This window comes from Podarcis muralis, chromosome 13 (assembly GCF_964188315.1).
Source record: "Podarcis muralis chromosome 13, rPodMur119.hap1.1, whole genome shotgun sequence".
Classification (NCBI taxonomy): Eukaryota; Metazoa; Chordata; class Lepidosauria; order Squamata; family Lacertidae; genus Podarcis; species Podarcis muralis.
The window spans coordinates 9706219-9770044 of record NC_135667.1 but is presented as its reverse complement, the minus strand read 5'-3'; the positions used below and the strand labels follow the sequence as shown (position 1 = coordinate 9770044).

The 63826-nt window shown below is 42.8% G+C and overlaps 6 protein-coding genes and 1 pseudogene across 6 annotated transcripts; 3 read left to right on the top strand and 4 right to left on the bottom strand.

Moving 5' to 3' along the window:
- Positions 1-3845: 3845 nt before the first annotated feature.
- LOC114583495 (olfactory receptor 6C75-like) lies at positions 3846-4808 on the bottom strand. The gene has a single exon (XM_028704810.2). The coding sequence runs from the start codon at positions 4806-4808 to the stop codon at positions 3846-3848; it is 963 nt and encodes a 320-aa protein (XP_028560643.2).
- A 1843-nt stretch (positions 4809-6651) lies between these two features.
- LOC114583497 (olfactory receptor 6M1-like) lies at positions 6652-9502 on the bottom strand. Its single transcript, XM_028704811.2, has 2 exons — positions 9470-9502; positions 6652-7605 (listed from the first exon to the last, which is right to left on the bottom strand). Exons 1-2 carry the CDS (start codon positions 9500-9502, stop codon positions 6652-6654), a joined length of 987 nt encoding a protein of 328 aa, XP_028560644.2.
- Positions 9503-12299: 2797 nt separating this feature from the next.
- On the bottom strand, positions 12300-13280 carry LOC114583498 (olfactory receptor 6M1-like). Its single transcript, XM_028704812.2, has one exon. It carries the CDS (start codon positions 13278-13280, stop codon positions 12300-12302), a length of 981 nt encoding a protein of 326 aa, XP_028560645.2.
- Positions 13281-17117: 3837 nt separating this feature from the next.
- On the top strand, positions 17118-18071 carry LOC114583499 (olfactory receptor 6E1-like). The gene has a single exon (XM_028704813.2). The coding sequence runs from the start codon at positions 17118-17120 to the stop codon at positions 18069-18071; it is 954 nt and encodes a 317-aa protein (XP_028560646.2).
- Positions 18072-19239: 1168 nt separating this feature from the next.
- LOC114583500 (olfactory receptor 6X1-like) lies at positions 19240-59483 on the bottom strand (annotated as a pseudogene).
- Positions 26391-27358, top strand: LOC144325198 (olfactory receptor 6C1-like). Its single transcript, XM_077917780.1, has one exon. The coding sequence runs from the start codon at positions 26396-26398 to the stop codon at positions 27356-27358; it is 963 nt and encodes a 320-aa protein (XP_077773906.1). The 5' UTR covers positions 26391-26395.
- LOC114583503 (olfactory receptor 6C75-like) lies at positions 38792-39755 on the top strand. The gene has a single exon (XM_028704816.2). The coding sequence runs from the start codon at positions 38793-38795 to the stop codon at positions 39753-39755; it is 963 nt and encodes a 320-aa protein (XP_028560649.2). The 5' UTR covers position 38792.
- Positions 59484-63826: the final 4343 nt, after the last annotated feature.

Here is a 63826-nt window from a genome sequence, read left to right as displayed (position 1 = left end):
TACCTTCTTCTCTTTTTAAACAAACAAACAAACCACAGCATCCTCAATCTTCCAACTAGGGATGGGGGGGGGGGGAATAGGAGAAATTTGCAATGAGATACTGACAATTTTTCAGGATGACTTAAACAACAACAACAACAACAATCCGATTTGAAAATGTGGAAAACCAAACTTCAGAATGTGAAAAGTGAGGAACAGAGAGAAACCAAAATTCACACAACCACTCATCCTTATATCCAACCAAATACAAAAATTCAGCATTTGTACATAGAGCATTAAGGCTGCAATCCTATTCCCATTTTCCTAGGATTAAACCTTGTTGAACTCTAGGAGACAAACTTCTAAGAAGACTTTATACGATTTCATGGTATATCCCTTCCTGAAGAAATACACCCAGCCTCATATGTATAATCAAATAAAGACTTTGATAGATAGATACATAATATTAACAGTAATAGATTTGTGGTTCCATTTCCAACTACTTTGTAGATTATTATTTTGGGTTTTATTCTAACTTTATTGCCTATTTAATGATTTAATTATGTAGAAGTATAGTATATCTATTTTCGGACAAAGGTAGGAAGAAAACAGAATGCACAAAACACAAAATAATGCATTTATACTGCACTAGATGTCTGTCACACAAAAGATAGTCATGTTCAGCCCATAATAAAAAAATCTATAAATACATTTATAAAGAAAGCAAATCAGTATAATATTCTGTAATATGCCTGGCATAGCCATGGTGAAATTATGTTTCATGTAGATTTCTAAATCCTATAATCTTACCACAGCTGATTGTCTTCATTCTGTTGACATAATACCAGTTGAGCAAGCTTTATTTAAACATGCCTTTGGAGGATGGTCACAATGCTTGAATTAGCCTTCTACAATCTGTGCTCTTGTTATGTTTGGATTACAATTCCCAATAGGTCCTGCTCAGTTCAAACCGTCCAAACATCACAGACCCTCCAAGTGTCCCTATTTTCCAGGGACATCCCTGATTTGGAGAAGCCATCCTGGTTCCTGATTTGATCCCGGAATGTCCCACTTTTCCTTAGGATGTCCCTATTTTCGTTAGAGAAATGTTGGAGGGTAGGGAGTTAGCCGACCCCTAGGCCATCTTAAAGCAATCTGGTATAGGTAGGTTTTTTTGAAAAAAAATGTTTAATGTTTTATTATATTTTTATATATGTTGGAAGCTGCCTAGAGTGGCTGGGGCAACCCAGTAAGATGTGTGGGGTATAAATAGTAAAATTATCTTTCTGGAATGGGATGTCCCTATTTTCAACAGAGAAATGTTGGCGAAAAATGGCACTACCTTAAATAACCTGGAAGAGTTACCTCGAGTTGAGAACTTTGTCCCAGGATGAGAATGGAAATCGTGTGCTGGCGGCGCAGCGTCAGCAAGAGGCCCCATTAGTGAAAGCACACCTCTAGTTAAGAACAGTTTCAGGTTAAGAACAGACCTCCGGAGCGAATTACGTTCATTATTAGAGGTACAACTGTATTCAGAAGCATGATGCTTCTGGTCCTGGAAATGGCATACAGTCATTATGGTGAGTGCTATCATTGGCTAGTAGTCATGGGCTAGTGGCCAATGGGTGGCGCAGTGGTCAGAGGGCCAGACTGGGACCCGGAAGACCAAATCACTGGGTGACTTTGGATCAGTCACTCTCTTTTCCTCGAACCCGCCTTGCAGGATTCTTGTGAGGATAAAAGGGGGAGGGGGAGAATAATGAGCTCCTTGGAGGAAATGTGGGATATAAAATGCAATAATGTTTACAATAAAATAAATAGAATAAGATTTCACCTATGTGAATGTTAAATCATTGGGTTTTGTGTGTGTGTTGGGGGGGGTATATTCTTTTTATCACAAATGAATTAGTTTGATGTTCCACTTTACCATTTGACTCTTGATGGACAATCTAAGTCTGTTGCTTTTCAATTAAAAACAAACAAACAAACACAAAACTTTTCTGCCTCTTTCTCTGATTAGTGTGCAGTTAGCAAAACAAATGCTAATTGATTTCCCCTTCCAAACCAACCTCATTATCTGCTTCCCCTAATGTACCAAGAGAACAAAAAGTTTGCTACTAACTCTTCAAAACTTTGTTGCCTGATTAAGTCCCATGCCTATAGATTAATTTTGTTCACATTTGTGCAAGATAACCCCAGTGGCCTACAAAACTTATTGAATTAATTAAAGTGCTCTACAGTCTGAAACTTCTGCCAAGGGAGATGATCAAAAGGATTTTGCTAACTTTTCTGCTACTGTAAATGCAGTAACAGGTTTTTTTTCCTGCTATAAAATTATACATATATAATGTGTGTGTGTGTGTGTGTGTGTGTGTGTGTGTGTACATATCAGGAGATTGCCCCCAATCTTCATAATGGCACAGCTCCATCCTATGTTCAAAGTTAGGACTGCACAAGCTGAGGCACTCAATACAGATAGCTGCTCTCAAAGTTGTTTCTAGCACAAGGTTCAGGTTGAATTAGGCCTCATCAGATTTTGGTTGTGGAGCTGGTTTTCCACACTAAGATTTACTTTCAAAACATGACATACTTGTTGTGTGTCCCAGAAAAAAAAATGGGACATACTTTTTTCTTCGTGCATGATCACAACAGCCACTTGGCGTGCTGCGAACTCTCGCCGTCTCACCCCGGAAAAGCACTTTTATCAGGGTACAGTGAGGCATGGGTCACATGACTCGCCTGGGTGTACATCCCAGAAGATACACATCCTGGTATCAGATCTCCAGAATTTGGAGGGTATGACATCAGAGTGGTTTTCTTACATCATCCCAGTGCCTTTTCCCCGTCCCAAGCTGATTTTTCACACAGTAGCTATCACTGGCAGATTTCATGAGAAAACTATTAGAGGGAGAAAGGCTCATCAAGTTTGTCCACCGTTGACCCAATGAAGCAGATTGTAACAAGCAACCATATTTAGCAACAGATCAGCCATTTTTACTATTTTTTCACCAGGATACCTGATGGGAGCCTCTTTTGGGAACTTCTGGATTTGAATTTAGGACTGTAGCCAACTAAGTTCTACCCACTGAAATTAATTGGCCTAAATTGGTAGCTATATTAATTTCAATGGGTCTATTCTGAGTAGGACTAACAGTGAAGACAACTCTTAGTATTGCAAAAGGAGTTGTTCAGATATTGCAAGTGTGTGTGTGTGTGTGTGTGTGTGTGTGTGGTTTATTAGAATTCCCCCTGAAAGGATAAATCCAGATTAAATGGGGGTGGGGGATTCTGATGCCAACCATGTTGTGTAGACGGTGGCAAAAATGTTTGTGCATTAAAAGCACACAACAGCACGTTTTATGTGATCTGTTTCTCTCACAAATCGGACTTCTCACAACAGGGTATTCCAACCAGAAGCCCCAGTTTTCACGAGAATGGAGGTCGCATGAGGGTTGCTAGTCAAATCTTGCAGAGCTGCAGTTCCCAGCACCCTCAGTAAACTACAGTTCCCAGAAAACTTTGGGGAAATCCATTATTTTTAAAGTGGTATAAAAGTGCTTTAAATGTATGGTATAGGTGTGACCAGAGAACTGTAACCACCCTGGCAGAATATATGAACAGGGGCACAGGCTTCCTGCCTCAGAGAGTCGTTTTGCTGACCAAACTGCATATGTAGGGCTGTACAAATGAGATGGCTGGCTGATGACAAGATACCTGTATGATTCTACGATCTTCGGACTATGAAATAAGGATCTGGTGGTAATTCAGAGGTTTTTCACACCAATGAAGGCTTTTGTTTTAATGAGAAAACTATTTTTGGGTTTCATGGGTCTACTTTAACCAGTTCATAACTCCCCTTCCTTCCATCATTTCAAACTGCATGAGTTTGTCTGAATTTTATTAAATACATGCTTGCAGGCAAAAGCATTTTTCAAAGCATCTTGGACCTGCCTGTTCCTCAGGCTGTATACAAAGGGGGTCATTAGAGGACAAACCACATTGTTAAGAACAGACACTACTTTGTTGAAGTTTTGCCCATCACCCTGATCTGGTATGATGTACATAGAGATGCAGCTTCCATAGGCAACAGTGACAATGGTGATGTGGGAAGCACAGGTGGAAAAGGCCTTCTGCCTCCCTGCAGCAGTTGGGATGTGGAGAACAGTTGAGATTATATTCACATAGGACACAACGGTGATAGCTAAAGTCCCCAGTAGCGTAAACACCGAAAGAATAAAGCTGGAGAGCTCTAGGAAATGTGTATCACCACAGAGAAGATGGGTTAATGGTTTGCTGTCGCAGAAGAAATGGTCAATGATGTTGGAGCCACAAACAGGAAATTGAACTGATAGCAGGGTTTGGGCCAATGTCCCAGCAAGCGACCCAATCCAAGAGAACAGCACCAAAAGTGTGCAGAACTTCTCATTCATGATGGTGGTGTACCTTAGGGGGTTGCAGATGGCCATACATCGGTCAAAGGACATCACAGTCAGCAGAAAGAAATCTGTGGTGCCCAGGAAGAAATAGAAAAAGAATTGACTTATACATCCAGCATACGAGATTGTTTTCCTGCCAGATGCAAGGTTGAACAACGCCTTTGGGATGGCAGCAGTGGTGTATCCAATCTCCAAGATGGCATAATTCCGTAGGAAGAAATACATGGGTGTTCTGAGGCGGAAATCCATGAGAGTGATGGTGATAATGATCATGTTTCCCGTTACAGCCATCAGGTACATGATTAAGAAAAGTACAAAGAAAAATATCTCTAGTTTGCCATTCTCAGTGAATCCCAGCAGTAAAAACTCATTGATCTTTGTTTTGTTCCCCATAAAGTCTTGACTTTCATGAGTTATCTGCTGGCAAAAGATGAGTATAGATAAGTATCATCATCCTCATCCTCATTCAGTAGAAACTCATTGATCTTTGTTTGGTTGATTATGAAGTTAAGCCAAGCCTGCCTGGATCAGACCAGGGAAGCATATAGTTCAGCCTCCTGTTTCATACATTGACTCAGAATCGGAGTCATAGAATCATGAAGTTGAAAAGGACCACAAGGGTCATCTAATCAAAAGACATGAAATGCAAGAAACTTTTTGCCCAAGACCCTAAGATTAAGTATAGGTGGTTTCTGTAGCTGGAGGGAAGGTGACATCATGCCCTTTGCCTCAGGCTCCGTAATACCTCATCTCACCATGTCCATTGTATTGTGACTGCCTCTGCCCTGAAAGAGAGTCTGACTTCACTGTGACAATGGTTAGATTACCAAAATCACAAGCTGAGCCAATGGGATTGTGGCAGGAAATTGCTACAACAGCTTTGCTAACCATCACAGAGCTCAGGCCAGAAAATTACCATGTACGGCGTCTGTGGCTTGAAGTCAGAGTACATAGAAGCCTTCCTGCCCAAAATGGCTGTGAGAGAGCTCTAAGATTTCAAAAAGTGTGTAACTGGAGTCCAGCCACAGTTCCTAAAGGACCACAGGCGGAAAGGGAAGGAATACCATGAATATAATAGCAAAAGTGGTCAAATTCTGCTATAAATAGTAGTAGTAGTAGTAGTAGTAGTAGTAGTAGTAGTAATAGTAGTAGCAATAATAATAATAATAATAATAATAATAATAATAATAATAATAATATTTATACCCCACCCATCTGACTGGGTTTTCCCAGCCACTCTGGGTCACTTACAGCATATATAAAAATTGTAAAACATCAGACATTAAAAATTTCCTGATACAGGGCTGCCTTCAGCTGTCTTCCTTCAAAAGAACATAGCTGTCATTCACCCCTCAAGCCTTTTCCCTTCAATCTGAGGGTGTGTTTTTTGCGGGGGAGGGGGATTATTATAGATGTACTATATGTAATTGAAATAGGAACAAGGAGATCTATTGATTTTGGCTCACATGTCATTCACATGCCTTAATTCTGTTTCCACATCTATTTGTGTGGAACTGCCTTGCAATTCCACAATTTGATCCTTTAAAAATAATAGCCCTGCCAAACTGATAAACACAGATCTATAGATATGCTCTCACACACTGATGAAGCCCTTATTATGCAGTTAAATGTGTGTATTCCTGATATTTATACAGGGCTAGACACATACCTGTTCATGAGATCAGTTGTGCCCCAGAAAAGGCAGGGTTTATGAGTGAATTTTTAGGGTAGGTAAAGGCATGTTGGGTGGATGGCAGGTTTACCATTCCATTCCAAATTGCTAAGGATTTCGGCTTCCGGAGGCGGCGCCAGCGGTAATGGCGGATTCCCTCTGAACGGAGGGAGATACTACTTCCGGGTAACCAGAAGTGTTTGTTACTCAACGTGTTTGTAACCCAAGGTACCACTGTACACCACAATGAGCTCCTTGAAGGAATGATGGGGTATTCATTCAATGACTCATAAAACTAACAAAATGTCATTCACAGATTTTCTCTATTACTAAATAATATTTAGTTATAAATATTATTTTTCAAACTGATTTAAGCCACTGATCATATCTCATCATAGCTCTCTCTCTGCTAATGGCAAATATCAAGAACTTCAATGCCATAAGGCTTTACAAAGATATATATATATATTGCATCATCCCATTCATTTTCTACATCATTCACTTCGCTTGTTTTATATTGACCCTGCAGTTGCCCCCTGCCACAGAGGGGAGAAGAGCCTCAAATTATTTCCACTCATTCCACCTCCTTAAACAGTCTTTTAAGGCCTCTTTGACCTTCTGATTCCTTAGAGTATAAATAAATGGGTTTAGTAATGGTGTCACCACTGAGGTAAGGACAGCAAGTGCCATCTGGACAGCCTGAGAACGTCCCTGATTGGGCAAAGAGTACATAAAGATTGAACTGCCATAAAAGATGGAGGCAACAGTGATGTGAGATGCACAGGTGGAAAATGTCTTTTGCCGACCTTTGGTGGAATGCATGCATAAGATGGTTGCGATGATGTAGACATAAGAGACAACAGTGACCGTTAAAGAGCCAAGGAGCACCACTGAGGACAGGGCAGTCTCCACAGCCAGGAGAGCATACACGTCATTGCAGGAAAGTTTTATCATTGGGGCATAGTCACAGAAGAAATGGTCTATAATATTAGAGCCACAGTAGGAAAGGTAAGAGAGCAAAATGATTGGGGCAAGGATAGAAAGGAAGCCACCCATCCAGCAACCCAGGACCAAATAGGTGCAGACCCATCCATTCATGATGATGGCATAGCGAAATGGTCTGCAGATGGCAACATAGCGATCAAAGGCCATCACGGCAATAAGGATGGTTTCACTGGTAGCAAAGGAGAAGTAGAAATAGCACTGGGCCACAGAGCCCAAGAAAGAGATGGCTTTGTTCAGAGAAACCATGTTCACCAGCATCTTGGGGATGATAGATATGACAAAGAAGACCTCCATGAGTGAGAGGTTACAGAGGAAAAAGTACATGGGGGTTTGGATACGCTGGTCCAGACATACCAGTGTGATGATGGAGATATTCCCAGCTAACGTTAGCAGGAAACTGAGAAGAAGCACCACAAAAATGAAGAGCTCCAAGCACCTAGGAAGTTGGAAGCCAATCAAGATGAACTCTGTCACCTGCTCTGGTTTGCTATGATTTCTTGGCTCCAGATTGAGCTACAAAATGGTCAAGTGGGCACACAGACAAATTAAAAATGGTAGAGTTTGTAGCATTCAAGGCAGGCCACCTCCCCTCTTTCCTGAGGTTAAAAGGATACAAACACCTCTCATCTTCACCTTAAACATTCATATAAAGTCATCTTCTGCAAGCCAGTGATTATTATTTTTTCAATTATGAGAATACTTCACTTGCGTGGCAAGTCCCCTCCCCCATGTGAAATGAAGACACTGGACACAGTATTTAAGGTTAATGGGCATAAAAAGGCCACAACTTTATTGATTACAGAATTGGAAGGTATTGGCCTTAGGCATTGGCTCCTATCAACTACCCGGCATGGGGACCGGGAAGGGTTGTCCACAAGCCGTGGGAGTCCTGTTGAAGTATGCCAACTAGGATCCCACGGGTGTCACCGCTCTGGGGCGTGCTGGAGGCCCTTACCTCCCTAGGTTTCGGACAAGGCCACGCCCCCTGGAGTCCTCTACCGGACTACCCTTTCTTTTGGGGAAGGTGATGGCGCTTCCTTCCCCCCTTCATTTGCATAACAATTGACCCCTGCCAATGCCTAACCGCCAATACCGAATAAGTTGTGACGTTTGCTACGAGGTAGGCGAAAAAACCAAAAGGCTCGAAGTGTGCCAACTTGGAAAAATTCCTACCAGGCCCCTTGCGGCAACCAACCGAAGTCCATAGCAAGGTCAAAGCTAGCTAAACCTAAAGGGAGGGTGGGATGGGAAAACCGCTCAGCTGGAAAGGGGCAAAGAGGGCGGTCCCCGGGCGTGCCTAGTCTTAAATAGGCTAGGCCACGCCTCCCCAGCCCGCTAATTGGCGGGCCGGGTCGCCGACACGCCCGGGGATTCCCTAACCACGCGGGGGCAAGGGCCAGCCCCCACGTGTGAGATGTGGGAGGGATTTCTGCCCGCAACCCCCTCTCCTCCCAGGTCGGAAATGGATTTCTCATAAAACGTTTTTTGTTGGTCCCACTCTTTTTGCACTGAAAGATTCCAGGCAGATTGTCCCAGTTCAGCTCTTTCTCTGAAGACTGCCTAAGAAATCAGTGGTGGACTGTTGTAGTCCTGTGCTGCCAGCCATGCCAGAGCTCAATGGAGGGAGAAGTCAGCCAACCAGCCAAGTCTCAAAGGGGTATGTGCCTGGAGGCAGAGTCCATATACAAGGTCCAATCAAGTCCTAAGGTCAGGAGTATCTCAGTTCATGTAGCCAGACGATCCAGGAGGTCAAGAAAGCCGGGGGTCCAAGGCTGCAAGAAGCAGCAAGGTCTGTTCAGGAATGACAAAAGTTGTGTCCAGCACGTGATTGAGGCTGGAAACCCTACTTAAGAAAGCTGGAGCCAGCTGGTTCTCTTTAGGAGCAAGAAGGCTGATCAGCAGCAGGTGGAGTCACTTCACCTTCTGCTCCTTCAGGCTGCTGCTCAGCAGGTGAAGCTGACTCCTGGCCCATGACACAGACATAGGAGCCCCACCCAATAAAATAATTGAGGGGGCACCCCCCCCCAAGTTGATGGACATTGCCATTCAAATGGTGTGTGTGACCATGTCATGTGATCAGTTATGTGGGGTGGGGCTGACCTACCACCCCCCTCAATATTTTCTTCAAGTTGGCACCCCTGGTGGTGGAGACATTGTTTAATTGCATTGAACCATCACACTATGTGTAACAGGAATATAAGAGGTATACATGAATGATTAAATTTAGAACCGCCTGATGTGTATGTGGAGGGATTGTTCTTCTTTTAATTTTAATTGAATATCCCCCTTTAAAGAATCCCTATTAGTCTTCATATCAAATGTCCATGTGTATTGAATACTCTACAACAAATTGAACATACAACATGCTGGGTTGTACCAATCTCCTTTGTTTATACTCACAGAACCCCATTTTATCTGGAAGAGCATTCAAACAGCAGACTGGACAAAGGGACAGATATTTTCAATTCCACTTGTCATCCACATGTGGATCCCTGAAATATTTGTCAGGTGTAGATACTCCAGTGATTCAAAAAGCCTTCTGTAGGTTGATGAACGCAATTCATTACAGCCTCTGCCTTCTCTTCCTGCAGTCAGTGTTAACATTTATTGGCCATATCAAGGTAATGAAATGCAATTGGTTCTTTTGGTTCTTGCCATGGCTTGGTATAGTGTCTTTCTCCTTTACACAGTATGAATTATCAGTAAGATGAAGCTTATATGAAGGCACTTGGGGATGATCATTACTGAGTGCCTAGAAGGTTCAGCTTCATACCTAATGCCAGGGGAACCCAAGTCTCATACCAAGACCTTCTGATCTCACTGTCATTACCCAGATGACCAAAAATACAATGCACATCCTCAGTGGCCACAGAATGCTGCCAACTGTTGTGAGTGTTGAAGGAAAACCAGTTTGCATGGCGGCGGCAGTGGAATGGTGCATCTTGAGAAAGGGCATGACATTTCCACACTTCATGGGACTATTTGCACCCTGCATATACTTATGTCCACCATCATCTGATGACCCACACCATCAGACTTTAGCTACAGACAGTAGGTGTCTCTCAAAAGCCAGTTTCTAATAATCAGTGGTGAGACTACAGTACATGTGAAGTAAAATGCACACACACCTTTAGTCTTACAGGAATTGTTTTAAACAGAAACAGCAGCCACAGAAGAGGTGGAGAACATCAAATTTTGGAGTGTAGGACACAGTGATATTGTTAAGTTGTGGGTGAACATATCAGACGACACAGCGATTCGTCAAACAGCTCTTGTTTATTCACAGGTCAGGACAGAACTGAACTGAAGGGCTCAGTCAGCCTGCTTATATAGAGCTCCAGTACCACGTTACTGTAACAACTTTCTAAAACTATCCAATCACTGAACGTCACTTTTGATCCTTCATTTGCATAACTATCTACAGTATCCATCCAATCACTGAACGTCACTTTCGATCCTTCATTTGCATAACTATCATCAGTATCCCCCTGCTGGCCCAGGGTGAGTACATAAGAGATACTTCAAACCCTTTCCTTCCTGGCTGTGGTCACAATGGAAATTACAGTGGAATAGGCACTCTGTCTTCCAGTGGCAGAAGGTATATGCAAGACATTTCAGATTATATTGGTGCAGGGCACTACGGTAATGCTCAAGCTGCCATGCAAAGAAAGCATGATAATAATGAACCCAAGAAATCCCAAAAGCCACATGTCATCACAAAGGAACTTGATCAGTGGTTTATTGCCATGGAATAAATGGTTCAGATTATATATCTGTCAATATAGCCTATACCGAGCTGGTTGGACCAATGGCCTGTCTCAGTATAAGACAAGTTCCTATATTTTTATTTTGGATAAATTTAAAAGAGGTTCCTAGACTGGTGGTATCCCTCCCAGAAATCCCAAAAGAAAAGATGAAGGTTCCAAGTGAAAATATAGTCCTTTGTTGAAATACAAATGTGCATAGGGACACCCTCAAAAATAAACAGGCTGCAAAGAACGACATCCAAATCAATGTTTCTTATACACTTCCAGATTACACATGTGATTTCTACCCACCACTCAAAGGATCAAGGCAATCTTAATAGCTGCATCCCAATGTCACCAACCTGAACCAATCAAGATCATTTGGGTCTTCAGATCAGCCTTCCTCATAATATCATATGTTTACATAAATCATTTTTCAAAGTCTTTCTTTATTAAGTCGTTGACTATTTTTATTTAGCAATTAAATTTGTGTACCACCCTTCATCTGCAGGTCTCAGGGCAGATCACAGCATAAGAATGCAATATGAAAGCACAAGATACATAATAAAAGCAAGAAGTAAAAAGCACAAACCAATAAAAACCCTCCCCCACCCTATTTTCCTATTCATTAAATTTCTTCCCATATCCTGTTCTATGGGACGCGGGTGGCAATGTGGGTTAAATCACAGAGCCTAGGACTTGCCGATCAGAAGGTCAGCGGTTCGAATCCCTGTGACGGGGTGAGCTCCAGTTGCTTGGTCCCTGCTCCTGCCAACCTAGCAGTTCGAAAGCAAGTCAAAGTGTAAGTAGATAAATAGGTACCGCTCCGGCAGGAAGGTAAACGGCGTTCCGTGCGCTGCTCTGGTTCGCCAGAAGCAGCTTAGTCATGCTGGCTACATGACCCAGAAGCTGTACGCCGGCTCCCTTGGCCAATAAAGCGAGATGAGCACCGCAACCCCAGAGTCGGTCACAACTGGACCTAATGGTCAGGGGTCCCTTTACTTTTATCCTGTTCTATCTACAAAACAATCCAAGATTAATGACAATTGCCATGGCTTTATTAATGCAGACAATGGCCGTCATGGATCCCAACAGTTACTGTATTTTTCTGTGTATAAGACGCCCCCATGTATAAGACGCCCCCCTATTTGGGGGGACTCCAAATTAAGAAAGCACCCCTCAGCAATACGTGTGTATAAGACGAGCCCCAATTTTAAACCTAATTTTTTGGTAAAAAAACAACAACCAACCTAGTCTTATACACAGAAAAACACGGTGATCATTTCCAGTGTTTCAGGACGAACATTTGCTACAAACAGTGCCTAAAAGCAACTAGTTCTGTACTGTAAAAGGTCTGGAAGGGCCTCCTCCTTTCACCATTTTATTTAGGGATTGATAAATGGTGATGCCATTTTGACTTCCCTCTGAAAAGATAGGAGAACAGTCTCAAATGATTTCCACTCATTGTGAGAATGCCCACTTCCTCAGACAGTCTTTGAAGGCCTCCTTGACCTTCTCATTCCTTAGACTATAAATAAAAGGGTTTAGTAATGGTGTTACAATGGCAGTAAAAACTGCAACTACCTTCTGTACCTGCCGAGAAAATCCTTGGCTAGGTAAAGAGTACATGAAAATTGCACTGCCAAAAAAGATGGAGGCAACAGTGATATGAGCAGCACAGGTGGAAAATGTCTTTTGTCGACCTTTGGCAGAGTGCATGCGCAAGATGGTGACAATGACATAGATGTAAGAGACGACAGTGACAAACAAAGAGCTCAGGAGCACCACTGAGGACAAGACATTCTCCAGAGCCAATTGGAAATGTACATCATTGCAAGAAAGCTTTATCATTGGGGCATAGTCACAGAAGAAATGGTCTATAGTGTTAGAGCCACAGAAGGATAGGTTGAAGAGCAAAATGATGGGGCCAAGTGTAGAGAGGAAACCACCAATCCAGCAACCCAAGACCAAATTGATGCAGACCCAACCATTCATGATGATGGTATAGCGAAGAGGTTTGCAGATGGCAGCGTAGCGATCAAAGGCCATCACAGCAATAAGGATGGTTTCCGTGGTTCCAAGAAAGAAGTAGAAATAGCACTGAGACACACAGCCCAAGAAAGAGATGGCTTTGTTCATGGAAAGGAGGTTCACCAGCATCTTGGGGGTGATTGACAAGACAAAGAGGACCTCCAGGAGGGAGAGGTTGCAAAGGAAAAAGTACATGGGGGTTTGGAGGCGCTGGTCCAGACATACCAGTGTGATGATGGTGAAATTCCCAGCTAGCGTTAACAGGAAAACAAGAAGCAACACCATAGAAAAAAATACCTCCAATGGCCTAGGAAGATGGAAGCCAATTAAGATGAACTCAGACACCTGGTCCACGCTGCTCTGATTCCTCAACCACAGTTTCAGCTGCAAAATTGGCAAGTGAAGACACATGCAAATTACACACGTTGGAGTTTGTGTGATTCAAGGTTGCCACTTTCCCCCTCTTCTGAGATTTCAAATATACAAATAACCATTATCTCCACCCTAAAAAGTCTTCTCTTGTATTCCAGTTATTTCTTAATTTTGCGATACTTCCCTTTTCATAAATTCAGAACATTATTCTTATTCTTATTATTCCTCTCTTCCTAACAATGAGAGGTTTCATAAGATTGTCCTAGGTTGGCTTTTTCTCAGATCAATGCCTAACAAGTGGGTGATAGAAATTCGATTACTGTATTTTTCTGTGTATAAGACTAGGTTTTTTTTTTTACCAAAAAAAAAAAAAAAGTTTAAAATTGGGGCTCGTCTTATACATGGGTAGAACTGTGGGGTGTTTTCTCAGTTTGGAGTCCCCAAAAACAGGGGTCATCTTATACATGGAAAAATACTGTATCTGTACTGGAAAAAATCACCACCCCATGCATGAACATGAAACAAATGAGTGTAACAGTAGTATAATAGGCATGTTTGAATGATTCAGTTTAGAACTGTCTGATGTGAGGAGGAAGATGAACCAATTGTTCTTCTATTAACTTAATTCACATACCTCTTTAAAGAATCCCCATTATTCTTAAAACCCAATGTATGTGTATAGTGAATAATCTAAATAAACAGCCAACATTATTTGGTTTTATCCAGTGGCTCCCACTGAACCCTCTTCTTTTCAGGAGAGCATTGAGTCAGTAGATTGGAGAAGGGGGCATATACCCTTTCCACATTGCAGACCCATATGCACCCTAAAATCTTACTCAGAAGGTGTTGCTGGGGTGGGGTCAGAGCAGTATGGAAAGTGGTGCCGATGGAAGGGAAAATTGGCAAAAAACTGTATCTTCTTCTACTCCAGCACTGTAAGACTCCAAAGAATTAGAAAGTCACAGACAAAATTTATTACATCCTCTGAATTTTCTTATGTAGCTAGCAGCCAAATCAAGATAATAAAGAAATAAAGTGTTGGTTCATTGGCCCCCAAATCTTACCATGACTTAGTGTCGTGTCTTCATTCTTTCTACAGAATGTGCTGTCATTGAGACAGAGTTTATATGAAGTTACCTGGGAATGGTTATTACCGAGTCCTAAAAGCTCCCAGCTGCATACCTAATGTCAGGGGAACCCAAGTCTCAGGTAAAGTCCTTCTCATCTCACTTTCATTGCCCAGAGAGCCAAAAGTACAGTGAGCATGCTCCGTAGCCATGGAATGCTACTAACTCACTGTCGAGGGTGATGATGGTGGAAATGTGATGGAAGGGGTAATGGAATGACCTATCTTGCAAAAAGGGCATCACCAACGCATTGACATCTCCACTCTTCAACTGCCACAAAAGCATCCTCCTCTGCTTTCATTTATGTCCACCCCCACAACACTCACTTTCAGACCTTAGCTACAGACAATAGGTGTCTCTCAAGGGCTATTTAGAAACTGTTATGTACTAAGCTTGGATCCTAGAACAATAGGCAAATAGGATCCTAGAATGCAACAACTGATTGGCTTGCAGGAAAAGACCAATCAGGCTCCAGGTGGAAGTTAACCAGCCTATTAGGCTGATAGGATCCTAGAATGCAACAACTGATTGGTCTGCAGAAAAAGACCAACTAGGCTCCAGGAGGGAAGCAGAATCAGCCAATCAGATGGGACTCATTGTGTAAATAATGTATATAAAAGCCTGAGGTTTGGGGGGCAATTCAATCACTGTTTTACAAGCTGCAATAAAGAGCATGGAATCACTACAGGACTCTGAGTATATTTCAGAAACCAACACAGGTCATCCAAAATGTGAAGTTAAATGTATCTCTCTAGGTTTACAGGAATCATTTAAAAAAGAAATAGTAGCCACAGGTCAGGGAGACATCAGGTTGGAGACTGTAGGATACAGGGGTGTGGGGTGCTAACCTTTCCCTTCTGGCTTTGGTCACAATGACTCAGGGTCCATTCCATGATTCTATGATTCTATGAAAATCCTCTCCCCTACCCGCCAGCCTCTATTGGCATTTAGAAGAAAGCTCCCATCTGAGTCAAAGAAAGGGGCTGGAGAGAGATTTGGGTAAATAGCTGGGAGGGAAATGGTTAAAAACCTTCCATTCCCTCCATAGTTGTGAGCTGAATCATCATCACCACCACATTATGATGCAAGCATTTTAATATTTTAAAAATATTAACAATGTTGACCCTGATTTTTTTATTAAAAGTATATCACTTAGATCTCAGTTATGAATTTTATAGCATTGCTATTTAATTCTTACATTCTTATCTCACCATTCCATGAATGGGTCCTGCCCCCATTTTATCTTCACAACAGTGAAGGATGTTAAGCTGAGAGAGAGTACCTTGCCCAAGGAAAGTTTCTGAGTTCTCTGGGGATATGAACCTTGCCCTCCTGGGTTTAAGCTCACCATGCCCGGCCCTAGACGCAACATGGCCTCTTCTTTTCACTCCCCCATTTCAAGTACTGAGTCCGTAGAATCAAAACAAGAGAGGATTAAATTAGTCATCTGTTACTCAGAATACATAGATCTTCTGGGAACCTATAATGTTGTGGGAACCTATAATGAGCCACAAATCTGACAAAACTAGATCTCCGTACGTCCATATTTCTATACAGCTTTCAAATATAAAAAAGAAAGGAGATATTAGGGGGCTAATCATTCACAAATGTTGTCCATGGTCCGTTACAATGCAGTTGGCACAGCCACAATATTGAAGGCATGAAATAATTTCCAAGGTAAGCTTTAGGAAGAAGAGGCGGCTCAGATCCTTTGTCAGGAATGGGGAGGCTGTGGCTCTGCAGATCCTTTTGGACTTCAGCTCCCACACTCCTTGACCATTGGCCATGCTGGCCTTGACTGCTGGGAGCTGGAGTCCATCAACCTCTGGAAGACCTTAGGTCCACCAGCCATCTTAATTTAAAATGGACCCCCTATCTGATTACCTGGATTACCTGGATATGCAATGCACATTGTAATGTTTCTGCAGTTTTCCATGATAGTGGGAATGCCATTTGGAACCTGACAGTCTGACTTCATAGTTCCTGCAAAGAGCTTAAAATGGGGCACATGGTTCTCTCGTTCCCATTCTTCATCACAACAAACCTGAGAAGTTGATTAGGCCAAGGATCATGACTGTGTCAGGATTTGAACTCAAGCGTCCCAGGCCCTAGTCCAACACACTAAACACTGCACCATGCTGGTTCTTTTCCAAAGGTGGCACACTTTAGAGTTACTGCGAGGATGCGGAGAAAAGATTTTCAGTAGCTTAGAATTTTATACCTATCCACCAAGATAAAAAGCACACACAGGCTTAGATTTCTCCATTTCTCCTCTTCCTTTCTTATGCTTTACTCTTCTAGCCCTGTGTGTGTGTGTGTGTGTGTGTGTGTGTGTGTGTCTGTCTGTCTGTCTGTCTGTTTGTCCGTCCGTCCGTCCGTCTGTCTGTCTAAATATAGTAAAGGTCGGCATCAATTTTCCTACTTTGTGTGTTTTCCTCATGTTTTGTAGGGGCCATAGCCCAGCAGTAGAGATAATGGTTATCTTGATTGAACTCAATCCTCAACATCAACACCATTAAGTAATTTCGATTGGCATATTTTAACTCGGGGGTTGCACATGCAATTGTCGACAGCTCTGTAGTGACTAAAATGACTGTGAACATTTATTCATCTATGTCTTTGCTTATATTTATCACGCCATTCATCCAAAGATCACAGGGTGGTTCACAACATTATTTATTTATTTCAATGTTATGTATTTCTGTCCATCACTTTCTTCTCCCACCCCATCTCCAGTTCTAAAGAAGGCATGAAGTACAACCAAACAACAGTCAGTGAGTTTATCCTTCTGGGCTTCACCGACATCCGGAAACTGCAGCTCCTGTTATTCACCACCCTTCTCTTTTCCTACCTTCTGGCCATCCTAGGCAATGCTGTGATTATCATGGTTGCTCAAATAGATCACCGGCTACACACTCCTATGTATTTCTTCCTCCAGAATTTCTCTTTCTTGGAAATTGGCTTCACCACAGCAATAATTCCCCAAACCTTGGTCCATCTTTCAACCGGCAATAAAAACATCACTTACATTGGTTGCATGATACAGTCCTTCTTATATTTCCAACTGGGAACTACCGAGTTCTTCCTCTTAGCTGTTATGTCCTACGATCGATATGTAGCCATCTGCAATCCCTTGCGTTATCCAGCCATCATGAACCATTACTTATGCATCACGCTGGTTGTGTTTTGTTGGGTTGGCAGTTTTCTCCTCATCATTGGTCCATGGGTGCTTTTCCTACAGTTTCCAATATGCAAGTCCAACGTCCTTGACCACTTCTTCTGTGACAATACACCATTGATCAAACTCGTTTGTGGGGACACATCACTTTTGCAATTCTTTGGGTTCATCACTGCTGTGCTTTCTGTGTTGGGAAGCTTGACAATTACAGTAATGTCATACGTCAAGATAATCCAAACCATTTTACATTTCCCCACTGCCACAGGGAGACAGAAGGCCTTTTCCACTTGTGCCTCTCACTTCATTGTGGTGTCCATCACCTACGGGAGCTGCATCTTCCTTTATATCAAACCAACACAGAGCAGCAAAGTGGAGTTTGGCAAAATGGTGGCCGTCCTCAATACTGTTGTGTCCCCTTTGCTCAACCCTTTCATCTACAGCTTGAGAAACAAACAGGTTCAGGAGGCCTTGAAAAATTTGTTTGGGCAACTCAAAACCATTGCTAAGGGACCAGGGACCATCTGAAAAGGAAATGTGAAAAGAGATCATCTGAAAAGAGACTGTGAAAGGAAATGGGCATTGTATTATTCTTCAGAAGTATCCATCTTTGCAGAAGCTCTGCCTAGAAAAATTAGTGTTACACTCCATCTTGAAACATCATCATTGCCAGTTCTTTTTTCTGGGGGGACGCAAGGTTGTGCATAACCCTAATCATTTTGTGAATCTTTGTACAGTGGTACCTCGGGTTACATATGCTTCAGGTTACATATGCTTCAGGTTACAGACTCCGCTAACCCAGAAATATTACCTCGGGTTAAAGACTATGCTTCAGGATGAGAACAGAAATTGTGCAGCGGCAGCAGGAGGCCCCATTAGCTAAAGTGGTGCTTCAGGTTAAGAGCAGTTTCAGGTTAAGAACAGGTCTCCAGAACAAATTAAGTACTTAACCTGAGGTACCACTGTACTTTTGTCCATTTGCTGTATTTATTTTTCCCAATTTGAACTATAAAATGGTGATTTTCTTGAGTCAAAGCAAGAGTACCCCTAAACATTTTTAGGAACAAAAAACCCACTGATCATTACTATTATTGTTCTTTTATTCTGTTAAATAAATGTATTATTTAATTTAATTTCATTAAACAGACAAACATATCCATATACTGCATACTGTTCTGGAAGAGGTATTATATATGATCTTATATAGCAGAAGCTCTACTTTGAATTAGGCTTTGCCAGCATCCTGTAGTTGAGATGGTTTTTCATGCAATTCCATAATTTGAGATCGAGGAAAGTAACATTTCCCACACCTGCCAATGCCAAATGATGTGCTTGTTCCCTGCCACCAACCCCAAAGCTGATGGTTTTGAACATAGCTCTTCTCATTTGCAAATTTGGTAAGGAAACAGGTGTTGTGAAAGCCACCCATCATGAGTTGGTTCAGATGCTCTTGCTCTGGACTTCCTGAATTGAACAAGGATTTGGATTGTTTGGCCTAAAAGGTATAAAGAGAGGTTTTGCGAACAAAGGAAGGTTTTCTTTTTCCCCTTTTTCCTTTTAAAACACTTTTTGTTACAGCTTTTGACATGCCACAAGAAGTATCACAGGCCTATTTGAGTTGGTTCACACTTATCCCTCCTCTCTTTCTTTTGAACTACACCAGTTTATTTGTCCTTTATTAAATAAATGTCTGCAGTCAAAAAGCACCTGTCAAAGCATCTTTAACTTGTCTGTTCCTCAGGCTGTACACAAAGGGCGTCATAAGAGGACACAACACATAGTTAAGAAATTACACTACTTTGTTGAAATTATGCCTATCACCCTGATCTGGTATGATGTACATAGACATGCAGTTTCCATAGGTGACAGTGACAACAGTGATGTGGGAAGCACAGGTGGAAAAGGCCTTCTGCCTTCCTGCAGCAGCTGGGATGTGGAGAACAGTTGATATTATATTCACATAGGACACAACAGTGATAGGTAAAGTCCCCAGTAGTGTAAACACTGAAAGGCGGAGAGCTCCAGAAAAGGTGTGTCACCACAGAGAAGATGGAGTAATGGTTTGCTGTCGCAGAAGAAATGGTCAATGATGTTTGAGTCACAAAAAGGAAATTGAACGAATAGCATAGTTGGGGCCAAAATCACAGCAAGCGACCCAATCCAAGAGAACAGCACCAAAAGTGTGCAGAACATCTCGTTCATGTTGGTGGTGTACCTTAGGGGATTGCAGATGGCCACATATTGGTCAAAGGACATCACAATTAGCAGGAAGAAATCTGTGGTTCCCAGACGAAACAGAAAAACAATTGACTTACACATCGAGCAGATAAGATTGTTTCCCTGCCAGTTGGAAAGTTGAACAACACTTTTGGGATGGCAGCAGTGGTGTGTCCAATTTCCAAGATGGCACAATTCCGAAGGCATTGGCAGAATCCCTGTGAATGTCATTTGGTTTATTTTATTTTAGCTTTAATGGCTATCCCACTTGTCCTCCAACCAAGATGCCATATATAGTTCTGCCTTCTCTATTTTATCCATACAACCATTCTCTGAGGTAGGTAAAGCTGATACATTTTGAATGGCTCAATTTCATCCAGTGAGCCTCGAGACTGAGAAAGGATTTGAGCACTCATGTCCCAGATCCTAGTCCAAAATGTCAAAGAAAAATGAAAAGTCCATTACATACTTTATAAGTCTGAAGGAAGAGGAAATCACACTAGTTTACTGTCCAATAAACAGCTTCCTGCTTTATTGGGTCAACTGCTTTATTGGGTCATGTTTCTAGGAGTCATATCAGAGCCCGGAACCAATGGAAGCACACAGTACGGGCCTCTGTGGCATGGCTGGGCCAAGGCCTAGTTGCTTGCCTCTCTTTCCCTTCATTTCAGAACCATTGAACCACAGCTGTCAGAAGTAAGCACTGCTTATTCCTATGGAGCTAACTCCTCAAACATCTGACCTGGTAAGGTGGAGCTGAGCATAGCCTTTCTGTCATCTACCAGAAGAGGAAGAGCAAGGTGGCAGTCAGGTCAAGGCTGCATGTGTGCAATGGCAGGAGAGCTGTATTGACCCTGGTGGTGGGGCCCCACAGCCCCACCATCATCACCTGCCCTCCCTCCTGGTATGTGGCAGTGATCTCACTGTTGCAATCTGCCCCATTGGACGAACCACTCCTTTCCAGGAAACCGTGCATTGAATTACAGTCTTTCTGACCCTCATACATTGGATAATATATTCTGTGTCCTTTGCCTCATGTGTATGTGCCTGTATGCAGATAATAGATTACCAATAAGATGCCCCTCAGAAGTTGTTGGACTACAAATCCCATCAGCCTCAGCATGTATAGCTATTGGTCAGGGACAGCAGTATCAACAGTCCAACTTCATGTGGAGGGCACCGTTTTGGCTACCACTGATGTATATAGTCCACACCTGCCCACTTTTGTGGACTCCCGTGTTGGGGGACGGGGCTGTCCTGATAGGTTCCTGGACTTTAGAACTGACCACTTCACCACTGTCTACATGCTGGTCTATGAGAAGGGGATCTGGTATTCATTCAGTTGTTTTCTGATTTCCTAGTATCAACCAAGGTTACTAGAGGTCATCATCATCATTATTATTTTAAAAAAAAGTTTAAGAAGTTTGTTCCTAGCAATCATTCCCTAGAGAATTAATTACCCTAAAGTGAGAGGCAAGTTTTGATCCTTGGAGGCATCTCAACTTAGATGGTTTAATTTTTAAGAAGTTAATAAGTAGACTGGAGCTTGGGAACTAATCAGCTGCTTAAAAAAGTTTTGAAATTAATTATCTGCCAAGTTTCTAGCAATGCTCTATGAAAAGGCCTATGAAAACTAGATTTTTAAAAGTCCTGTGTAAAAGTGTAATTTAACATCAGTGTAAAAAGACATACTGTATATTTAAAATCAACATGCTTTTGAAAAAGGTCCTCCTTCTGACAGGTAGAATGTCATGTTTAGAGTTGAGGTGAAACTTCTCATGGCATTTCACAACCACTTCCAGCTCTCAAAATCACTCTTATGGCAACTTTTTCTGTGCTCAAAAAATAAAAAATATTTTTTTTTGTTTAAATTCCCACCACTTGCCCACACTCTCAGTTCCTCACAATTGCCCTCAGTTATGCCAACCAGTAAAATCTGGGTGGCTGTAAGGGACTCTGATCTGCTCGAATCAGCTAAGGTTGCTGGAGGTCAGAAATTATTCTGTCACAGTTTAATAAATTTGTTCCTTAAATTCATTCCCTAGAGAATTAATTACCACCCAGAAAATGAATAAGAAGCACACCTAGATTCATAGAGGTATTTCAGCATAGATACTACTACTACTATTATTATTAAGAAGTTAATGAGTAGACTTGGAGCTTAGGAAACTATATAATAAAGTTTAAAGTTTATTATATAGCAAAGTTTCCTGCAGTACTTTTAGATAGTCTATGAATACTGGGATGGTTGGTTTTTTTAACAATCTAAGTCCCCTAACTTAAACATCAATGTAAAATAATATACCTTTTAAATCAGCACTCCTTTGCAAAACTGTTGTCATTTGTATTCATTTCTGAAAAAAGCAGCTCTCTTTAGAAATGAACAAACACTTTCCACTTTGACAAAATCACTTTTATGACAACCTTTTCAGTATTCCGGAGAAAAGTAAAATTAAAATTAAACACCACTTGTCGGCACCCTCAGTTCCCTACTATTGCTCTCAGTGATACCAGCTAGCCATATCTGGGTGAGTGCACATTTAGATATTTATAAAGTACTTTTGGAAAGCATTCAAGGAATGAGAGGAGAGATGGGCTACAAGGAAAAGTTAGCATCCATTGATGGCGGTCAGGCCACTGCAAGCATGAAGAACTGGCAAACAGCTATTTCAGGAGACTGAAACACTCACCATAAAACTGTAAACTCCACTGTAAGGGAGTGTACAGCTCATTTAAATAAATTAAATGTCTGCAAAGCATTTCTTTGGGAGGAAGGTGTGTAGAAAATGGACCCATTTTTAATCACTGCAGACCGTCACTTAAACAGGCAAAGGAGAGGGGTGATGCCTATAGACAGAGCAAGGGTAGCTAACCTGTGGTCCTACCAAAGTTAACCACCACTGATGTACAGAGATCCAAAGATACATTTTTGCCATCTTCTAAAAGGGTCCTTGGGCAACATATATAACCACTCTTTCTAGTTGTTTTCTTGCTTTGCTCAACATGCTGACAGGTCCAGTGTGTATGTTTTTATATGTATAAATAACAATTGGGGACTTCCTGTACTTGGCCAATTGTCTCATGTCCTTAGTTATGGATGCAACACATTCCACTGGGGGGGCAGCGTGGGCTGAGTGGTAAAGCATCTGATTTGCACACAGAAAGTCCTGGGTTCAATTGCTACCAACTTCAGATAGGCCTGGGAAAGACTGGAATAATCATCAGCTCCTAACCTGGAGATTGAATTTGGGACCCTCTGAATCTGGCAGTGGCTGCTGGGAGCTGTGGTCCAAACATGTGGAGAGCATGGCTTGGAGAAGGCTAATCTGTGCAAATTAAAACAGCTTTGTTCCACTTAAGAATGAACGTCCTCCTCCCAAGAGACCTTTAAATAAAGCTTATCACACTAGTATTCTATGGAGAGGATGATGGAAGACACCCAGCCATGATAAGGTTTAAGTGACACAGGAACTCTTTATTATAGATCTGGTGCTGAAAGCTGCATCATACCAAGGTGAGGCATATTATAGCATATTATACTGCTTTGCTTTATAAAGGTATTCAGAGTTTTCTTATTTTCATTATGGGCAAACATGTCAATTATTCCTTTTTTGAGAGAGAGAGAGAAATATCTAGGGTAGTATCAGTGCCAAGCTATATGATTAAAGTTAACTACTACAAAATTTTGGCAAATCAGCAAGTCTTCATGAAAAAAATTCTCCTAATGTGCACATTTTTTCCTAATCTACATGTTTTTTTAAAGCGATTTATCATAATATAATGAACTTTGACATGTTATTGTAACCAATGTGTGCATTTTTATGGACTTTTTATCCTAGTATATGCACATCTTCACCCACTACTTGGCTGGAGAACAGCATTCCAAAATTTCATGAACTGAAATTTTTGAAAAACAACCCCCCCCCCCGTTGATGTGTTATTACTGTTATTAAGAATTTTTGAAAGCCTTCAACAACACACATTTAACAACAATGTAATGTGAAAAATGTTGACGCTTTCCTTAACAACTTTGCTCCCACGCTTTTGCTGACTCGGTTGTCCTTCTGTGGCGATAATGTCATAGACCATTTTTTCTGTGACTATGGTCCAATGATAAAACTTCCTTGAAAACAGGTGCAGCTCCTTCTGGCTCTGGAGGGCATTCTGTCTGGACTGGTGTTAGTCACCTCCTTGTCTGTCGCTGGTGTCTCTGATGTCTACATCATTGCCACCATCTTGCACATGTACTCCATAAAAGGTCGGCAAAAGACATTTCCAACCTGCGCTTCTCACAGCAGAACCACGTCCATCTTTTATGGCAGTGCAATATTCATGTACTCCTTGCCCAGCCAGGGATGATCTTCTGATGTCCAGAAGGGAATTGCAGTCCTTACTGGAGTGTTTACACCATTTCTGAACCCTTTTATTTATAGTCTAAGGAATGAGAAGGTCAATGAAGCCTTCAAAGACTATCTGAAGAGGAGGAAATCTGAACACGTGTGGTTCTTTTTTACAAAGTGGCTGACAAATTAGGGAGGCTGTAGGGTGGTGAATTAGTGACAGCAATGTTTGTAGTAGGTTGAGGGCCCTTTCCTTTGGTACAAAAATATAGATCCCATCTTCCAACTGGCAATATCAAGGCAACCTACAACCTGTTATATGCCTACAGGAAAGCTGTATGTAGGACCTGAGTGCAGCAGCACCCAGAAAGCAGAGTGGTGGCTAAAAATTTCCTCTCTCCCCTTTCAACTTATTTCTTTTACAACCCCCGCCCCCCCAAAGAAAAAAAAATTATGGCAGAAATCCTTAGCAATTTGGAATGGAATGATAAACCTGCCACCCACCCAACATGCCTTTACCTACCCTAAAAAGTCACTCATAAATCCTGCCATTTCTGGGGGACAACTGATCTCATGAACAGGTATGTGTCCAGCCCTGTATAAATATCAGGAATACACACATTTAACTGCATAAAAAGGGATTTATCAGTGTGTGAGAGCATATCTATATATCTGTGTTTATCTGTTTGGCAGGACTATTATTTTTAAAGGATCAAATAGATGTAGAAACAGAATTAAGGCATGTGAATGAGATCTAAGCCAAAATCAATAGATCTGCTTGTTCATATTTCAATTACATACAGTTCATCTATAATACTCCTCCCACCCCCCCCCCCAAAAAAAAACACCCTCAGATTGAAGGGGAAATACTCTTTTGAAGGAAGGCAGCTGAAAGCAGCCCTGAATCAGGAAATGTCTGATGTTTTACAATTTTTATATATGCTGTAAGTGGCCCAGAGTGACTGGGGAAACGCAGCCAGATGGGTGTTGTATAAATATATTTATCATCATCATCATCATCATCATCATTACTACTACTACTACTACTACTACTACTACTACTATACTATTATTTATAGCAGAATTTGACCACTTTTGCCATTATATTCATAGTATTCCCTCCCTTCCACCTGTGTTCCTTTAGGCACTGTGGCTGGACTCCAATTACACACCTTTTGAAATCTTAGAGCTCTCTCACAGCCATTTTGGGCAAGAAGGTTCTATGTACTCTGACTTCAAGCCACAAATGCCGTACATGTTAATTTTCTGATCTGAGCTCCGTGATGGTTAGCAAAGCTGATGTGGCAATTTCCTGCCACAATCCCATTGGCTCATATTGTGATTTTGGTAATCCAACCATTGTCACAGTGAAGTCAGACTCTCTTTCAGGGCAGAGGCAGTCACAATACAATGGACATGGTGTGATGAGGTATTACAGAGCCTGAGGCAAAGGGCATGATATCACCTTCCCTCCAGCTACAGAAACTGCCTATACTGTGGCAGCTGACTCTTACGTCAACACTGGTGACACAGTGAAGTCCTCTACCAAACTTTAGCTGAAGGATTATATGGCAGGGCTTGTGGTGTCCACAACTCTGTCCTCAACATTGCAGTAATACAGTTCATCTTCTGTTCCATAAGGTACGTAACTGCCTCACTCAGCATAAGTTAGGACCAACCCTGGTGATGTGCAAATTCAGTAACTGTCTTCCTCGCACACTATCCCACAAACACTGTTATTAAGTCTTCATTAAGTGGAAGTACTAACCATTTGTGTGAATGTCAATTACCAATAAATATCGGTGGTCCCAATTAATTTCTTTTCAGATATGTTGTCAGACAAGGACTTTGCAAGGGATCAGTTCAGTGTTTGCATGTGTGCTTGACTCTTTGCATGTGTGCTTTGGATAAAAATGGCACTTGTAAATGGACATTTTCCCTCTATCTTTGCAGGTATGGTCAGTTGAATCCAGTTGTGTGAATTTCCACAGATTATTTAGCTCAGCTGGAAGAGCATGAGACTCTTAATCTTAGGGTCTTGGGTTCAAGTCCCACACTGGGCAAAAAGATTTTTGCATTGCAGGTGTTTTGACTAAATGACCCTTGTGGTCCCTTTCAACCATGATTCTATGACTCCGATTCTGAGTCAATGTATGAAACAGGAGGCTGAACTATATGCTTCCCTGGTCTGATCCAGGCAGGCTTGGCTTAACTTCATAATGATGATGAGGAGGATGATGATTCTTATCTATGCTCATCTTTTGCCAGCAGATAACTCATGAAAGTCAAGACTTTATGGAGAACCAAACAAAGATCAATGAGTTTTTACTGCTGGGATTCACTGAGAACGCCAAACTAGAGATATTTTTCTTTGTCCTTTTCTTAATCATGTACCTGATGGCTGTAACGGGAAACATGATGATTATCACCATCACTCTCCTGGATTTCCGCCTCAGGACACCCATGTATTTCTTCCTACGGAATTATGCCATCTTGGAGATTGGATACACCACTGCTGCCATCCCAAAGGCGTTGTTCAACCTTGCATCTGGCAGGAAAACAATCTCGTATGCTGGATGTATAAGTCAATTCTTTTTCTATTTCTTCCTGGGCACCACAGATTTCTTCCTGCTGACTGTGATGTCCTTTGACCGATATATGGCCATCTGCAACCCCCTAAGGTACACCACCATCATGAACGAGAAGTTCTGCACACTTTTGGTGCTGTTCTCTTGGATTGGGTCGCTTGCTGTGATTTTGGCTCAAACTTTGCTATTCATTCAATTTCCTTTTTGTGGTTCAAACATCATTGACCATTTCTTCTGCGACAGCCAACCATTACTCCATCTTCTCTGTGGTGACACACATTTCTTGGAGCTCTCCGACTTTATTATTTCGGTGTTTACAGTACTGGGGACTTTCGCTATCACTGTTGTGTCCTATGTCAATATAATCTCAACTGTTCTCCACATCCCAAGTGCTTCAGGGAGGCAGAAGGCCTTTTCCACCTGTGCTTCCCACGTCACCATTGTCACTGTTGCCTATGGAAGCTGCATCTCTATGTACATCATACCTGAGCGAGATGGTGGGCAAAACTTCAACAAAGTTGTGGCCATTCTTAACAATGTGGTTTGTCCTCTAATGACCCCCTTTGTATACAGCCTGAGGAACAGGCAGGTCCAAGATGCTTTGAAAAATGCTTTTGCCTGCAAGCATGTATTTAATAAAATGCAGAGAAACGCATGCAGTTTGAAATGATAGAAGGAAGGGGGAGTTATGAACTGGTTAAAATAGACCCATGATACTTCTTATGGAGTTTCAGAAGCCCAAATAAATAGTTTTCTCGTTAAAACAAAGGCCTTCATTGGTGTGGAAAACCTCTGAATTATAACCAGATTCTTATTTCATAGTCAGAAAATTATAGAATCATAGTTTTAGGCAGTATTATTTTTCTATAAAAAGAGATGCCAGAACTCACCATGAACCTCTCCCTTGCTCTCTTATATTGGCAATGGTGCCCACCTGAGAGGTGCCAGAGTTTTGATGAACTTTGGCTGACAAGGACTCTCGTACCTACGGGACCACCTCTCCTGGTATGTCCCACAGAGGACCTTTCAGTCATCAAATAAAAACATCTTGGAGATCCCGGGCCACAGGGAGGTTAGGCTGGCCTTGACCAGAGCCAGGGCTTTTACGGCCGTGGCCCATATCTGGTGGAATGCTCTCTCACAAGAGACTTGACATCTTTCTGCAGGGCCTGCAAGACGGAGCTGTACCGCCAGGCCTTTGGCCAAGGCACAGTCTAACTCCCTCTCTCCTTCTGTAATCTGCATAGAACTCTAACCCAATGGTTGCCATTAATTTGATTCTGAACTCATTTAAGAATGTATTTTAATTAATTGACTGTGATTTTATGTACACTGTACTATTTTTACTTCTTGTTAGCTGCTCTGAGCCCAGCTTTGGCCGGGGGGGGGGGATACAAATAAAAAATTATTCATATTATTTATATATAGTAAAACCTGGTTTGAGGCCTTTTAGGCCAAATCTGCATCCAGGGCTGGAAATCTAGAGAAAGCCAACCTGGAACATATGTGGCCATTCATGGTAGGAAGCATTCACCACAACACTTTGCGCCGATGGAAGCTGCATCTCTATGTACATGAAACCAGAGCAGTACAGCCATTCAATAAGGCTGTGGCCATTCTCAACAATGTGGTTGTCCTCTTATGACCACTTCTGTGTACAGCTTTGTGGAACAAGTAATAATAATAATTTATTATTTGTACCCCGCCCATCTGGCTGGGTTTCCCCAGCCACTCTGGGCGGCTTCTATAGAAACCAAAAATACACTAAAATATCACAGATTAAAAACTTCCCTGAACAGGGCTGCCTTAAGATGTCTTCTGAATGTCAGGTAGTTATTTATCGCTTTGACATCTGATGGGAGGGCGTTCCACAGGGCAGGCGCCACTACCAAGAAGGCCCTCTGCCTGGTTCCCTGTAGCTTTGCTTCTCGCAATGAGGGAACCGCCAGAAGACCCTCGGTGCTGGACCTCAGAACGATGGGGGTGGAGACGCTCCTTCAGGTATACTGGGCCGAGGCCGTTTAGGGCTTTAAAGGTCAACACCAGCACTTTGAATTGTGCTTGGAAACGTACTGGGAGCCAATGTGGGTCTTTCAAGACCGGTGTTATGTGGTCTCGGCGGCTGCCCCCAGTCACCAGTCTAGCTGCCGCATTCTGGATTAGTTGTAGTTTCCGAGTCACCTTCAAAGGTAGCCCCACGTCGAGCGCATTGCAGTAGTCCAAGCGGGAGACCAGAGCATGCACCACTCTGGCGAGACAGTCTGCGGGCAGGTAGGGTCTCAGCCTGCGTACCAGGTGGAGTTGGTAGACAGATGCCCTGGATACAGAATTGACCTGCGCCTCCATGGACAGCTGTGAGTCCAAAATGACTCCCAGGCTGCGCACCTAGTCCTTCAGGGGCACAGTTACCCTATTCAGGACCAGGGAGTCCTCCACACCAGCCCGCCCCCTGTCCCCCAAAAACAGTACTTCTGTCTTGTCAGGATTCAACCTCAATCCATTAGCCGCCATCCATCCTCCAACCGTCTCCAGGCACTCACACAGGACCTTCACCGCCTTCACTGGTTCTGATTTAAAAGAGAGGTAGAGCTGGGTATCATCTGCATATTGATGGACACCCAGTCCAAACCCCCTGATGATCTCTCCCAGCGGCTTCATATAGATGTTAAAAAGCATGTGGGAGAGGACGGAACCCTGAGGCACCCCACAAGTGAGGGCCCAGGAGTCTGAACACTCATCCACCACCACCACTTTCTGAACACGGCCCAGGAGGAAGGAGCGAAACCACTGTATAACAGTGCCCCCAGCTCCCAGCCCCTCTAGACGGTCCAGAAGGATGTTATGGTCGATTGTATGAAAGGCTGCTGAGAGATCCAGCAGAACTAGGAAACAACTCTCACCTTTGTCCCTAGCTCGCCGGACATCATCAACCAGCGCGACCAAGGCAGTTTCAGTCCCATGATGAGGCCTGAATCCCAATTGGAAGGGATCCAAATGATCCGCATCCTCCAGGCGTGCCTGGAGTTGTTCAGCAACCACACGCTCAATCACCTTGCCCAAGAATGGAAGATTTGAGACTGGGCGATAGTTGGCCATACTGGCCGGGTCTAAAGATGGTTTTTTAAGAAGCAGTTTAATGACCACCTCTTTCAGCGGATCTGGGAATGTTCCCTCACAGAGGGAAGCATTCACCACCCCGCAGAGACCATCGCCCAGCCCTTCCCGGCTTGCTTTTATTAGCCAGGATGGGCAAGGATCAAGGAGACAGGTGGTTGGTTTCACGCGTCCAAGCAGCCTGTCCACATCCTCGGGGGGTAACGGATTGAAATTGATTCCATGCAACTTGACCAGACAGAGGTCTAGCACTCTCCCGCCCCAGCCCTGTTCCCACGGTGGTGTCTAGCTCCTTCCGAATATGAGTGATTTTATCTGCAAAAAACTTTGCAAAATCGTTGCAGGAGATCTTGGGGTCTTTACAAGGCCCCGGTGGTAAAGGTGGTTCCGTTAAATTGTGAACCACCTGAAAGAGTCTCCTGCTACTATTTTCTGCAGATGCAATAGAGGCGGTGAAGAAAGTCTTCTTCGCCGTCGCTATCGCCACTTGGTAGGCTCGACGTTGAGCTCTATCCTGTGTCCGGTCAGATTCGGAGTGAGTTTTTTGCCACCGATGCTCTAGCCGTCTCAGCGATTGTTTCATCGCCCTCAGCTCCGAAGAAAACCATGGGGCTGTCCGGGCTCCATGCAATCGGAGAGGGCACTTCGGAGCCAGACAGTCGATTGTTGTTGTTTAGTTGTTTAGTCGTGTCCGACTCTTCGTGACCCCATGGACCAGAGCACTCCAGGCACTTCTGTCCCCCACCGCCTCCCGCAGTTTGATCAAACTCATGCTGGTAGCTTCAAGAACACCATCCAACCATCTCATCCTCTGTCGTACCCTTCTCCTTGTGCCCTCCATCTTCCCCAACATCAGGGTCTTTTCCAGGGAGTCTTCTCTTCTCATGAGGTGGCCAAAGTATTGGAGCCTCAGCTTCACGATCTGTCCTTCCAGTGAGCACTCAGGGCTGATTTCCTTAAGAATGGATACGTTTGATCTTCTTGCAGTCCATGGGACTCTCAAGAGTCTCCTCCAGCACCATAATTCAAAAGCATCAATTCTTCGGCGATCAGCCTTCTTTATAGTCCAGCTCTCACTTCCATACATCACTACTGGGAAAACCATAGCTTTAACTATACGGACCTTTGTCTCTACTTTTTAAGATGCTGTCTAGGTTTGTCATTGCTTTTCTCCCAAGAAGCAGGCATCTTTTAATTTCGTGACTGCTGTCACCATCTGCAGTGATCATGGAGCCCAAGAAAGTAAAATCTCTTACTGCCTCCATTTCTTCCCCTTCTATTTGCCAGGAGGTGATGGGACCAGTGGCCATGATCTTCGTTTTTTTGATGTTGAGCTTCAGACCATATTTTGCGCTCTCCTCTTTCACCCTCAATAAAAGGTTCTTTAATTCCTCCTCACTTTCTGCCATCAAGGTTGTGTCATCTGCATATCTGAGGTTGTTGATATTTCTTCTGGCAATCTTAATTCCGGCTTCGGATTCATCCAGCCCAGCCTTTCGCATGATGAATTCTGCATATAAGTTAAATAAGCAGGGAGACATTATACAGCCTTGTCGTACTCCTTTCCCAATTTGAACCAATCAGTTGTTCCATATCCAGTTCTAACTGTAGCTTCTTGTCCCACATAGAGATTTCTCAGGAGACCGATGAGGTGATCAGGCACTCCCATTTCTTTAAGAACTTGCCATAGTTTGCTGTGGTCGACACAGTCAAAGGCTTTTGCATAGTCAATGAAGCAGAAGTAGATGTCTTTCTGGAACTCTCTAGCTTTCTCCATAATCCAGCGCATGTTTGCAATTTGGTCTCTGGTTCCTCTGCCTCTTCTAAATCCAGCTTGCACTTCTGGGAGTTCTCGGTCCACATACTGCTTGAGCCTTCCTTGTAGAATTTTAAGCACAACCTTGCTAGCGTGTGAAATGAGCGCAATTGTGCGGTAGTTGGAGCATTCTTTGGCACTGCCCTTCTTTGGGATTCGGATGTAGACTGATCTTCTCCAATCCTCTGGCCACTGCTGAGTTTTCCAAACTTGCTGGCATATTGAGTGTAGCACCTTAACAGCATCATCTTTTAAAATTTTAAATAGTTCAGCTGGAATACCATCACTTCCACTGGCCTTGTTATCTGCAGTGCTTTCTAAGGCCCATTTGACTGCACTCTCCAGGATGTCTGGCTCAAAGTCAGCAATCACACTACCTGGGGTGTATGAGACATCCATATCTTTCTGGTATAATTCCTGTGTGTATTCTTGCCACCTCTTCTTGATGTCTTCTGCTTCTGTTAGGTCCTTACCACTTTTGTCCTTTATTATGGTAATCTTTTTACGAAATGTTCCTTTCATATTTCCAATTTTCTTGAACAGATCTCTGGTTCTTCCCATTCTGTTGTTTTCCTCTATTTCTTTGCATTGCTCGTTTAAGAAGGCCTTCTTGTCTCTCCTTGCTATTCTTTGGAAATCTGCATTCAATTTCCTGTATCTTTCACTATCTCCCTCGCATTTTGCTTGCCTTCTCTCCCCCGCTATTTGTAAGGCCTCGTTGGACAGCCACTTTGCTTTCTTGCATTTCTTTTTCATTGGGATGGTTTTAGTTGCTGCCTCCTGTATAATGTTGCGAGCCTCCACCCATAGTTCTTCAGGCACTCTGTCCAGCAAATCTAAATCCTTAAACCTGTTCCTCACTTCCACTGTGTATTCATAAGGGATTTGGTTTAGATTGTATCTTACCGGCCCAGTGGTTTTTCCTACTTTCTTCAGTTTAAGCTTGAATTTTGCTATAAGAAGCTGATGATCTGAGCCACAGTCAGCTCCAGGTCTTGTTTTTGCTGACCTTATAGAGCTTCTCCATCTTTGGCTGCAGAGAATATAATCAATTTGATTTCGATGTTGCCCATCTGGTGATGTCCATGTGTAGAGTCGTCTCTTATGTTGTTGGAAAAGCGTGTTTGTGATGACCAGCTTGTTTTCTTGACAGAACTCTATTAGCCTTTGCCCTGCTTCGTTTTGATCTCCAAGGCCAAACTTGCCAGTTGTTCCTTTTATCTCTTGATTCCCTACTTTAGCATCCCCTATAATGAGAAGAACATCCTTCTTTGGTGTCACTTCTATAAGGTCTTGTAAGTCTTCATAGAATTGGTCAATTTCAGTTTCTTCAGCACCAGTGGTTGGTGCATAAACTTGGATTACTGTGATGTTAAAAGGTCTGCCTTGGATTCGTATCCAGATCATTCTATCATTTTTGAGATTGCATCCCAGTACAGCTTTCGCCACTCTTTTGTTGACTATGAGGGCCACTCCATTTCTTTTATGGGTTTCTTGCCCACAGTAGTAGATATGATAGTCATCCGAACTGAATTCGCCCATTCCCGTCCATTTCAGTTCACTGATTCCCAGGATGTCAATATTTATTCTTGCCATCTCATTTTTGACCACATCCAACTTACCCAGATTCATGGTTCTTACATTCCAGGTTCCTATGCAATATTTTTCTTTACAGCATTGGACTTTCCTTTCACTTCCATGCATATCTGCAACTGAGCGTCCTTTCGGCTTTGGCCCAGCCGCTTCATCAGCTCTGGATCTACTTGTACTTGTCCTCCGCTCTTCCCCAGTAGCATGTTGGGTGCCTTCCGACCTGAGGGGCTCATCTTCCAGCATCATAACTTTTATATGCCTGTTGTCTTTGTCCATGGAGTTTTCTTGGCAGGGATACTGGAGTGGCTTGCCGGTTCCTCCTCCAGGTGGATCACATTTGGTCAAAACTCTCCACTATGACCTGTTCATCTTGGGTGCCCTGCTCGGCATAGTTCATAGCTTCTCTGAGTTATTCAAGCCCCTTCGCCACGACAAGGCAGTGATCCATGAAGGGGCAGACAGTCGATAGCCCTGGTTAACTCCGCATTCCAGTGGGCCACCAGGGACTCAGCTGAAAGGCCATCAACATGGGATAAAGCATCCCCTACCACTCTCTGGAAACCATTTGGATCCATTAAGTGGCGGGGGCGGACCATCTGAATTGGTCCCACCTCCCTGCAGAGGGGAAGGGTCGCGGAGAAGTCCAGTTGCACCAGGAAGTGATCTGACCATGGCACTTCTTTTGTTTCACTTTTACTTAGTGTCAGATCACCCACATCACTAGAGGTGAACACCAGGTCTAAGGCATGTCCATGACTATGAGTTGGGCCAAACTTATTCAGGGACAGCCCCATGGAGGCCATGCTTTCCACGAAGTCCCGAGCAGCCCCTTGTAAGGTCGTGTCGGCATGGATGTTAAAATCCCCTAGGACAACCAAACTAGGTGTCTCCAGGAGAAAATCCGCCACGACCTGAAGCAGCTCAGACAGGGAATCCTTGGTGCAGCGGGGAGGTCGGTATACCAAAAGGAATCCTGTACTGCCCCTATTGCCCAACTTCCAGAACATGCACTCAGAAAACTGGATCTTCCCAGTAGGACGCCTGGTGCAAGCTAGTGACTTCCTAAAAATCACTGCAACCTCCCGCCCACATGACCTGGGTTGTTGTGCGTAAGAGAAACCTGGTGGGCAAGCAGCGGCAAGGACAGGCCCATCTGCTTCCTCCAACCAGGTCTCTGTCACACATGCCAGGTCAAATCCTCCATCCACAATCAGGTCGTGGATGGCAGTGGTTTTATTCATCATTGACCTGGCATTACACAGCAACACCTTCAGGTCATGTAGGTTTCCCCTGTTGATTCCAGTATCCATCCGGTCAAGGCCAGACCCGGAGGCAGGGATAGTCTTCAAACAATGACTAAACCTGCCTCCTTGGTAATGACATGGTCTGGTCTTAGCGTAACTCCGCCTCCTGCCCATGATCACCGAGATCGGATGTCCCAGTGCTTCCCCCCCGTGGAACCTGTCCCAGCCATCGTGTTGGCTGGGGCCCCACTCCCAGGCAGCCCTGATCCCGCCCCTTAAAAACAAAACACAAACTATACAGAACCAATAAAACAACAACAACAACAAAAAAGGAACTGAACAATTATACTAAAATTAATCCCCAACCAAATATCCATCCCACTCACCCCCAACAAAGGAAAAAAGGAAAAAAAGAAATTAAAAATTTAAATTGCCACCGACTGCTTGAGGACATTTTAAAGCACATTAACCACCTGGAACAGGGAAGCAATGGCAGAACACTTCCCACCCTTCCCAAAAAGTTTGTTCCAAATAAGGGCCTGGGCCACGCTCCCTGGGCCAGTTGGAAAAGGCCCTGGAAGGGAGCAGGCCCTGCAGTCCTCACCCAGCCGATGGTCCGAGGCCTCACCGCAGCAGGAGTCCCTTTATAGCTGGGAGAGAGGGCCTGGGCCACGCCCCCTGGGCCAGTTGGGAAAGGCCCTGGAATGGAGCAGGCCCTGCAGTCCTCACCCAGCCGATGAGCAGGTGAAAGATGCTTTGAAATATGCTTTTGACTGAAAACATGTTTTTAAGTTCTTGGAGTTTGAAACAACGGGAGGAAGGGGAAACGTGAACTGACTAAAATAGGCTCATGAAACATTTTGTGGTATATCCGAAGCCCAAATAAACCAATTTCTTTTAAAATAATCACTGGTTTCCAAAAGTCAATGAACTTGGCATATCATGTGTGCCTCTTGAATTTCAAGCAACAGAGAACTCTGTTCTACATAACTGGATACTGGTAATCACTCTTACTCCCAGTATGGTTGTTTTAAGAAAACTTAAGCTTTTTGTGGAAATTATGTTTAAATTATTAAATAACCCTTTAAGTGCCACTAGGGGGCAGCAAATATAAGGAAATGCTATGCAGCTTTGTCAGCACAACAACTGTCTGAGGCAGGAAGCCTGTGCCCCTGTTCATATATTCTGCCAGGGTGGTTACAAGTCCCTAGCCACACCTATACCATACATTTAATGCACTCTTATACCACTTTAAAAACCATGGCTTTCCCCAAAGATTTCTGGGACCTGCAGTTTACTAAGGGTGCTGGGAATTGCAGCTCAGCAAAGGTTTTACTAGCAACCCTCATGCGACCTCCGTTCTTGTGAAAACTGGGCCTTCTGGTTGGAATACCCTATTGTGAAAATGGGCCCATTTTTAAGCATTGCAGACCGTCACTTAAGCAGGCAAAGGAGAGGGGTGGTGCCTATAGACAGAGCAAGGGTAGCGAACGTGTGGTCCTACCAAAGTTACCCACCACTGATGTACAGAGATCCAAAGATACATTTTTGCCATCTTCTAAAAGGGTCCTTGGGCAACATATATAACCACTCTTTCTAGTCGTTTTCTTGCTTTGCTCAACATGCTGACAGGTCCAGTATGTATGTGTTTACACACACACACACACACACACACACACACACACACACACAATTGGGGACTTCCTGCACTTGGCCAATTGTCTCCTGTCCTTAGTTATGGCTGCAACACATTCAACTGTGGGGGGCAGGGAGAGCTGAGTGATAGAGCATCTGATTTGCACACAGAAAGTCCTGGGTTCAAGTGATACCAACTTCAGATAGGCCTCGGAAAGACTGGAATAATCATCAGCTCCTAACCAGGTGATTGAATTTGGGACCCTCTGAATCTGGCAGTGGCTGCTGGGAGCTGTGGTCCAAACATGTGGAGAGCACGGGTTGGAGAAGGCTAATCTGTGCAAATTAAAACAGCTTTGTTCCACTTAAGAATGAACATCCTCCTCCCAAGGGTCCTTTAAATAAAGCTTGTCTCACTAGTATTCTATGGAGAGGGTGATGGAAGACACCCAGCCATGATAAGATTTAAGTGGCACAGGAAATCTATATTATAGATCTGGTGCTGAAAGCTGCATCATACCAAGGTGAGGCATATTCTAGCATATTATACTGCTTTGCTTTATAAAGGTATTCAGAGTTTTCTTATTTTCATTATGGGCAAACACGTCAATTATTCCTCCCCCCCTTTTTTTTTTTAGAAAGAGATATCTAGGGTAGTATCAGTGCCAAGCTATATGATTAAATAGTTAACTAGTACAAATTTTTGGCAAATCAGCTTGTATTTACATATTTTTTTAAGTCTTCATGAAAAAATTTTCCCTAATGCGCACATTTCTTCCTAATCTACATATTTTTAAAAGCAATTTATCATAATATAATGAACTTTGACATGTTATTGTCACCAATGTGTGCATTTTAATGGACTTTTTATCCTAGTATAAGCACATCTGCACCCACTACTTGGCTGGAGAACAGCATTCCAAAATTTCAAGAACTGAAATTTTTGAAAAACACCCCCTCCCCCGTTTATGTGTTATTAGTTGTTTTGAAAGCCTTCAACAACACACATTTAACAACAATGTAATGTGAAGAATGTTGATGCTTTCCTTAACATAATAAGGGCTTCATCAGTGTGTGAGAGCATATCTATATATCTGTGTTTATCTGTTTGGCAGGACTATTATTTTTAAAGGATCAAATTGATATAGAATCAGAATTAATGCATGTGAATGAGATTTGAGCCAAAATCAATAGATCTGCTTGTTCCTATTTCAATTACATATAGTACATCTATAATACTCCCCCCTCCCTCTCCCCAAAAAAACACCCTCAGATTGAAGGGGAAAGACTTGAGGGGTGAATGCCAGCTATGCTCTTCTGAAGGAAGACAGCTGAAGGCATCCCTGTATCAGGAAATGTTTAATGTCTGATGTTTTACAATATTTATATATGCTGTAAGTGGCCCAGAGTGGCTGGGGAAACCCAGCCAGATGGGTGGGGTATAAATATTTTTTTTTTGTTATTATTATTGTTACTATTACTATTTATAGAAGAATTTGACCACTTTTGCCATTATATTCATAGTATTTCCTCCCTTCCACCTGTGTTCCTTTAGGCACTGTGGCTGGACTCCAATTACACACTTTTTGAAATCTTAGAGCTCTCTCACAACCATTTTGGGCAGGAAGGCTTCTATGTACTCTGACTTCAAGCCACAAATGCCGTACATGGTGATTTTCTGACCTGAGCTCCGTGATGGTTAGCAAAGCTGTTGTAGCAATTTCCTGCCACAATCCCATTGGCTCAAATTGTGTTTTTGGTAATCCAACCATTGTCACAGTGAAGTCAGACTCTCTTTCAGGGCAGAGGCAGTCACAATACAATGGACATGGTGAGATGAGGTATTACGGAGCATGTGGCAAAGGGCAGGATGTCACCTTCCCTCCAGCTACAGAAACTGCCTATACTGTGGCAGCTGACTCTTACGTCAACACTGGTGACACAGTGAAGTCCTCTACCAAACTTTAGCTGAAGGATTATATGGCAGGGCTTGTGGTGTCCACAACTCTGTCCTAAACATTGCAGTAATACCGTTCATCTTCTGTTCCATAAGGTACGTAACTGCCTCACTCAGCATAAGTTAGGACCAACCCTGGTGATGTGCAAATTCAGTAACTGTCTTCCTCGCACACTATCCCACAAACACTGTTATTAAGTCTTCATTAAGTGGAAGTACTAACCATTTGTGTGAATGTCAATTACCAATAAATATTGGTGGTCCCAATTAATTTCTTTTCAGATATGTTGTCAGACAAGGACTTTGCAAGTGATCAAGTGTATGCATGTGTGCTTGACTCTTTGCATGTGTGCTTTGGATAAAAATGGCACTTGTAAATGGACATTTTCCCTCTATCTTTGCAGGTATGGTCAGTTGAATCCAGTTGTGTGAATTTCCACAGATTATTTAGCTCAGCTGGAAGAGCATGAGACTCTTAATCTTAGGGTCTTGGGTTCAGGTCAAACACTGGGCAAAAGGATTTTTGCATTGCAGGTGTTTTGACTAGATGCCCCTTGTGGCCCCTTTCAACTCTGTGATTCTATGAATCCGATTCTGAGTCAATGTATGAAACAGGAGGCTGAACTATATGATTCTGTGGTCTGATCCAGGCAGGCTTGGCTTAACTTCATAATGATAATGATAATAATGCTACTTATCTATACTCATCTTTTGCCAGCAGATAACTCATGAAAGTCAAGACTTTATGGAGAACCAAACAAAGATCAATGAATTTCTACTGCTGGGATTCACTGAGAATGGCAAACTAGAGATATTTTTCTTTGTCCTTTTCTTAATCATGTACCTGATGGCTGTAACGGGAAACATGATGATTATCACCATCACTCTCATGGATTTCCGCCTCAGGACACCCATGTATTTCTTTCTACGGAATTATGCCATCTTGGAGATTGGATACACCACTGCTGCCATCCCAAAGGCGTTGTTCAACCTTGCATCTGGCAGGAAAACAATCTCGTATGCTGGATGTATAAGCCAATTGTTTTTCTATTTCTTCCTGGGCACCACAGACTTCTTCCTGCTGACTGTGATGTCCTTTGACCGATATATGGCCATCTGCAACCCCCTAAGGTACACCACCACCATGAATGAGAGGTTCTGCACACTTTTGGTGCTGTTCTCTTGGATTGGGTCGCTTGCTGTGATTTTGGCTCAAACTCTGCTATATGTTCAATTTCCTGTTTGTGGCTCCAACATCATTGACCATTTCTTCTGCGACAGCAAAGCATTACTCCATCTTCTCTGTGGTGACACACATTTCCTAGAGCTCTCCAGCTTTATTCTTTCGGTGTTTACGCTACTGGGGACTTTAGCTATCACCGTTGTGTCCTATGTGAATATAATCTCAACTGTTCTCCACATCCCAAGTGCTGCAGGGAGGCAGAAGGCCTTTTCCACCTGTGCTTCCCACATCACCATTGTCACTGTCACCTATGGAAGCTGCATCTCTATGTACGTCATACCTGAGCGGGATGGTGGGCAAAACTTCAACAAAGTTGTGGCCGTTCTTAACAATGTGGTTTGTCCTCTAATGACCCCCTTTGTATACAGCCTGAGGAACAGGCAGGTCCAAGATGCTTTGAAAAATGCTTTTGCCTACAAGCATGTATTTAATAAAATGCAGAGAAACTCATGCAGTTTGAAATGATTGAAGGAATGGGAGTTATGAACTGGTTAAAATAGACCCATGATACTTCTTATGGAGTTTCAGAAGCCCAAATAAATAGTTTTCTTGTTAAAACAAAAGCCTTCATTGCTGTGGAAAACCTCTGAATTATCACCAGATTCTTATTTCATAGTCAGAAAATTATAGAATCATAGTTTTAGGCAGTGTTATTTTTCTATAAAAAGAGATGCCAGAGCCCATCATGAACCTCTCCCTTGCTCTCTTATAATGGCAATGGTGCCCACCTGAGAGGTGCCAGAACCGAGTTTTGATGAACTTTGGCTGACAAGGACCCTCGTACCTACGGGACCACCTCTCCTGGTATGTCCCACAGAGGACCTTTCAGTCTTCAAATAAAAACATCTTGGAGATCCCAGGCCACAGGGAGGTTAGACTAGCCTTGACCAGAGCCAGGGCTTTTTCGGCCGTGGCCCATATCTGGTGGAACGCTCTGTCACAAGAGACTAGGGCCCTGCCGGACTTGACATCTTTCTGCAGGGCCTGCAAGACAGACCTGTACCGCCAGGCCTTTGGCCAAGGCACAGTCTATCCCCCTCTCTCCTTTATCTAATCCTCATAGAACTCTAACCCAATGGTTGCCATTAATTTGATTCTGAACTCATTTTAGAATGAATGTTTTTTTATTAATTGACTGTGTGATTTTATGTACACTGTACTATTTTTACTTGTTGTTACCCGCTCTGAGCCCAGCTTTGGCCGGGGAGGGTGGGATACAAATAAAAATTTATTATTATTATTATTTATATATAAAAAAACCTGGTTTGAGGCCTTATAGGCCAAATCTGCATCCAGGGCTGGAAATCTAGAGCAAGCCAACCTGGAACATATGTGGCCATTCATGGTAGGAAGCATTCACCACAACACTTTGCTCCGATGGAAGCTGCATCTCTATGTACAGTGGTACCTCGGGTTAAGTACTTAATTTGTTCCAGAGGTCCGTTCTTAACCTGAAGCTGTTCTTAACCTGAAGCATCATTTTAACTAATGGGTCCTCCTCCTGCCGCCGCGCCACCGGAGCATGATTTCTGTTCTCATCCTGAAGCAAAGTTCTTAACCCGAGGTAATATTTCTGGGTTAGCGGAGTCTGTAACCTGAAGCGTATGTAACCTGAAGCGTATTTAACCCGAGATACCACTGCACATGAAACCAGAGCAGTACAGCCTTTCAATAAGGCTGTGGCTGTTCTCAACATTGTGGTTTGTCCTCTTATGACCACTTCTGTCTACAGCTTTGTGGAACAAGCAGGTGAAATATGCTTTGAAATATGCTTTTGACTGAAAACATGTTTTTAAGTTCATGGAGTTTGAAACAACAGGAGGAAGGGGAAAAGTGAACTGACTAAAATAGGCTCATGAAACATTTTGTGGTGTATCTGAAGCCCAAATAAACCAATTTCTTTTAAAATAATCAATGGTTTCCAAAAGTCAATGAACTTGGCATATCATGTGTGCCGCTTGAATTTCAAGCAACAGAAAACTCTGTTCTACATAACTGGATACTGGCAATCACTCTTACTCCCAGTATGGTTGTTTTAAGAAAACTTAAGCTTTTTTGAGGAAATTGTGTTTTTATTCCTTACACCCATACCAGGGGTCTGCAACCCGCGGCTCCGGAGCCGCATGTGGCTCTTTTACACCTTTGCCGCGGCTCCGGGGCGGATACTAGCGAGGGGAGGAGGCGCATTGTGCGCCCCGACACTCCCCACTGTGGCGGGCGCTGTACTTGCTGTGATGTCGCATGGGGGCGGTGCGTGCGTTAGTCACGCACCGTCCCGACGTCACCTTCCCGCCTGCTGTCAGATTGCGGCTCCGGAGATATATTTGTTTTAAATGTCACAATGGTTTTGCGGCTCCCAGTTGTTTTTTTCTTCGGAAACGGGTCCAAGTGGCTCTTTTTGTCTTAAAGGTTGCAGACCCCTGACCCATACCAATCATTGTATCTTTTTCAAGGATACAAATCTAATCTACTTTACTGTCGAAGATTAAATAACCCTTTAAGTGCCACTAGGGGGCAGCACTATGCAGTTTTGTAAGCACAACAACCATCTGAGGCAGGAAGCCTGTGCCCCTGTTCATATATTCTGCCAGGGTGGTTACAAGTCACTAGCCACACCTATACCATACATTTAATGCACTCCTATACCACTTTAAAAATAATGGCTTTCCCCTAAGATTTCTGGGAACTGTAGTTTACTGAGGGTGCTGGGAACTGCAGCTCTGCAAAGGTTTTACTAGCAACCCTCATACCTATTGTGAAAAGTCCAATTTGTGAGAGAAACAAATCACATAAAACGGGTCACCATGTGCTTCTAATGCATACACATTTTTGCCAGCATCTACACAACATTGTTGGCATTCAGAATCCCCCACCCCCATTTAATCTGGATTTATCCTTTCAGGGGGAATTCTAATAAACCACACACACACACTTACAATATCTGAACAACTCCTTTTATAATACTAAGAGTTGTCTTCAAAGTTAGTCCTACTCAGAGTAGACCCATTGAAGTTAATATAGCTGCCAATTTAGGCCATTTAATTTCAGGGTAGAACTTAGTTGGCTACAGCCCTAAATTCACATCCGGAGGAACCCAAAAGAGGCTCCCATCAGGTATCCTGGTTAAAAAATAGTAAAAATGGCTGATCTGTTGCTAAATATGGTCGCTTGTTACAATCTGCTTCATTGGGTCAACGGTGGACAAACTTGATGAGCCTTTCCTCCTCTAATAGTTTTCTCATGAAATCTGCCAGTGATAGCTACTGTGTGAAAAATCAACTTTGGACTTGAGAAAAGTACAGGGAGGATGTAAGAAAACCACTCTGATGTCATACCCTCCGAATTCTGGAGATCTGATACCAGGATGCGTATCTTCTGGGATGCACACCCAGGTGAGTCATGTGAACCACGCCTCACTGTACCCTGATCAAAGTGTTTTTCCAGGGTCAGACGGGGAGAGCTCACAGCATGCAAAATGGCTGTTGTGATCTCGCATGGGGGGGGAAAGGGATGTCCCATTTTTTCTGGGACACACAACTGGTATGTGATGTTTCGAAGGTAAATGTTAACATGGAAAACCAGCTCCACAATCAAAATTTGATGGTGCCTAATTCAAACTGAACCTTCTGCTAGAAACGACTTCGAGAGCAGCTAGCCTGTATTGAGTGCCTCAACTTGTGCAGTCCTAACTTTGGACATAGGATGGAGCTGTGCCATTATGAAGATTGGGGGCAATTCCGAATTACTCCTTCCTTTATGTTGTTCCCTTTCCCATCTTGAAGTGTGTGTGTGTGTGTGTGTGTGTGTGAGAGAGAGAGAGAGAGAGAGAGAGAGAGAGAGAGAGAGAGGGCGATATGAATTGGATTGGACTTTACTTTTGAATGTTTGGCCCAATTCTTCTTGTTACCCAGTGCAGTGGAGACCAAAGGCTTTAAGAGGCTCTTAGTGGATGTAGCTCCTGGGAAGAGGGATTGATTGTTAAGTCACCCTGAGAACTGTGGTCCAGAAAGGGGAATAGGAGTCGCCTAACAACTCTCCTTGCCCTTAACAGGCTACAGTTCCCAGGATGCTTTTGTGGAAGCCATGGCTACTTAAAGTGGTATGATACTGTTTGAAATGAATAGCGCAGATGGGGTCTAAGTTAGGATGAGCACATGAAATCAAACATCCTAAAGCTCCTGATATGTACACACACACACACACACACACACACACACACACACAAACATTATATATGTATAATTTTATAGCAGGAAAAAATCCGGTTACTGTATTTACAGTAGGAGAAAAGTTAGCAAAATCCTTTTGATCATCTCCCTTGGCAGAAGTTTCAGACTGTAAAGCACTTTAATTAATTCAATAAGTTTTGTAGGCCACTGGGGTTATCTTGCAGAAATGTGAACAAAATTAATCTATAGGCATGGGAATTAATCAGGCAACAAAGTTTTGAAGAGTTAGTAGCAAACTTTTTGTTCTCTTGGTACATTAGGGGAAGCAGATAATGAGGTTGGTTTGGAAGGGGAAATCGATTAGCATCTGTTTTGCTAACTGCACACTAATCAGAGAATGAGACAGAAAAGTTTTGTTTTGTTCGTGTGTTTTTTTAATTGAAAACAACAGACTTAGATTGTCCATCAAGAGTCAAGTGGTAAAGTGGAAAATCAAACTAATACATTTTTGATAAAAATAACATAGCCACCCCCCAAAAAACACCCAATGAATTGATGTTAAATAACAACATTCACATAGGAAATATCTTATTCTATTTATTTTATTGTAAATATTATTGCATTTTATATCCCACATTTCCTCCAAGGAGCTCATTATTCTCCCCCTCCCCCTTTTATCCTCACAAGAATCCTGCAAGGGCGGTTCGAGGAAAAGAGAGTGACTGATCCAAAGTCACCCAGTGATTTGGTCTTCCGGGTCCCAGTCTGGCCCTCTGACCACTGCGCCACCCATAGGCCACTAGCCCATGACTACTAGCCAATGATAGCACTCACCATAATGACTGTATGCTATTTCCAGGACCAGAAGCATCATGCTTCTGAATACAGTTGTATCTCTAGTTACGAACTTAATTCATTCCAGAGGTCCATTCTTAACCTGAAACTGTTCTTAACTAGAGATGTGCTTTCACCAATGGGGCCTCTTGCTGCCGCTGTGCCGCTGGCACAAGATTTCCGTTCTAATCCTGGGGCAAAGTTCTCAACTCAAGGTAACTCTTCCAGGTTAGCGGAGTTTGTAACCTGAAGTATTTGTAACATGAGGTGCTTGTAACTCAAGGTACCACTGTACCAGACACGGGGAGACAACTGTGAGAGAGGGATCATGGGCTTCATAAATGATTCTGGTTGACCACTGAGAGGAAGATGATGCTGGAACAGATGGACCTTTGGTTCTGATGCAGTGGAGCTCTTTTTGCATTCTTATGAATTCTCAAACATTACTAGAGAGAAGGATGCTTAAGTCTTACTCAAGGGCCTATTTTTTAAAAACGAAACAAAACATTGAATAGCATACTTCTCTAGCAAATAGCTGAAATTTGGTACTTCACACATAGTGCAAGATACAGATAATCCTCCTGAGGAAAGCTTATGATGAATATTGCTGTAAAAAAATAAAAATGCATTGGAGAGGTAACATCAGTAACCTTGGAATAGGAAAGAGGAATTAATTGACCATATATTTCCACTTTCCACTGCAGGAGGCAATACACCTCTGAATACCAGATGCTGGGAATCACAACTGGGGAGCAGGGGTGCCCTACTTCTGCGTCCAAGCCCCCCCCCCCCCCCAATAAAGGCTGCCTCGCTTGCTGGCTGCGGAGGGTGGCGCTGAACTCCTCTCTTGGAGGCAATACTGCTCCCATCTTCTGCCTTTTCTCATTGACTTTGTGGGTGCCTGGCCCCCACAATTATATTATTGTGGGTGCCCAAGCACCCCCGGCCCCCTGGAGTTGGCTCCTATGTTGGGGAGAGTCCTGTTGTACTCAGGTCCTGTTTGGGGGCTCCCCGTGGGCACTTGTTTGGTCACTGTGAGTACTGGGCTAGATGGGCCATTGGCCTGGTCCATCAGGTCTCTTCTTATGTTCCTCTTCGTACACAGCAATAGTTCTCAGATTGGTGGGGGTGACAAAGCAAGGGCAGGTGAAATAGACTTTACATGTATGGGATGTCAACTGTGTTTTCTATAAATACAAACACTGAAACACAGAAGTAACTTCCATGAATTCTGGTCTTGACCACTGTTTTGGGCGGCTTCAATAGGGTTTTAGACAAATCCATGGAGGATAAATTCTATCAATGGCTGCTGGGTCCACAAGAGCCAAATTTCCAGAGGTAGTGTGCCTTCATCGTTACGTTCTTATTTTATTGAGCCACCTCATTGGCCATTGAGGAATGTAGAATGCTGGAGCAGATGGATATTTGGGCTTGATCCATCAGAGCTCTTATGTTCTTATAGAATCTATCCAGGTGAGGGGAACTTCACCTTGCCATTGACCCACTTGCTCTGTGCACCCAGTGACAATGTTGTACGGATGCAACAGCTGACAGTATACTGTAGAAGCAAAGGACTCACAAAAAGATATTAGATAACAGGAGTGGAAAATATGAAAGGTGATCCTGCATTGAGAAGCATCAAAGTTGAGCCTGCATTGAGCTAAACAACCTCTAAGATCCCTTCCAATATGTCAGTGTTTTGTATTTTTCACTAATCTGAAAATGTCATTAGCTTCAGTCTTTCTTTGCTCTCTAAAAATATGAGATCATCATCATCAACAACAACAACAGGTTTCTGCAACCTGCTTTACAAGATACCATTTTGAGGCTCTCGGGCTTATTTTCAGACCATGTGGTTTTCGTTCTGAAACAACCACCTGTGGTTCTACACCAGCTTCCACTTCATTTGAATGCTGAATGCCGGAAGAACGGTAGCAGCTGAAACTGAGAAGCTTTGAAGCGTGGCCACCCATGAATGTTCAGCAAAGTGGCAAACCCCTAACTAAACTTCCAGATGTCATCTGGCTTGTTTGGAGCACTGGATGTAATTACTTAATTTTAGAAAAAACACAAGGTAGTCCTCTTGATAGAGAATGCACTGGAAAGCTACACTGAATCCAGAGAGACAGGAGGGAGTTAGGGGTTTCAAAGAAAGACCTGCAGACATCTAGTCTAATTGCAAATGCACTCTATGTGGAGCTACCCTTGAAAACTGTCTGGAAGCTGGGGCAGAATGCTTCTGTTGGGGCTCTTCAGGGGAATGGGACAATTTATCACAGGATTCTTCAAGCAGTACACAGGTCCTTCAAGCAGGGGAATGGGACAATTTATCATAGGTCCTTCAAGCACTACACTTCTATGTGGTATTCGGCCTGATTAAAAGTTTAGATACTAGAGTTCAAAGCCCCAAATGGGTCAGGGCCCAAGTTCACAGCCCTTGATGTACAAAGCCCCTAACAAGTTTGGTCCAGGATAGCTTTAGGACCACCAGAACCCTTCACTCAAACATATATCACTGAGCTATGTTTAAGGAATACTGTTAACGGAATGTGGCGTCCTTGAAAAACTGAGCATCTAGCATAGCTGGCCCAGGAATGTGGAATGTCTTTCTGATGGCAATCTTCCAGGCACCCTCATTTCATACTTCCAGATGCCTTCTGAAGACATCCATGTGTCTACAGCTCTTTTGAGTTGCATGGATTCTATGTGAATGGCTGGTGCCTTCCAATTCCTCCATTGCTTTTATATTGTTCTTATCGTGTTATTTATTTATTGCATTTATGTCCTATCTTCTTGTCCAAGAAGCTCAAAGCGGCTTATATAATGCTCATCCTCTTCAGGGTAGGTTAGGCTGAGAGGAAGTGGATAGCCCAAGGTCACCCAGTGAATTTCATGGATGAGTGGGGATTTGAACCCTGCTCTCTCATGTCCTAGTCCAACTCTCTAACTACTGCACAATACTGTCTCTTTTTGTATTTGCCATACATCACTTCAATATTTTCTATATGAGGTAGTGGTATATAAATATTTGTAAAAGTAAAAAGTAATACTCTCCAACCCATACTTTGATATATACAAGTCTATTCTGCGTTGGTCAGACCATACCTGAAGTACCGTGTCCAGTTCTGGGTGCCACAATTTAAGGAGGATATTGATAAGCTTTAACGTGTGCAGAGGAGGGCAACCAAGATGATCAAGGGTCTGGAAACCAAGCTTATGAGGAACAGTTAAAGGAGCTGGGACAAGAGGAGACAAAGAGGAGATATGATAGCCATCTTCCAATATCTTAAAGGGTTGTCACATGGAAGAGGGAACAATATTGTTTTCTCTTGTTAGAGAGGGTAGGACCTGAACCAATGGCTTCAAGTTAGAAGAAAGGAGATTGAGAATAAACATTAGGAAGAGCTTTCTGACAGTAAGAGCTATTTGACTGTAGAACAGACTCCATCAGAAGGTGGTGGACTCTCCTTGGAGGTTTTTAAGCAGAGGTTGGATTGCCATCTGTCATGGATGTGTCATCTGAGATTCAGTTGAAGGTTGACATTGATGCCAAAATCCAGCATTGCCTGAGCTCTGCAAGTGCAGCTTTCTCCCAATTGAAGTGCAGAGTGTTTGAGGACTGAGATATTCACAGGGAAACTAAAATGCTTGTTTACAACGGTATTGTAATACCAACCTTACTGTATTCTTATGAAACATGGATCACTTGTAAACACCATCTTGTAAGATTCCATCAACAGTGTCTCCAAAAAATTTTACACATCACTTTGGAAGACAGATGAACTAATGCCAGTGTACTGGAAGAAGCAAAGATCACCAGTGTAGAAGCAATGGTTCTTCAACATCAACTTCATTGGACTGGCCATGTTGTGTGGATGCCTGATTATTGTATTCCAAAGCAACTACTCTATTCCGAACTTAAAAATGGAAAGCGTAATGCTGGTGGTCAACAAAAGAGGTTTAAAGATTCTCTCAAGGCAAATCTAAAAAAAGTAGTATGAACACTGACAACTGGGAAACACTGGCCTGTGAGTGCTCCAATTGGAGTACAGCCTTTACCAAAGGTTTCATGGGCTTTGAAGATGCTCGAACTCAGGATGAAAGGGAGAAATGAGCTTGGCAAACCCTCACCGTGATCCACTCCTGCCCGGAAGCCTATGTCCCCACTGTGGAAGGACGTGTGGATCTAGAATTGGCCTCCACAGTCACTTACGGACTCATTGTTAAAACCGTGTTTACGAAAGACAATCTTATTCGACTATGAGTGATCACCAAAGAAGAAGAAGAAGAAGAAGTTGAGATTTCTGCATTGCAGGGAATTGAACTTAGAGGACCATTTGAGTTCCCTTCCAACTCTACATTTCTATCAGGGGAGGCTAATGGACAGTGACTCACAACAGGGCCTTCTCTGTGATCACACTACATTTATGGCACTCTGTTCCCAGGTGACGCATATGTCTATTACACTGTTGCTGTTTAGGGCAGCATAAAGGCCTGTTTGTTTATCCAGCCCTTTAAGATGTGAATGTCTATTGCAATCTCAGCAGCTGCAGTTAGGATATATTTTGAATATTTTTATATTATATATATCATATTGTTTTGCTGCTTGCTGGCCTGGTCTCCCATGAGAGGAAAAGCAAGCTAAAAATGAAATTCATGCTAGTTCACAGTTAAAGGGGCTAAATTATGCAAAGTTTAGAAATTGTAAGAAGGGAGGGCAAAAAAAAAAAGGTTGTTTCAATCGCAGCAATAAGCATCAATAAAGCATCAATATGGTATAAAAGAGGAACCATAGAAAATGCGTTCTTAAAAAAATATGCCCAATTTTTGTTTGTTTGTTTTGCTTCTGTAATTTAATCTTGACTATGGCTATATACATATTAACACCTTGAAATGCCTCATGTTGTTTCCCCTATTGCTTTTCAAGTAACTTTTTAATGTTGTGGTTCACACCAGAAAAGGGACAAGGTGGTATTCTCCTGATGTCCATTACCTGATTTGCTTCGAATTCACTGAAATTGTCATGTCCTGTGTGAGTGCCTGAAGGCGGTTGGAGGATGGATGGCAGCTAACAGATTGAGGTTGAATCATGACAAGACGGAAGTACTGTTTTGGGGGGGACAGGGGGTGGGCAGGTGTGGAGGACTCCCTGGTCCTGAATGGGGTAACTCTGCCCCTGAAGGACCAGGTGAGCGGCCTGGGAGTCATTTTGGAGTCACAGCTGTCCATGGAGGTGCAGGTCAGTTCTGTATCCAGGGCAGCTGTCTACCAGCTCCATCTGGTACACAGGCTGATTCCCTACCTGCTCGCAGACTGTCTCGCCAGAGTAGTGCATGTTCTAGTTATCTCCTGCTTGGACTACTGCAACACGCTTTATCTGGAGCTAACTTTGAAGGTGACCCAAAAACTACAACTAATCCAGAATGTGGCAGCTAGACTGGTGACTGGCAGTGGCCGCCAAGACCATATAGCACTGGTCCTGAAAGACCTACATTGGCTCCCAGTACGTTTCTGAGCATCAGATGTCAAGGAAATAAACAACTATCTGACTTTTAGAAGACATCTGAAGGCAGCCCTGTTTTAGGGAACTTTTTAATCTTTGATGTTTTATTGTATTTTTAATATTCTGTTGGAAGCTGCCTAGAGTGGCTGAGGAAACCCAGCCAGATGGGCGGGGTATTATTATTATTATTATTATTATTATTATTATTATTATTATTATTATTATTATTATTTACAATGGCTGCCTGACACATCTCAGTTCTACCATGACTTCTGTTTTCTAATCAGATGGAATCTAGTTGGAGAGTAAGGGGTCTTTCTAAAGGAGCTACATAATACTGAAGAATTGTTGCGAATGTCATGTGCACTTGGCTTCAAACACCAGTGGTTCGAGTATTTTATTATTAATCTGACCTTCCCAGATACATGCAAGCTCTAGCACACAAAATGGAGTCTCTGCATCCAACCTCTAGCATAGTCACCCTACTAACAAAATGGAGAATCCCAGAAATTGTAGCAAAACAACTTTACCACCATTACACTATGGTACAAATTGTTTTCCTGGATCATTGCCTTTCTCTGTGTATTCCCCCCCACCACCACCACTTTCAAGCTCATTTGCAAGGATATACTAAAAATGGCTTTCAGTCTCTCGGTCACTGCTTTCAAGTGCAGTCATGATCGGCAGGTGTTTTCAGAGCAAAGGAAACCAAACTGAATCATGCGCATCTAGGCCTGCATCTGTGGTCGCTTCCTGTCTGAAGCTCTGTAGAGGGCTGACACCCCAGGCTGGAGAGAGAAATGATTAATAAAATTAAATGCCTTGAGAAAGACATTAAAAAAAAATGAGTGGCAATCCTTCTAGATGTGAGATGAGCAAATAACTGAAAGACATTCACAGGTCACTTCTCCTAATCTTTCTTTCTTTCTTTCTTTCTTTCTTTCTTTCTTTCTTTCTTTCTTTCTTTCTTTCTCTTTCTAACGAATCACACCCTTCATGGGAAACTGGTCTCATGAAGCAGCTTTCGCATCTCTAAAACACATGAAAATACCTTTACAAAATGTACGAAGAAGAAGAAGAAGAAGAAGAAGAAGAAGAAGAAGAAGAAGAAGAAGAAGAAGAAGAAGAAGAAGTTACAATTACAAATTTTGCAATGTGCAGCTGCTTGGGTGGGGAAATTGGATCTGATTTCAAAAATATGAATTCCTCAATTGGTGTAGTGTTTTCAGTGTTGAACTAGGCCCTAAGAGACCAGGGTTCAAATATCCACTCGGCCATGAAGCTCAATGGGTGACCCTGCCTCTTGGCCTATCCTAGCTCACAGGGTTGAAGTAGGAATTAAATGAGGGGCAGGAGAACGGTGTAAGCTCCATGGAGAAAAGGTGGGGTGTAAATGAAACAAACAAACAAATAAACAAACAAACAAATAACTCTCCCATGTCAACATCTACATTGTATTATGATTATTGAAGAGAAGCCCTTGGCACCAACTGGCTGCTCATAGTTCCAACAGCTCAGGGATCCAAAATGTTTTGCCTTCTATCTGGGAAAGAAAGTTGTCCACGGAAACAGCTTTGTGGGGCAGGTTGAGCACTGGAAAGCGTTGCCAAGTTGCAGAGATGCTAAGGGAGGCAAAGTTCCTCAAAACAAGGTGCTAGGAGAAAAGGTGTTCAGTGGGATTGGTAGGAACAAACAGAAATCTAGCCTAGCTCGAAGAGAAGGAACACAGAATGAATGACTTTGAGACACAGTGGCTATGCCTTTGCTGGGAATCACGTGTGGGGAGAGGGTTGCTGCACTCAGGTCCTGCTTTCAGGCTTCTCATGGGCATCTGGTTGACCCATAGGCATCTGGAGGGCTCTGTCATGAGGCAGATTGAGGCGGTTGCTTCAGTCAGAAGAAGCCCCTAAGATGGCAGCCCCATTGGTATCCTGGGCATATCTTGTGGGGCAATTTCAGTGAGCTCTCACCCAAAATTAGTGCTGGTGCTAGTGTTATTTCTCGGCCAGCAGCAGAGGCAGCAGGATGGGGGAACAGTGCTGGTGGCAGCAGTCACGGTTGCTGCAAATCACCAGTGGGAAGAACACTGCAGCACTTGAGTCCTGCTTTGGGGCATCTCATAGGCATCCGGTTAGCCACTTATTACTTTTTAAAATGCCATTGAATTACTTATTTAGAGAATTGTTGACTTGAGTTTCTATTTTGTTTCGTTAAGCACATAGGAAGAGCCTGCAGGATCAGGCCCATGACCCTTCTAGTCCTGCATCCTGTTCTTTGTTTGGCCAACCAGATGCCTGTGGCAAGTAGGACCCAAGCACAAGAGCACTCGCCCCTCCTCCACTTTCCAGCTGCAGGCATTCAGAAACATTACTGCCTCTAACCACGGAGGCATAGTTTATCCATCATTGCTAGTAGTTTTTATTGCCTTCGCTTCCATGGAGTTATCAAATACCGTATTTTTCGCTCTATAGGACGCACTTTTTCCCCTCCAAAAATGAAGGGGAAATGTGTGTGCGTCCTATGGAGCAAATGCAGGCTTCAGGAAGCTATCCGCAAGCCTTCGGAGCACGGCGGGAGTTCCCGCTGGGCTCCCCAGGCTTGCGGATAGTAGCCTGCATCCCGAAGCCCGGGGAGCGCTCCACAGCGCACCCCGGGCTTTGGGCAGATATCCGCAAGCCTGGGGAGCCCAGGCTTTTTCTTTATTCCCCCCCCCCCAAAACTAAGTGCACCCTATGGTCTGGTGCACCCTATAGAGCGAAAAATACGGTATCTCTTCAAAGCATCCAAGTTCTACATTGGCTCCCAGTACGTTTCTGAGCACAATTCAAAGTGTCGGTGCTGACCTTTAAAGCCCTAAATGGCCGTGGCCCAGTATAGCTGAAGGAGATTCTCCACCCCCATCGTTCAGCCTAGACTCTGAGGTCCAGCTCTGAGGGCCTTCTGGTGGTTCCCTCACTGCAAGAAGTGAGGTTACAGGGAACCAGGCAGAGGGCCTTCTCGGTAGTGGCACCCGCCCTGTGGAACGCCCTCCCATCAGATGTCAAGGAAAGAAACAACTATCTGACTTTTAGAAAACAACTGAAGGCAGCCCTGTTTAGGGACTTTTTAAATGTTTGATGTTTTATTGTGTTTTTAATATTCTGTTGGGAGCTACCCAGAGTGGCTGGAGAAACCCAGTCAAATGGACCGGGTATAAATAATAAGTTGTTGTTGCTGCTATTATTATTATAACTACTACCACTACTACTACTGTTACTACTATTGTCACTATCACTGCCTCCTGTGGAAACAAGTTCCATAGTTTAACTGTGAAAAAATACGTTCTTTTATCTGTCCTTAATCTTGCAACATTCAGCTTTATTGCTCCAGCTACAACATTCAGTTAAAATTTCCAGAGTGGTTTAACAACCAATCATTCTGCCCAGGGAACTCTGGGAATTGTTGTGTTCCAAGGAGAATACGGGTCTCCTAACAACTCAGTGTACCCTTAATAAATGACATTTGCCATGATTCTTTGAGGAAGCCATGACCATTTATCATGGAATGATGCTACTTTAATGAATATTGCAGTTGGGGCCTAATACCAAACAGTAGGTTTATTTTCCCAATGTATCATTCTATTGCCTATTTCTTTTTTTTTAAAGGGTGGTACTTGAGAACACAACTTGTACAGCTGGGATTCTCACAAACCTCTTTCGAAGCTTAAACCTCATCTTTCGTTACAGTGACAGAAAGCATTGCTAAAAACTCAAACACGCACGTACAAAAGAATTACCCTGATTAGCACATTTGTGGTTGGTGGCCGTTGGCTCATGTTATCACCTCTGAAATATTTTTGTCTAGATATTTCTCAGAATCCTGACACCTGGGTATTTCAGTAGTGGCCACTGGATGACATTTGAAAGCTCCATCAAGAACAAACTGGTTGAGATAATGAAGTTATGAGAAAGCAGAAATACGAATCACCGTTATTCAGGGTCTAAGGAGGAGGAGGTAGTTTTGGTTTCTTGATGAAATATGCCTAGTTCAGAAATAGGTCTAATTTTGGACAGTTTTAACAGGGTTCCCCCTCCCTTAATCGGACACCTGTTCCTTTTGGGGAAATATGTGTAGTTGTAATAATTTATTACCTTAACACAATAAAGTTGATCATCATAGTCTAATGATAAATTGCATACAGTAGTAACCGAAAATATTATCTTGTTGGCATCCATCTGTTTCAAGAGATAATGGAGTGAGCCTCTGAGGGTGAAGTCAAACCAATATATTAGCAGCACCAAAGTGACATTCCTGGGGCGCAAGCGTGGACAGTGTGTATGGAGGTTCTGGGCTGCCCAGACAAGACCACCCCCTCAGCCTGGCACCAGCTTGGCTTCAGGAGTTGCCAGAAGGAGGTGTACAAGGCACCATCCAACCATCTAGGGCAGGCATGGCCAAACTTGACCCTCCAGCTGCTTTGGGGCTACAATTCCCATCATCCCTGACTACTGGTCCTGTTAGGTAGAGATGGTGGGAGTTGTAGTTCCAAAACAGCTGGAGGGCCAAGTTTGGCCATGCCTGATCTAAGGACTCCACTCCGGAATTGTGTAGGGTTTACTCCTTAGATAGAGTTGCCATATTTCAAACACTGATGAGCATTTTTCTGCCAAATCACATGAAAAAGTGATGCTTTATGTTATTTTTTATGGAAAATCAGCAAAAACTACACTGCCGACATGTCCGGATTTCCTGGGACATTTTGCTGATTTCCGCCCAGACACTGCTACCAACTACAGTATTCTGGATATGTCTGGGAAATTCCAGACATATGGCAACTCTGCCTTAGGCTTTTCTTCTCCCAAAGATATCCCACAAAACAACAGTGGTGGCAGCCATGTTAGTGTGCGAAAAACACTACAGTTTGGTGATGCAAGACATTTTATGGCAGCATAAGCTTGAACCTTGCATCTAAGTGAGCTCTGATCCAAACAAAGCTTTTACCATAATGTGTGGGTTAGGTTGCATTCATACAGCAGTTTATTCAAATTCATGAATGTTTCCCTGTGGAGATTATGTTTTTGCTGATAAAGAGTTAACTCCATCTTTGAACTATGTGATTTACTGACTGGCACGCTCTGAGATAGTTGGAATGGGAAGCTATGGGGTGCTCTTTGTGGGGCTTTTAGATGCCCAATTATTCTACTTTCTTGTGTCTGGGCTAGAGAGACAGAACATTCCCTGTCCATCATCTAGACTTGTAGAATATTATTATTATTATTATTATTATTATTATTATTATTATTATTATTATTATTCCAGAGATGGCAAATCCATGTCCTTCCAGATGTTGCTGGACTTCAGCTCTCATCATGATGGTCTGGGGCTGATGGGAGTTGGAGTCCAATACTGTGAGGGCCAATTTCACAGACATAATCTAATTATTAAAGGAAGCGCTTCAGGTAGGGATAACCATGAGATGTAAATGCTGGTCACCATTTATGATGGTCATTTTTAAAAAAATCCTCAATTATTTAATAAGGAAACATATTTTATTCTCCAAAGCAAAGGTATCAGACTGCTATTTTGCCACTAGGAAAGAGCAGGTGACAGTTTCAGAGGTATTGGGAAGTACCAAGACTTTTAGGTTTTGAGTTTCATTCTAAGTGCAGAAATATGAAACTGAGAAGCAGAACTAATGATGGATGTTTGAAACAGTTGTAGTTGTGCCAGGTGTGTGAGAGAGAAGAGCAGAGAGAGAACGTTAGGTATAGGATGAGGACATTTCATGCCCCTCATTCTTTAATTATTTTAGCATCATGTTTAACTCATTTATCCTCCCAGTGTCATGGCTTCATCCACTTAACAAACACATGCATTTCTCTCTTTCTTAATGTATATACATAGACATTATGTATGGAGTATGGACAAGACAGCAAGAGAGGGAAGCAGAATTCAATAAATGCACACAACTGATGAAGCACCTATTCAGCTTACACAAGGTCTACGAAATCCTATTCCAATTTTCACTATGGGTGAACTAATTTTGACAGGTCGTTGGCCCAGTGTCACTGTTCAAATCTCAATTTAATCCAAGGTATCTCTGAAATATTTCATTCTTCATCCTCATGCTACTTCTTCATTCCTCGTCTCTTTGTGTGCTGAGATTAACCCAGGAAGTCTTCCATTAACCATAGTTAACTGTTCCATCTGAACCAATATACTATCATTATAAGATTTGGAATAAGCTAGGATCTTAAACTATGGTTTAGAATTGGTTTAAATCTTGGTTTGCCCTGATCCTGTTGAACCTAGCCTGTTGGTTCATATATAACTGGAGACTATGGTTAATGGAAGACTTCCTGGATTAATCCAGCACACTAAGAATATGGAGAGAAAGGGCATAAAGCTTGTGCATTTTTCATTTCAATAAAATGAGTTATATATGTTTGAATCAGATCATTAACTGTGATAAAGACACCACAGAATACACGAAGGGCAGCTCATAAATAAAAGTATGCGTATGTTTAAAGTACTATGGATCTACACATGTACCCAGACACAGTGGCGTAGCGTGGGGGTGCAGGGGGGGCCAGCCGCACCGGGCGCAACATCTGGGGTTAGGGCAAATCCACGGGTTAGGGGGCGCAAATCCACGGGTTAGGGGGCGCAAATTACTTGCCTTGCCCCGGGTGCTGGCAACCCACGCTACGCCACTGCCCAGACAGCAGTGAGAATGGAGGCAAAGATTTCATCCAGTCATCAACATTATTTTATTTTATTTCATTGCATATTAATCCCACCACAAACCAGTAATTTGAGGGACGGTTTTCTCTTCTGCAGAACACCCAAGTCGATGTGTTATTCTTAGGCTGCCACCAAGTCTGGGTGGACTTACAAACACTATTCTTTGGGGGTTCCAGACTTACTTGTTATGTGGTCAAAGATGCTCATAATTTATGAAGTACAAAGGTCTTCCTTCCTAATGCTTTTTGTGAAGCATCTTTGACCTCATTGTACCTGATGGTGTATATGAAAGGGTTCAGCACTGGGGCAACTATCATGTTCAGTACAGACACGACTTTCACCCCCTTGAATGAAGCTCTTGTGACAGTAGGTCTTAAGTACATGAAAAGGACTGCTCCATACAAGATGCTGACCACAATGAGATGGGAGGCACAGGTGGAGAAGGCCCTCTGCTGTCAGTGATGTTGGAGATGCAGAAGGAAATCAACATCACCACCACCAAAATCATTTTTGATGTGCCTCTATAACAAACTTTGTGTCCACAATACCTGCCCTCCCCCAAAGTTGTACATGGAAGGGTGTTGATTTTCTTTTCTTTGCTTAGGTAAAGAACGAAGGGCAGAGGTAAAACCATGTTTCCTTCAACAGTGCCTCCCTTTCAAGGAGATCTAACCAACTTTCTCTGTAAAAGATATTTCACTGATGGTCTAATTGCACTTCTGATTCACACATGAAAGGGATATTTCATCTACACCCTGCAAAGCCCTTCTTACAAATCATATAACACTAATGAAAAGTTATTTCACCTTCTCCAAAAGTTCTGGGATTCTGTCTCTAGGGCTCTGCCCCTTTGTGATTTCCCATCAGAAACACCCAAAGCTGAAGGTTGGATCAGAAAATGTTGAGTCAGCCAGACCCCACATGTGTTGATGTTTTTCAAAGAATTGAATGCTTTATTTGTCATCCTTCACATATTCTAAAAGTCTACATTTTCCCATGTATTTTTTCTGGAATTTCCTTTAGAGTAATGTATGGAAGCAAGAATTCAATCATGCAATATTTTACACAGGTTTCATGGCTGTGTAAGGTTCAAAGGTTGGCTACAGTAGCCCAAGAGTGAGGATCCTTTTTCAACTTGTGTCTCCTTCCCTACATGGCAGTGATGTGCTTAGAGCTTAGAAACTGCAAAGGTCTCACTTCCTAAGGCTTATTTTAAAGCACCTTTGACTTCATTATTATGCATTGGTATTGTGGAAAAGCTGTTTAGAAATCATTTAATAAAAGAAAACTTTGTCTTCCTGGCCACAGTATCTTATTACAGCTGGGGTGAGGAATCTGTGGCCCACTAGATGCTGTTAGACTCCAAAACCCAACACAAGTCCCAGTCATCATAGCCAATGAGCAAGGATGATGGGAGTTGTAGTCCAGCAACATTTGGAGGGCCACAGTTTCTTTATCCCCATAGCATCTTCTGAGAGTTCCACCAAGTCTGACAGGACTTCCAGACACCGCTCTTAGGTGTCCCCAGACTGATATGCTATGTAGTCAAAGCTGCTTCAATGCAGGGTCTGGAAATAGACAAGACACCCAAAGAAAGTGGATGAAGCCAGGTATTGGCTTTTCTGAGACAGAGAAGTGTTATCAGGTTCAGTCCCCATCATCCACAGGTAGGACTGGGGAAAACCTCTGTCTGCAAGCCAGTATTGGTCCTGCCAGCCAGTGTGGACATATCTGACCAAGATGGACCAAGAGTCTGATTCAAAGAAGGCCACTTAATCAGCTATCTCTTGCCATTATCTGGTAAGTGGGGACATAAGAAGGTAGATTACTCTTTCTATACCCATCCATCCATCCATCCATCCATCCATCTCCTCTAATCATCACTAAATTGATTGGCAATGGCACCATTTCAGAATAGAATCAGACCTGTGGTAAACTTGGATTCAGAGGAGCATAGGGTAAATTTATATTTATATACTGCCCATCTGACTGGGTTGCTGGGATTCAGGTCTCTGTGAGCACTGAGTTAGACAGCAGTCCTTTCCAAACCAAGTCAGTGCTTAGAACTTAGAAACTGCAAACGTCTTCCTTCCTAAGGCTTTTCGTAAAGCCTCTTTGACTTAGAATCATAGAATCATAGAGTTGGAATAGACCACAAGGGCCATCGAGTCCAACCCCCTGCCAAGCAGGAAACACCATCAGAGCACTCCTGACATTTGGTTGTCAAGCCTCTGCTTAAAGACCTCCAAAGAAGGAGACTCCACCACACTCCTTGGCAGCAAATTCCACTGTCGAACAGCTCTTACTGTCAGGAAGTTCTTCCTAATGTTTAGGTGGAATCTTCTTTCTTGTAGTTTGGATCCATTGCTCCGTGTCCGCTTCTCTGGAGCAGCAGAAAACAACCTTTCTCCCTCCTCTATATGACATCCTTTTATATATTTGAACATGGCTATCTTATCACCCCTTAACCTCCTCTTCTCCAGGCTAAACATGCCCAGCTCCCTTAGCCGTTCCTCATAAGGCAGCCAGTGCAAGCTTAAGGCAAACCGGAGAGGTCATGAGGGTGGGTTACCTCAATGGATGGCAGATGGCTAAGTATCTATCAAAGGACATGATAGAAAGAATGAAAAACTCTGTGACACCAAAGAGGAAGTAGAAGAACGACTGTGCCATGCAACAGTGGAAGCAGATCGTGTTCTTTGCCGACAGGAAGTTGACTAGCATCTTCGGCATAAACACAGTAGTGTGTCCAATCTCAATAATAGAGAAGTTGCTAAGGAAGAAGTACATCGGCTTCTGGAGCCGATGGTCCACAGTCACGATGACAATGATGAGACCATTCCCTGTAAGGCACAGAAGTTAGAGCAGGAGGATCACCACAAACAAAAGGATATCCATGCCCTGAAAATGGGGGAATCCCAGAAGGATGAATTCTGTCACTCTTGAGCAATTTGTTAAGTCCATCCTTTGAGTCTACAAGTAGACAGGAGAGAAAAAGAGATAATGAGGAAAATAGGAAGCTGCCTTCTGGTGAGTCAGACAATAGGGTCATCTAGCTCAGAGTGGTCTATCACACAGCTCGAGGGCCACATGCCTGATCTTGTAAAAACTTGACCTTGTAACTGTTGTTACAGTTGTGCAGTAACAACAGTTGTGCAGCCCATAAGCATCCCACACTGACCACAATGACCACTCACAGATGGTATGGCAGCAGAAAGCAGACTTAGCATCAGCTCCAGGCATGCTAGCACCGACAAGCCAGGGCAAACCAAGTAGTCAAGTATGGACAGAAAATCTGCCCATTTTGGTTCTCCAATTTTACCTCCTTCCAATTTTAAAATCCATTAGTTCTTTGCTACAAATTTCTCCCAATCACCACATCTACATATGCAGTTGGGGTTAATATACAATCTCTGCAAGCTTCCTTGCATTTATATGGTGTTTTTTAAAAAGTTATTAATGCCCTTTCCTCTGTCCTTTCCCCTAGTATAGCTATTCTGCATTGGAAGATTGGGTTGATTTGATTAACATCCTATGCACTTTTAAAATGTGTTGGGGAAGGGGTTACTGGGTTGTTGTTTTTATTTTGATTATGTGGTTTTATATTCTGATTTTATTCTGTGAAATGCCCAGAGGCCTGCTGGTATAGGGAGGTATATAAATTGAAATAATAATAATGATGATGATGATAATAAAAATTATAATAATCTGCATTGGAAGTGTGGATTTATAACAGGGGTCGGCAGGATTTACCTTGCCTGGGCCGGTTCACTCCAGCGGAGATCCCTCTATGGGCCAGATTGTGCGCATGCTTGAGAGCGTGTGTCTGCCATTTCTGGATGCCTGCGCAGATGTGATTTTTGACGTCTGCAACTGCGCAGACGTGATTTCTGGCATCTGCACATGCACAGATGTGAATTCCGGTGCTGCGGAAGCGAGTCCCCGCGCCACGCTATGCCAGTTTAGAGAAGCGTGCAAGGACTCGCTGAGCGGGCGGCTCGGTTCAGGGCAGTTCATGGGCGGGTTAAACGACCCCCGTGGGCTGCTTGCGGCCCATGGGCCTTAGGTTGCCTATGCCTGATATAGAAGGATAGCTATGCTTGAGCCATGTATTGCTTTGGAGAATGCTAATTAGAAAGGCTTGCCTTTAAATGTGAATTGAATCAAATTTCTACTCTTCCTTCCTACCTAGTCTGTGCAATTTTGTACACATTACTTGGCTGAAAAAGTGCATTGAAAAATTCAGAGAGGTGCAAATTTCAAGGGATGACTATGTTTGGGTTTGTGCACTGCATCAGAAAGTGATAATTATGTGAGAAATGAATTAGATTTCTCCTGCATTTCTAGTTTTAAAGCATGGGATGGCAGGGAGTGGGATGGGAGAAAAAGAGTGTAAGGATGATCATAGGAAGGAGGAGAGAAATGATGTCCATTCTCTGTATGTTAGATCTCACCCATTAAATCTACATCTCTGCAGTCTTATTCTAATTTTCAAATATATTGTAGAACCCTCAGTTTGATATTTTTAATTTCCAGAAACAATGAATTTAATAAACTCATTTGAATATATGCTTGAACCTAACTTTAAACAGTACAACTTAGTGAGGGGGGGAGGAGAAGAACATTCCCAGTACAGGAAAAGAATGAATTCAATGTCACTTAAAACATCAAAATACCTGAAAGATAATTAGCGTATTTTCACCACCACCGCGATGATCAATGTATTCCCATAAAAAGCTGGGTTTCCATGATACCTGTTTCCATAAAAAGATGTACAGTGTTTTCCTTCTCTTGTTTAGCTAGAGAACCAAGGGGGAAGATGGAGAAATGTTTCCTTCAAGACTATCCACATTTCAAATATAACTATCCAAGTTTCATTGTAAAAGGTATTTCACTGATGTTCTAAACCTACTCCTGAGCCATACATGAAATGAATATTTCATCTACACCATATGAAGCCTTTTTCACAAATCATGAAGCTCTGTCCTCATCTTCTGCAAAACGTCTGGGATTTTGTCTCTGAGGATATGTTGCACTGTGATTTTCCATAAGCAACACCCAAAGGTGATGTTAGGAACGGGTGATGTTGAATCAACCTGGCTTATGTGTTGATATTACTGGGAAAGAATTTTTGTTGTTGTATTGACACCTGCAGTTGTTCTAACCTAATTTTGATGTGCTGATTTCATATCTGAAGTTGGTTTTGTTCTGTAAGCTCTAGTTTTTTTTGCAATTCATGTTTTTCACTTTTCACCATAATCTTTGTTTTTCACAATGCAAGAATTCAAGATTTTATTAAACACATAGCCAAAGTAGTACAATATGAATATAAATGTAAGTGACTTATATAGCATTGAACATGACATGTATAGCATTGAAAATGACATGCATACCTATGTACAGTTAGAGGTATGCAAAAAATGTATTCCCTTGGGATACACAGTATACTGGGGAACTTTTTTTTCCCATTTTCTGTTGCATGAGATTTTTCAACTGTTCTTATATGTTCTTTCAATGCTGATTTCAAATCTGAAATAAATTTTTGTGTATGTGCTGTAAGTTATCTTTCAATTTCCGACTTTTGCCGATATGTCATATTTACACTGGGGATAAGTGGACATTGACACGTTGATCTACCCTAACCACATGGTAATAATTGCTTTGCAGACTTAATTTTTCTTTATTTTTATAGTTTTGTAATCTAAATATTTGTATTTTTCAGATCGGACCATGGCTTCTTCAAGTAGACAAAAATGTGTAAATATGTGGGTTGTCAAAAGCAACTGAAACAAATTTGTCATCCATATATTCTAAGGGGGAAAAGTGTACATTTCCCCATGTACTTTTTCATGATGTTTCTCCAGTTTCATTTATACACGCTTATAATTCACCTGTGCAATACTTTACCCAGATGTTATAGCTGTCAATCAACCTATGACCAACAACCTATGAAGTAATGAATGCCAGCGGTGGGGACTGCCAAACACTCATGGTCTACAGAGATCCCCCCCCCTCTCTCTCTCTCCAGCCTCTCTGTCCATTTAGGGGAATATAGAATTTGTATTCCTGGCATTGGGTAATCAGGACAGATTAGGGATTCTGCTGGTTTTCTATGATGGCTGTGTGTTTTTGTTTGTTTGTTTGTTTTTAAACAACACTCTAAACCAGAAACAGTTAAAAACATTCCCTTAACCAGTGATCTAAGGAACAGGGGGTAAACAGAAGTGTTTTCAAATTCCTCCTAAAAGTGAATAATGATGGAGATGGCTACACCTCTCTAAAGAGGGCATTCCATAAATGGGGAATCACCACTGAGCAGACCCTATCATGGATCTACACCAGCCAGGCTTCCCTAGTTGTTGCACCACCAACAAGGCCTCACTGGATGATCTCAGGGCCTGAGATAATTGATATTGTAGAAGGTTCTCTTTTTCTGTACTTGGGCTCCAAGCCTTTTTAATGGCTTTATATGATAGCACCAACAGCTTGAATTGGGCCCACCAGCTCACTGGCAGCCAGAGTTTACAGGACAGTGACATGTGGTTCCATTGGACTATCCATGTGTCTGGTGAAACACAGTATCATTAGTGCTGTCTACATGCAGAAGGTTTGCAGAAATATGCTTTAGAAAAAATGTAAGCAAGGGAACCGCAGCATAATGCAATGAGGGCTCATCATATTCAGTGGCCACAGAATTCTGAGTGTCCATTGTGTGCGTGTGTAGGAGGGAGAGAAAACCTTTCGGGGGATCATGGAATGGTGTATTTCAGAAAAGAGCATGGCTGACTAACTAGAACTTTGAATTCTGCAATATCCTACTGCTGATCTCACTTGTAATACATTGATTTCATTTGAAAAGCCTACCCTCCCAATGCAGTCATACCTCGGGATAAATACGCTTCAGGTTGAGCGCTTTCGGGTTGCGCTCCGCAGTGACCCAGAAGTAACAGAGTGAGTTACTTCTGGGTTTTGCCACTCATGCATGCACAGACAGTCAAAATGACATCACACGCATGCGCGGAAGCAGCGAAACATGACCCTTGCACGTGCAGACACATTGTCACATCTTACGTTCTATTCAGGATGTGAACGGGGCTCCGGAACGGATCCCATTCGCATCCCGAGGTACCACTGTATGCCTAATCCAGTCCATTACAGATTGAGCAGTCTGTAGCATCAACATTTATCATGTTAATAGGCAAGGAACCATTAAATTGGCTTTAGATGTTGTAATAATAATATGGAATATGGAATTAAGCCTGCTGTGCCTTTCACATTCTTTAAGGGTGATGAAGAAGTCCTAAGAA

Excerpts from the sequence above, each read along its gene's own strand:
- LOC114583495 (XM_028704810.2), bottom strand. The coding sequence starts at position 4,808 with ATGGGGAACAAAACAAAGATCAATGAGTTTTTACTGCTGGGATTCACT.
- LOC114583497 (XM_028704811.2), bottom strand. The coding sequence starts at position 9,502 with ATGGGGTTCTGTGAGTATAAACAAAGGAGATTG. Across the intron at positions 7,606-9,469 it reads AGTATAAACAAAGGAGATTG|CTCAATCTGGAGCCAAGAAA; the intron begins GTACAACCCAGC and ends ACCATTTTGTAG.
- LOC114583498 (XM_028704812.2), bottom strand. The coding sequence starts at position 13,280 with ATGTGTCTTCACTTGCCAATTTTGCAGCTGAAACTGTGGTTGAGGAAT.
- LOC114583499 (XM_028704813.2), top strand. The coding sequence starts at position 17,118 with ATGAAGTACAACCAAACAACAGTCAGTGAGTTTATCCTTCTGGGCTTC.
- LOC144325198 (XM_077917780.1), top strand. The coding sequence starts at position 26,396 with ATGGAGAACCAAACAAAGATCAATGAGTTTTTACTGCTGGGATTCACT.
- LOC114583503 (XM_028704816.2), top strand. The coding sequence starts at position 38,793 with ATGGAGAACCAAACAAAGATCAATGAATTTCTACTGCTGGGATTCACT.